The sequence below is a fragment of the Notolabrus celidotus genome, chromosome 5, assembly GCF_009762535.1.
Source record: "Notolabrus celidotus isolate fNotCel1 chromosome 5, fNotCel1.pri, whole genome shotgun sequence".
NCBI classification, from domain to species: Eukaryota; Metazoa; Chordata; class Actinopteri; order Labriformes; family Labridae; genus Notolabrus; species Notolabrus celidotus.
Genome location: NC_048276.1, coordinates 31,346,093 through 31,411,461, shown reverse-complemented (window position 1 = coordinate 31,411,461; position 65,369 = coordinate 31,346,093). Strand labels below are relative to the sequence as shown.

The window sequence follows — 65,369 nt, the reverse complement described above, 5'->3', positions numbered from 1 at the left end:
AGTTTGTGATCTGAGGGATAAGGGTACCAGGATGCAGGAGTCTTTACAATTAAAGGAGAGAGTCTTTGAGTTAACAAACGACGATGTGAGAGATAAGGACAGGAGGCTACAGGAGGTGGTCAGTGAGAACACTGACATTAAGGAGGACCTGGCTTGGGAACTCTTGTCTGATGAAGAGACGATCCTGGAAGAAAGAAACGCTTACAATAAAGAACCTAGAAGAGGACAAGTTATTTCTAAATGACGAGCACCAATGTATGACTGAGGAGCTTGCAAACCTTGAATCTAAGAATGCAGTTCTCCAGAAAGAAGTGCGTGCATTCAAGAGTAAACTGAAGGAAGCAGAGGACATCAGCAGGACCAACAGGTTGCAGACTGGATCTTTAATTGAGGAGATGAAGATAGAAATCCAGAAGTTAAAGCATGCACTGCAAAAGAAGGAGGAGCACGAAGAACTTCTGAAAGATAATAATGAGGTCCTAGCAAATGAGCTGGCTGAACACAAGTCTCTGACGAAGGAACAAAGGGAACGTATTGATGACTTGGAGTCTAAAGTACGTGACCTTGAATTGGAACTAGAAGAAGCTAATCAGATTATCATTGAGCACAATGAGAGTATCACAAAGCTAAAAAATGAAATTGTCAAATGCCAATGTGGGTTTACTCCAGGAGCTGTGGTTTCTCCCAAAAAACACAAGATCAGTCAGTATGAATGAAGACCTCTCACCTAATAGGAGCTTGGATAGGCTTCTGTTCATTGAGAGGTATAGATTATAGGGATAGATATTCAGCATTTTGACGCATATCGCAACATAGCTTTAAGCTGCTGAACCTCTGCTTCGTATTTATCATTGTCTAACCGAAGGCAGGTCCCTTGCTTGTTCAAAGTCAAAGTCTTCAGTCAGCTGCTCAGTCTGTGTGTGATATTTTTCTTCCAGATACTGAAGTTGTTCCTGTTTAGCAGTCAGGCAGTCTCTAAGGATCTTGTTTTGTTCCTTCAGGGAAAGCACATCTGCCTTCAGATTTTCAATCTCTGTCTGTTTTTCTTCAAGGTCTGTCTTATTTTGTTGGAGGTGGTCCTGCACTTTGGCGCACTCATTCCTCAGTTCATAAACCTCTGCCTGCAGACTCTCATTATCTGTCTTTTTTTCTTCTAATTTAGTTTCCAGACATGCCACCTTCTCATTTATGATCTTCTCCTTTTCCTGCAGCTCATAGACAATTTTCTGAAGCCTGGCAATCTCAGCCTCCTTTTTTCTAATTTTTAGTGAAGTAATGCCACCAGCTGTATGTTCTCATCTGTCACTCGAGTTGCTCTTAACATTGTTTCTCCAGATTGTGACGGGATCTCCTCCTGTTCCTCAGTATCTTTAATATTAAAGTTCAACTGTTCATTAAACTTGGGGTATTCTCTTAATTCCCCTGTTCCCTCTTTCCCAGAGAAGGCAGGGGGTTTCCAGCTCTATTTTTAGAAGTTTTAAAAAAGGATCTGGGGCAAAAGACCAAGACCTTTCTCGTGTGTGTGTTTGTGTGTTTGTGTGTGTGTGTGTGTGTGTTAGAGAGAGAGAGAGAGAGAGAGAGAGAGAGAGAGAGAGAGAGAGAGAGAGAGAGAGAGAGAGAGAAACTGACTGATGGTTATGAAGGAGGAACTGTTGAAGACAACAGTCTCAGTGTTCTCCTGGAGAGAGTCTGTTGGAGGATTTTCACTTGTCATATCCTGTGTGAGAGCGTGTGTACTTGTTTTACACCTAAAGTGGGGACATGCTCCTGTACTTGCTCTGTGGTGACGCGTCTTCCTTAAAAGTTTAAAGGGCCTGTAATTAAACAGCTTACTGTCATGGCTGAGACTGGCTGTAAGGTAAGTATAAACTTGGAACAGCTCCTTGATAGTGAAGCCAAAACAACTGGAGCTCCCCCTACTGGCTGGCTGCAGTTTAGTTCATAAAGCCCATATCCTCCATGTTAATGGATGGGACATGGGTCAAACTTTAAAATCTCAACACACATCCCCTAAATCTCTCTCAAACATGCTTTCTGCCTCTATAATTACTATAAATCTTATGAGGACATGACTGACATCTCTGTTGAAAAATGTACATTGAATTATTAGAGTAATAGAGGAACAGCGAGAGGAGAGGAATGCATATGTACCTACCTGAGGGATCTTTAACATGTGAGTAAGTCCAATGTGTATTGCGTGGGGGACAGGCAGAACGTGAATACCACAACCCCACCGGCTGTTTTCTACTCAGCAGACTCTGGCTCCAAATGAAGAAACCAGGGCAAGATTGCAGCAACTTTAAGGCTCCACTTTCCTTCAACTACAGAATGTGGGCACGTTACTTGTGTTAATATACAGTTGTACAGTATGAATTATCATCATTATCAGAGCAGGTTTCATCACAAGCGTAGATGATTGGAGGTAAAGAGATCTGTGATTTATAGCTGATTTCACGAGTAACGAGTGTTTTTGATCAATGAGTCACAGTTAGCATTTGTCACCTTCTTTTGTTTGGTGCTATTTTTATCTGGCAGAAAAATGGCTGATATGAATAAGACTGTTTCTTCTGTTCACAGCAAAACTACCACTTCAGCAGCATGTTCAATTACTGTTCATTCAGTAGAGGACATGAGGATCAGGCATAGAGAGCACTTGCAATTTTTTTGGAACCTTACAAGTAAATTTACAAAAGTAATATATCTACGGAGTAAAATAGGATTATAAGCAACAAGACCTGTTTTATCTTCATACTGAACTTTAGTGCCATTGAATAAAGCCAAGTTGATAGTTGTCTCTCATGCTGAAGTATCTCTGTTTGGAGCTCTGCTGGTAAAGTTTGGCAGTGAGAAGTAAGTTATCAAGCAGGAGGAGCTTTTTCCTGCGTTGAAACAGGTCTTCATTGACCTACGGCGTAGGCTAGGACGTTGATTTGACGCAGAGGTATAAACCAGGCTTAAGGCGTATGCACGCTTTACAGACAAGTGGCATTGTCTGTTGTAATTAATATAATCACTTAATGACTAAACCCCAAATATAAAATAACCCAATTTGGGTGAAGCTAGCCAGAGGATTCTGACTAAATAAATGATAAGTCTTTGTGTGTTTCTTTCTTTGCTCAAAAGGCCAAACATAGAGCGTGGACTTCCCCTAAAACAAACATGATGCAGAAACGCTTCTGGCCTCTCTGCTCATATTCTTCCTTCTGTTTCCAGAGGTCGGAAACTCACCTTGATTTGAATTCAGTCTAACGACCAAGCTTTGCTCTTTGGCAGTCAAATCAGCTGCAGGTAGAGTCAGGTCCCTCACTGCATCAACATCTCTCTGTCTCTCTCTGTCTCTCTCTCTCTCTCTCTCTCTCTCTCTCTCTCTCTCTCTCTCTCTCTCTCTCTCTCTCTTATGTAAAGCTCATGACTGATGTAGAGTCAAGTTACCTTTAATCCAAACTGGGACACAAAGAGATTTTTTATTGTTCACCTGTGCCAAAGAATATGGATTATAACCTGAAATCAGTTTGTCTATTTCACGTGACATCTCTGGACAACCTGCCTGCATGCATGTAAAGTCTACACTTCCCTTTCTATTTCAATGCTTTTTACTCTCCACTTCAATTATAAATATGTTGATTATAGCTCCACAATAGAGAGGAACAACAACAGCAGAACTTGAAAGCATTACGAACAGAAAGGCTGTGTAAACCAGAGGAGTATTGAGGGCTTTTGTACTTTTTAATTCATCAGGAAAATTGAAGACCTAGTTGTTTAAAAGGACCTCTTAGTGTTCGTTTAATCTTGGACATCTTTTCACTCTCCTGCAGCGTCCCTCAGTCCTGCTCCTTGCTGATTTTAATTTCACTCACCAGTTCCTGATCAGACGGCTGGAATGAAACCCAGTGGGGCTCTGTGTCCCAGAGTTTTATATCTGCGCCGAGAAATTAAAAACCCAGACATGCTTTGTCCTGAGGGGGAGTCAAAGTAGAGGTCATGCGGTTTCAGATAAGCCCTTAACATTCAGTCTCTGTACGGTGGTCATTTTGGGTAAAGACTGACAAGAAGCAATGTATGTTTAATACATCTTCATTGCAGTGACAGTTTTTCAGGAGACTGAAAAGAATCATGTGTTAAGACATGAGGACATTTCCCTCTTTTCTGAATACTTGTGGCATATGTTTTTCAATTTGCAAATGTGTTATCCCCCTCTGAGACAATGAAAACATCCACATCGATGATGCCACTTTGACGCTCTTGTCTTGTCTTTTGCTCCTTTTCTCTCACCTTCTGGGTTGGAATAATAAATGGTAGTAATATATTATCTTAATCGTACCAATAATCTATCGTTCTAATATTGTGCATCCCCAGATTTGCTCAAATGTATGTAAAACTTAAGACATTCCTGTTAGCCGCAGTTGTCAGTCTGCTTGGCATTTGGTGCCAAAGCTAGCACACTAACATGGTATACTAGGAAGATGTTGTGTCTTTATATCCAATCAGGTTTCAGTAAAATACATGAGTATCCTTGGGACTTTTTTCTGTTGTAATCAGAGTTTCACAGCCCAAGTGCATGCTCTGTCTTCTAATTTCTTCCTCTGTAGTGTTCATGTTTAAAAAAAACACTCCCTTTAAGATTAGGGTGATCCTTATTGTCACTGTCACCTGTTGTTTCCAACAAGTCTTATATTTCATGTTAACTGTACCATGGGCTGGGTGACCTGATAAAGCCTTATTGCCCATCTTGACAAATAAGATAAGAAAGGAAATGGGTCTCACGAAAAATAATCATGGCCAAATAAACATGCAGAACGCTCTGCAAACTACAAAGTCAGCACCAGAACAGGTGTGAGGGCACAGATAACAGCCCATACACGTTGTATTTCACTCATGGGAGTCTGTCTTTACGGCTTCCAAACCATCATTTTCTGCCAAGTCGTGCGTCCTTGGAAAACCTATGCTGGCACGTTGATTAGTATTCTCATCATTCATACAGACAGATAGGCAAACAGTCACGAAATTTTCCGTGTGCTGCCACGGCAATGAGAGAGAGACAGAGACAGAGAGAGAGGGAGAGAGAGAGAGAGAGAGAGAGAGAGAGAGAGAGAGAGAGAGAGAGAGAGAGAAGGAGGAGCCAGGCTGCCAAGGTGAACCACGAAACCTCTTTTTATTACCCCTGACATCCAAAACACGACGCGCAGTTCCGAGAGCTGGGAGGAGAGGGAGAGGGAGAGCGGAGGAGCTCTCATCCTTTAACAGAAGCTAATCTGACAGTACACACACGGAAAGGACGCAGAGAAGTGATTTGTACCCTTCGTTGTTTCTTATTTTGACAAATTTGGGATCTAAAAGTTGAATGATACTGAGCGAGCTGCGTGCGTCATCTTATCGGAGACGCAGGAAGAATGAAAGGTGAGTTTTTCCTATGATCTTTGATTTCCATACCTGTAGGAAATAACCTGCGAGAGTACTGATTTTAAAAGTATTTCATCACCTGTTTTGTCTCTTTAGTTGTCTCCACCTTAAGATGATTTATTGCACGTAAAATATGAATCAATCTGCTGCTAAGGGATGCTTTTTTATTCTCAGTCTCGGGATTATACACATTCTTGGTGTTTGTCTCATAGAGGACATAAAGAAAGAACATAGAAATGAAAGCAGCAGAGCATGTGGGGTGTTGTGTAACAGGAGCTGATCAGTATGTTGTGGATGATTTGATACTGGCATGAGTGAGTTTAAATCAGAGACACAGCCATTTAATTCTCTGTAGTTACACACCCAGATCATCCACAAATAAAGGAAAAACACAGGGGCCCAAAACATCTGAGGGTGTCTTCAGAAATTCCCATCCAGAAAGCTAATGCAACAGATTGAATGCACACAACATGTACAGGAACAATTTTGGTGCACATGAAGTAATCTTCATTTTGTGCCAACAAATCCACCTGCAAAGTCAAGCCAGACTTGTTCCATCCTTCAGAGGAGGGTTTCTCAGTGGACTGACAAAAGCAGGCAAGATGTCCTCATACCTAAATGTTGGCACACAAACAGGTGAAGCACGTGGTTACTGTTGAAAAATGGCCACAGTTTGTCAGGAGGGAGTACCAAGATGTTTTGCTGAAGTAAAGAAACCTAGTGAGCACAAACTGGGATTTTGATTTTCACGTTTGGTTGAATACAGGGTGAAAATCTGGAAAACAGTCAAAGTTTAGCACAATATAAACTAACATGGCTTATCAGAGTGTACAGGTAAACTATGTCGACTTGGTTTGCAGAATGTGGCTTACACTAGCAGAGCTAACACCACCAGTCTACTCAAGATACTAACAAACCAGCCACGCTACCAGATGGCATCTGTCCTCTGTGCTTGTTTACATCCAGGTAATAGATTACAGCATTATGGCAACAGTCAAATGAAACTATGTTTGTAAACCTTTAACAAAGATGTCAACTTTGATAATTGTTAATCTCTCCATTGTTTTCCTAATTAATGAAGGTTAATATTAATGTTAAGGTTACAACCTCTTGAAAGTCTGACCATCTGCCCCCCCTCCTGCTGTAACGGAAAGGGTCCACATGATCCAAGTCCAGTAAACGACTTAATCTAAAGACATTATATCCTTAAGATCCACAGAATACTTCAAATCTACAAAGGCCGTACGCTATGTTAAAGCTGTCAGTAATCCATCTAAGAGCAGGGTTTGGATCCTTCTCCCTTCTCAGGTCAACTTTGTTGGCTGTGTGATGTTAACAAGAAGGTTCAGAGACATTGTAAAGAGAGTAGTTTTAAACATTCCCCACTGTAAAAGATAACGAGATGGCACATGCTCCGGTGTGAAGACCCCTGTGTGCTGACAAAGTTGATTTAAACCTATAGAAACGGTGAAAGTAGTAAAAGCTAGATAGCCGATGGAGATAAGTGGCTTACTGTTTGTCGCAGAGGCAACAGTCCAAGCAGATTGACCTAGACATCTTTTCCCCCTGCAACACTTTACAGCTCCTCCTGGGGAATCCTGAGGCGATCCCAGACCAGGTGTGATATATAATCCCTCCAATGAGTTCTGGGTCTACCCTGGGGCCTTCTCCCACTTGGACGTGCACGGAACACCTCTAAAGGGAGGCGTCCTGGAGGCATCCTTATCAAATGCCCAAACCACCTCAGCTGACTCTCCTTTCGATGTGAAGGAGCAGAGGCTCTACTCCGAGCTCCCTCTCGATGTCTGAGCTCCTAACCCTATCTCTGAACTCATTTCAACCGCTTATATCCGCATTCTTATTCTTTCGGTCATGACCCACAGCTCATGTGTTATTTCTAATACTCAAATTTGGGCCATACAACCCAGAAGTTTACACAATGTCGAAAATTAACAGATCATTACACACTAAAACATAAAAATGTGCTGTCTTGTATTTGTTAGTGATAAAACACGCAACTTTTTTCCTATTATACTTTTAAAACATATTGCTTTTACAAATATTCGTCCACTTTCCAGTGGTTAGATAAACATAAATATTTTACATGTCTGGAAACAAGTAAACATAAGAAGTTCAAAGAATTCAGGGACACCAGAAAGAAAAACTAAAGATCTCATGTCACGGTAGTGTTCTTGATTAACGTGGAGGTCACATGGATCCAGTGGTCATGTGCGTTCTTGCTTTGATTTAAATGTGTCGACAGACGAGCCGCTTTCTGAAACCTCAGAGGAGATAAAGAGGTCCGCTGTGGCCTGGAGAGTGGCCTTAAATAAAACACTGAATCCTCACATGATCAACGTGTTGCATAAAGAGATCAGACTGACACTAAATACGCCAAAACTTCAGATAGAAGTTCTTTGTCCCTCCGTCTTCACAACAGCCATCTTCCCTGTGTTTCTTAAGAAGGACAATGCATTAACACATTTGCTGGACAGAAGAATTCACATTATTGGGCTTTGAGAACAACAAAACTTTAACTAAACCTTTTCATTAGATATGTATGTACAATCCGGACACCTTTTTATGGACTGTTGTGAATACTTGAAAGTAAGTGGGCATCTTCAGAATTCACTGTTTGTCCATTTATCTGTGTCATCGTTCAGTTTCTTTTCCAAGAGTAGTATTGGCTTGTTTCTGACCAATTATCCAGGAACCAAAAGGCATACCCAAACTAAGGCCAAGACAGTTTTTGCATTAGACCCACATAGATAATTCCAGATTGTTTGATTGAGGGCCCTTGCTGGGTACAGTTAATGGCTCATATGGGTAGGATGTAGCCCACCTGGGAGCCAACCAGTACCTGTGCACCCTATTTTAGTAGTATGCCCATTTCAGGTGCATAGATATTCATCTGTACTGCCCACATGGGCTAGCCTGGCATAGCCAAACCCATCAGTCAGCTCATATTTATTTTTGCTGTCCTTGCAAATGAATTCCCACCAATCTCAGATCCTCCAGACCAATCATAGTCATTTATTTAGAAACTGGTTGGATTCAGTAAGATGAAGACACAGGAGTGCTAGTGCAGCTTTCACTGCAGGGAGGTCAGTTGAACCATTAATGCGGTCGTTTTAAACAAAGTAGGTTATGGATTTTCAAATGCATGTCTGTTTACATTTTCTGCTGCTCTGAGCTACGTCACACTGCTGTGCTCTGACTGGTTGTCGGACTGCCAAATCACCTCCAAAAGCAGTTACACATGTCGGTTGCTAATACCCCCAGGAAAAAGAAATGAAGTGTACAGATCCAGATACGGAGGACAGACATGGGCCCAACAACAACCCCCTCAAAAGTCCACTTTGAACCCATACATGCTAGTTGATGCAAAACCAAAGTTTGATAAGAGTGGAAGTTGCCACCTTGACATCATCCTGGTTGGTAACCCTTTTGTCTGAACCCTTCAGTTTACCCATGGATACCAGGGGTGCACTCGCTCAGCTGGAAGTGAAGCTTCCAGCAAAGCGTCTGCCCCCTGGTGGCTGGTTGCAGTATAGGTCAAAAACTCTGTCTCCCCCATCCATTTGAATGGGGCTGCAGTCACACTTTAAAAAATAAATACACATGGTACGAATGTTTCTCACATCTGTATGCTGTGGTGATATGTCGTTATTATTTGACTGTTTAGTGTTTTTCGTTAGTTATTAGAGTTTAAGAAAACAGGGTTTTACTTCTGGGTTTGCTTTGATTGACAGCTGCCGTAGAGAGAAACTCCATAGGATCTTGTGACGCTACACTGTAGGGCGGAGTTCGTTACTGTGGCAACACAGAAATTACCATGGCAACACAGAAATTCTGTGGTGTCGCAGACTGGCTGCACAATGGCTGTGCCCTGGAGTGGTTTTTTTTTGCTTCAGAATCGTACAACGGAGAAAGGCGGAACAACGCTGTCCATTATTATTTACAGTCTATGGTGGATACCCATTGTTGCATCACTTAGGGGTTGACAGGTCGCTTCTTCAGCCATCTATCAATCCCATCTAGTTATGTCTTGTAGCATACCCTGGTTTGTTGTTAAATAGGAGTCTAAATTGGACAATAATTTACAAGATGAAAATCATACTGTAGCAAAGAATAACAGAAATTGAGATCAGACACTCATTGGGTAAATGTTCATTTAGGTGATTGACCAAGTGCAAGGAGGCTTGTTTTTCAATCTGGTTTCATACAAACTGACATATTTCCGCCACCAATGGAGTTGCCCCTGGCTGGCCTGCTGAAATAATGCAGATTCAGACACTTTGGAAGCAAAGAGGCTACATCTATAGTTATGGTTCCTATTTACCGTCTATGCACCAAGCTACCAAATCCTGTACAATACATCATCAAAGATTCCGCTTGAGCATGAAGTGTAGGCTACCTTTTTATTTGTGATTAGAATTTAATAAACCTCTAAATGGACTTCTGAGAAATGCAAAACTTTAGACTTCTTGCAATGGTAACCCTAGGAAAAGTGACATGTTTCTATGGTTGTTTTTAGAAATTAGAAAAAGGCCCATAAATCACCTGTTCGCTGACGATGCACTGTACTTTAATACAGTTTTGACATCACCCAAAGTACAAACAATCAAAATCACTGAAGTTTGAAATGGTTCTCTACATGAACTTAAACTTGATTTTAAGTACAAATTAGCCTCTTGACGTTAGATAAAAAAAAACAGAAGGGCTAATGGTAGGCTGAAACATCCCTTTAAATGTACAATCATATACCGTCATCTTTGCCCCTTGGTCCTTGACGTTAAAATTCAAGTTACTCAGATCTTTACACCAGAGATAGATTGTTTTATTTCTGCCACTAGTCCATATGGGCCACTGTAAAAGACAGGGAGGGCTATTAATAGTGTGAGTATGTACAGTCCAGCTCTGTATGCTGTACTGTGTGTCGTACATGTGTGGGTGAGGAGGTCTGAGTATCGCTGAGCCGGCAGGAAGCGTGGGGAGTAAACAAAAGCTCTGCTCCATATCAGCGCTCACAGACTGAAATATCAGTGGCTGGCCAACCTCATGAAGGCCCTCAGCTGATGAATCACCTCTGTCCACATTTTCACATCACAATAGACGGAGTGTGATGAGTGACTCCCAGAGATGATGTAGAGGAGGGTGACGAGGAAGCAATGTGGCTACACACGTGATTAAATGTTACTGTAATGGAGAGCAATTCAGAAAACAAAGACCCAATAATCACAGTTTCAGCTGATTAAAGAAAAAAAATCTGAGGACTGTCTGTTTTCTACATTGCTGTGACCATCATGTTTACACTTCAGTTCTGTTGTGACAGCTAAATGAATTAATCAAAACTGCATGTCAGACTATTTTACAATCATGAGCTCTGCAGTATTTAGTAAAGAAAACATTCCTTCTCTTTTTGGTTGTTGTTTTGCTTTCCCCACTTCCGTGCAAAAGCTGTGACTAGAGGAAATGGCTTGTCTTGGGCAGTTCTCCAAAAGATATACAGATAATTTTGTCAGCTGCCAGGGCCCCCTACTGGCCTGGGGCCCCAAACAGTTGCCCGTCTTTCCTGTTGACAAGCAGCACCAATGTTTATAAAGATAAATTAGTCATTGTCAGATTACTGCCAATGGAAGCAAGTGTGTCAAAATGATAGATTCTGTCCTGCCTGCTTTTTCCTTCACACACCAAAATCTGCTGATACCTGATTGGTCAATAAAACAACGAATGCACCGCATATGGAAACCAGAACACTTCTCATAGAGAAATCCAGAATCCCGTCAACAGATTAACATTTATAGGTAGAATCTGAAGAGACTGGTTAACTCTGGGTCTGGTTAAAGATAAATCTCAACATCACAAAGTTTGATCCAGTCAACACACTCTGCCAGGCTGAAAGTGTCTGTTGTCAGCCTCTTCACCATGGTGCAGACTGTTGTACAGTGAACTATGAAATAATCCATCAGCAGGACTCTTCAGACATGTCTCTGAGTGTCTGCTCTCACAGATGGAGGTCTGCAGTCTAATTGATGCCCGTCTGCTCGGGGTCACTGACATTGAAACCTGCAGGACCTTTTGTTCTGTGGTTTGTACTGGAAGATTGAAGGAACAAAACATTTTAGCTGCAGCAAGTCTGTCTGCATCATTGTTGGTAATGACATGTTTACCTGTTCCCATCTCTGCTGGGAACAAACACAACCATTTAATAAACTCAGTCCTTGGTTCTCAAAAATTGGGTCCAGCAGACATCAGCTGCTAATCAAGATGTATGCAATCTGCTCAGATTCAGCAAATCTGCTGTTAATTGAGTGTTATTATTTTGCTGTGATTTTAAACCATCATGCATTCTGTTTTTCATCATTAGAAGGTGTTTCTAAAGCCAGTGAAAGATTCCCGGGAAAGCATATATGTATTATCTGTTATTACTGTTATCATTTCATATGAAACGCTTTCACCTGTCCTGTTTCTCTTACTTCTTCTTTGGTTGAATTCAAATAATGTCATATCAATATGTCAAGTGAGGATGTATCACGGGTGGTTCAAGTTTTATAATTTTTAGTTTCCATCTACTGCATGGGATTTATAAACAGTGGGTTCTATCTTAACTCTCTATCAATCAGATTGTCTGTGCAACAGCCAACTACAACCGTATGTATCATCATGTAAGACAGTGAGGTAGCAGTAGACATAGAGCTTGTTTAAAGTGGATTAAGTTCATTTAAATTGGTGAGACAGGAGATGAATTATGGAGCTAACAAACACAAGAGTCCACCCAGTGGACTTAAATGTAACAAGCATCTTTATTTTAACTTAAACAAAAACAGCTAGTGTTGTTACTCTGATCCTCAATCAGCTGCAATGAAAGGATCACAGATATTTCCAGTATGAAAGTGATGATGTGTTTAGTCTGGGTAAAAGGTATAATGTATAGGGTATTTATTAGGTTAATGCTGGGTATAGGGGATATTTTACATGTATTATGGATATAGATTATATTTTATAGGGATTCTTTATATTTACTTTGGGTATATGAATGTATTTTAAAGGATACCAATGGTCTAAAGAGTACAGTATATATATAACGTTTATTCTAGATTAAGGGTTAATTTTCGTATAGGTTACCTTCATACGGTATTATATTTTCTGGGTATAGGGTATTATGTATAGGGTATATTTACATTTATTCCTAGTATAGACTATATTATAAAGGGTATATATACATTTGATTATGGATATAAGGAATATAGTACATTTACTTTAGAAAAAGTGAATATTTTATAGTGTAAATTGTAATCCAGGTAAAATGTATTTAAAGGTGTATAGTTTGTGTTTATTCTGGGTATAAGGTATGTTTATTATTTTGATTCTAGGTGAAGATTATATTGTAAACGGTTTTTAATTTAAGCTGTTTTCTTTCAGTATTTGTCTCTTCCCTTTTCATACCTGTGAACATTTTCTTTGTGTTCTCTGAAACTGATCCTCACTCAGCGAGGTCGTCGTTAAAATTGAGCCTGAACAGCTGAGATCGATCAGCACGGAGCCTCTGACTGTTTTCACTTCTCTGACTTCTCACTGTGTCCAAAATATTGTCTGAATATTATTCTCGGATACTCATAGGGATGCTCTGTTTCTTCTTTGTGTGTCTTTGTAGAGCAACGTGAGTCAGATGAGTCCTGCAGGGATCTAAGAGGGAAGAATTCAGTGTTCCCGTGGTGCAGACAGACCCCAGACTGTGAGCCCCTGCAGACCTGAAGGGACCAGCTTTACTTCATGTGGAGAACTTCACATATCATCTCTGAGCTTCTGGCTGGACGTCGCCTCAGTTCAGCCGACACAGAGGCCTTTTGTTTCTTCTAGCTTCAACAATTTATTTTTACCTCTCTACTTGTGGACTTGAGATCCAGCCTTGAAAAATGAGGAGGTGATAACATTGCAACTCAAATTTCTACCAGAAAAAGATGGAATGTTTTCAGCCTGTAAAGAAAACTGAGAGTTTGGATCATTGAAAGGAGTCTGGAGGAACCTTGAAGGGAATTTAAATGGATGTTTCCATTTCCATTTTCCATTCTGCTGAAACACCCAGAAAGGAGTTTTCTTATCTTGTCTGTGAATGTGTATGATTGTCCTGGAATTACAGACACATGTACGTGGTTACAAATATCAGGAAGGATGCAAAATAGTTTTTTTTCTGAAGAAATTCAAGTTTTCAGACCAAACTATTAGATTTCTAACCCCCCAGTAACTTTCACATATATAGAGACTGATTTCTAAAAACATTTTTACCTTCAATGCTTCAAAAGGCACAAACAATCTACTGTTTTATTTCAACGTTTTGGTTTTCCTGCTCATGCATACCAAACTATTAACTCATTGCGAGTATATGTGAGTGCACATTTTCTATTAGAGGATGCGGATGTTAATTGATGGCCAGCCCTTCATGAACACAACCAATACTGTAAACACAGAACGATTGAAATACTCAAACATGTGACAGAGATGATGATTTTCACCAATTTTACTGGTTTTCCTTGACGACAATCTGAAGAAACTGAAGCCACCTTTGTGTGCAAAATTTAAAATAAACTCTGTACAAGCACAGATATTATTTTTCTAGGTTTTAGCAGTGCTTTTTTGTGATGATTATATGGATGTAACCTTGATGGATTTAAATACATCAGTATTCCAGTCAAGTGGCTGAAACAAGCTCTCCTCGACTCCTTTTATCACCTGCTTTTATATTCTAAATCCCCTCCTTGGATTAAAGCCCACTTGAGACCAATGTCAGCCTTTTAACTGGACATATCTTTAACTCCAAATGTGATTAATTTGGCTTATTGAATCCAGAGACTTCAGACCCTAGCTTGCCAGTTTTCAGAGGGAAACAGGACTTCATATTTCGCACCCCTCTGCACACCTGAGAACATCTCTTCCTTCCTCGGGGGGACCACTTAGCCTGTCCCCTCACTGCCATGGTGATGTCACAGGGCACCTACACCTTCCTGGCCTGTTTCGCCGGCTTCTGGTTGGTCTGGGCCGTCGTCGTCATGCTCTGCTGTTTCTGCAGCTTCCTGCAGCGCCGGCTGAAGCGCCGTCAGGAGGAGCGTCTGAGGGAGCAGTGCCTGAGGAGCGTAGAGATGGAGCCACTCGGCTGTCACCCTGCCGGATACCCCTCTGTCCCTCCACCGCCTCAACCACCACCTCCTCCGCCTACACAGCTACCCAGAGAGCCACCACAATTCTGCCCGCCTCTTCAGACTCTGTCCCCTCCTGTTCCTCTGCAGGTTCCTCATCCCATGCCACAGGCCAACTGGATCACCATGCCAGGTAACGGAAAGACAAATTCAATGTTTGGTTTCTTGTTTACTTGTTTTGATGACTTCTCCTCTAGAGGTTACAGCAGCTTCAGGTGGGACGGCAGGAATAAGGGCCTGTTTCCACTAATAGATTTTTGTGCTCTTACTCAAGACCTCACCTACTGAGAGTTTCTTACCAGCACTTACCGATACTAGGTCATACAGGATACAGGCGCTGCCACTTTCCTTGGTATTGACCCTTGGGTCTGTTTGAATATCTCTGTTTGCTTAATAATGCCTTTAAGGAAATGTAAATACTTTGGAAGTGAATCATGTCCTGGCTTCAGCAGCAGTTCCAGACCTGGAAACTATCTCCTTAAAAAACAAGTCTGGTCTGTTTCTCCACCACTATTGTGTTGAAATAGTTGATACCAGAAGTCCCGCCCCTTCTTCGATTTTGATTGGTTGGTATCAATAAAGTAATGTCAATGAGTGGGCATTTTGTTCTAAAAGTCTAATTATGTTAAACTGAGAGTGCTGCAGTAATCAAAAAACAGTCGATGTCAAGTGTGTGTTCACGACGAGGACACAAAGCTGCAATCATCAGACTGCCTTGGTTCTGTATAAAAAATATACACTGTGAGTTCATTAACTGCCGTTAGTGGACACAGGCCCTCAGTGTAAACAAGGGTTTCGAAGATTTCTGTAGATTTTCTGCCATAAAAGTAGTGATACATCTGTCGATGTATCAAACTGTCAGGCTTTACGGCTCTCCAGTGTTTGACGTCATATCAGCAGAGCAAAGAGCTGATAACTGAATGTGTGCGTACAAAGTGAAAAAAAAATATGCTTCATTATTCTTCAAAAGCTTTAAGTTATAGACCTCTCTATATTTGGGGATTTATGTGTACCAAAAAATGTACTGTATGTGGGTTATTACTGAAGAAATGAAGTCCAACAAGGTTGATACAGCACCCTGAAAAAAACGTGAAGGGGTCTCATCTCACTTTTAAGAAACTTGCTTATGAGGGACTTGCTTATGACACGGCTACTTGCTGAATGAGATAGTTCTTTGGAAGTGATTCTAACAATGAAGGTTTATTTGATCTTCATTCCAAGGTAGGACCTCCATTCAATACTGAATTTTAAGATCACTTTAAGTTGAGTGAAATCTATGATATAATGTTTTTGGATGAAGAATTAAGTCTGCAAGGAAGTGGCAAAAACCTGCAGTTCCTTGGCTGACCACCGGAGGCTGGCTCCAACAGTGAGTCAATCCCCATCAACGTCATTTAAAGTGTCCATGTTACAGCAGAGAAAAACTACATCACACAAACTATTTTAGCCTTGTTAGTCCAGACAACTCCAGTCTGCTAATACCTCAAATGAAATCTAACTCAGTGGGAAACATTGTTTTAAATTAGCTTATCTACTAGCTAACGAATTAGCCACACGCTAAGACTGTTTAGCTTTGATATGTTAGTTAGCACGCTCAATTCAACGCAGTTTTATCATACAAACAAGCAGCCCAAAGTGCTAAAACACTCAAAGGATATAAAATAACACCAAAAGTAAAAGCCAGATTAACAGGATATTTGATAACTCTTTAACCCCTCTCTCTTTTTAAGCTTCACCCTCTCGCCCAAATATAGTCATCGGAAAACCACTCAAACTCTGAAGTGTCAAAAAGTGACCAACCCCCCAAATACACAGCTAGTCTAAACTGCCAACCAGACAACCAGCAGTTTGACTTCCAGATATGCATCAGCTGGCATGGTTCTGACTCTAATCTTTTAGACTTGTGGATGTAACATGAAGACTCATAACTTGATCTCAAACAATAAAAAAAAAAAGAAGAATGAAAGAGATCCAGACGGTTGTATGAGCAGGTCACATGCAGTAAGAAAGCAGAGTACAGGAGGAGGAACACACTCTGCTCTGTGTCAGATATTTTTATTACTCTCCTTTCCCGGCCTCCTCCTCCCTCCTGCCGGGCAGCGTTCCCCCACGAGGCGTCATGGTGACAGCTGCCGCTGGGACGTGGGTGGTGACTGTGGAGGCCGAGCAGTGACGGGTAGAGTAACAACACAGGCCGGCTACGCTGAGAAAGAGACATAACGATGAGATGAAGAGACGATCACAGAGAGAGAGTAGAGTCAGGATGAGTGCAGCTGCACGTGAAAAGAAGCACTTATCACTGTAATCACTCCTCTGTTGAGGACTCTCCCCTCGGTGTCATCACCATGACAAAATGGAGTATAAAAACTGAGAGATGTATCACAACACTTTTTATCAGAATGATTTATCAGAATTCATTTGAAATGTCTGTCCTGGGACAAAGACAGTGTAGCTTTTTATTTCTTGTGTTGAGTTGTGGCTTCTTCACGGTCATTGTGGGTTAAGTCTCTGCACAGGTTTGACTTTAAAGATCCCCAAGCAGGTTCTGTCTATTAATATGACCAGCTGCACAAACATTTCAAGAACCACAAAGGCTAATTTATTGTAACTGTAAAATTTGGTGTATAAGACATACTTTAAATACCTTTTTGGTCATCTATCAAGTGAGCTGTGTCCAATACACCGGTGCAAAATGCAAAGAGATGTATCCTTTTGTGCAAGTATATTTTATCCAGGAGATAGCGTTTGAAGAAGCAAGCGACTGCTTCAATGCACAAAGCCTGCAAGATGCATAATGAGGCGGACGAGTCAAACTGCGCCCCTTTCTAACGCTTTTATCCCTCATAGGTCATAATCACATATTTAAAGAAAATGATAGTGTACTATTAAGTGGATAAACCTTGCACAACTATCAACGCTACTTTGGGCTGAGCTCAGTTACCAAAAGGGTAGTCAGCAGGGTGGCGACAACAGAAGGTTCTAGAAATAGCTACACATCTGTGCAGGAACTGCAAGTTGGTGAATCCAGTGAAAGTCCTGACACAGGAACACAACTTAAAGGTGACATATCATGCAAAATTGACTTTTTAATGGTTCTCTACCTGAAATATGTGTCCCTGGCATGTCTACAAACCCCCCGAGAATGAAAAAAATCCATTCTGCCCCGTTTTGATTTCTCCACCTTTCTGTAAATGTGTGTGAAACGAGCCGTTTCAGACTTCCGTGTTTTTGTTACGTAACAACAATATCCGGTCTGTCACGGAGTCAGAGCTCGGAGCTTGTTCAGCCCATAGACTGTATAAAATAATACTGAACCCCCCCTCTGTTTTTCATTACCTGCACAAATGTGTGCTAACAAGGAGCTTAGGAGGGAGGCATGCTAGTTGTAGGCTGTCTTAATAAACACAAAGGTCGGTTTTACTCCCCACGTCTGCAGATTTGAAGATCTAGTGGATGATTTTTATTTATCATGGATAAATGCTAGCGCTAGTTAGCATAGCTACATAGCTACATGTCGTAGCTGTAGCTGTGTACCAAGACACACGTGGACATACTGACAAATAAAACAACAAGAAACACAGAATCTGTGACCAATCCTTCAGAAAAGGTCCCGCTGCCTTTCTGGCAGAGGACGGTTTTACTCCCCAGGCCTGCGGATTTGAAGATCTAGTGGATGATTTTTATTTATCATGGATAAGTGCTAGTGCTAGTTAGCATAGTCACATAGCTACATGTTCGTAGCTGTGTACCAAGACACACGTCGACATACTGATAAACAAAACAACAAGAAACACTAAATCTGTGACCAATCGTTCAGAAAGGTCCTGCTACAGGCGCCTCTCCGTCAGGATCAGATTCTGGATCAGATTCAGAGGGTTGAAGTAATGTGATCTCTGAGCAGCCGTGTATATTCAGCCAACATGTAAACATTAGATCAACGTGCTGGAGAGCCGAGGCACATCCACTTCCTGAGGGGGCGTGGTCAGAGAGAAAACAGAGTGTTCTGAGGAGGACTGAAGAAGAGGGGTTTTCAGGCAGACCAAAATCTGATTTCAAAGTGTTTTTTTGAGCATAAACTTTAAAGACATGTTTTGGGGACCTCTTAGACCAGTATATATTGATGAAAAAAGCGTGATATGTCACCTTTAAACCTTTTTACCTCTGGGACGCCCCCAAAAACAGAGTATTTTTTGTGTACAGGTGCGACTTCTCTTCTGGATTTTACGGTAGATGTGTCTACTCACAATCCGTTTTGCCGATCAATGAAATCTCTTATTTATTGTGGATTGAGTACCTGAAAGCAACTAGTTACATTTCTGTAAAATCACTGACTTAAAAATCCAAGGAGGGTGAATCATGGAGATCCACAGACCTTTAAGTCAACATGTCCCAACAACTATAAAAGTGACTGTTTTAAAGCTTGGCTCAATCATGCGTGTGTCCATCAGGAATGATTACCCTGACTTCAGTAATCTCTCTGACCTTTCATCTAATGCCTCCATCAAATCACATTTAAACATATTCTTTATTCTGTTGCAGTTAGGATCTGCACCAGTATCTCAGTCTCAAACATCTTCACAACGTGGAATCACCTCTGAAGGGAATTTTACCTCCACCTGTCTGAGCTTTAAAAAGTGAAAGTCACCTGCATTATTGCAAACGTTTCTATCTCCTCAGCCTTGCAGCCAGATCTGCTGTTTTTCCAGCTCCACTGTCCTCATTTGACGTAGTAGCTGTCCATGTAGAAATACAGCCTGTTTCAGCCTTCACTTTTAGTCTCCACCTTTGCTTCATTTGCACATCTTTGTGTTTCTAACCAAGTTATTGACGATTAGTCAGACAAACCAGATTAATTCTGTAAAAGTTTGGGACGGGTTGATTAAAGAGGTAGAAGCTGTTTTTCTCAGCAATATTTCTAAATTTTGCATTATTGAGCTGTCTCCTCTCCCATCCAAAATTCTCCAGACTTCTCTCAGCCCGAGGTCGGTGTGTACTTCAATTTTCAGTTTTGTGGAATTTATGGAAATTCATTCATGAGTTTTGGGCAGATTCTTCTTCACCCTCCCAGCGGAGGTAAACAAGAAGCAGCTGCACTTTTCAGGAATTCAAGCTTGTGCTTGAAAATTGCTTCACAGGCAACATGAATTGTAAAGACTTCTGAAATGAGAAAAGTGCAGTGGCTGTGAGGATGATTGTCGGTGCCAAGCAGCATTAGTATTAAGTAAAAACCCCGGCATTTCAAACATAGAGTTGAAAGAAAAAGTGAATTGGAGCTTAAATGTGCAGTGGATGTGGCGGCTTTTCATCAAATACTAACCAAGAGAGGCTGGAAGTTTCTTTTTTGTGTTAAATTGTCGATCAAGTGTGACTCTACTTTTCTTAAATGCTGCAGGAAGAACTGTGTGTGGGTTATTGTGTTACATCTTGAATACAAATTACTAGAGACAGAATTAAATCCCAGATCATTGCCAGACGGAAAACAAAAAGCAACAAGTTAAGAATTGAAAAGCCATCATCGAGGACGAGAAGTGAAAACGACAGATTCAAAACCTTCAGAAATCTGTTGCTATTAGAAAAGAAGGGAAGGAGTTAATAAGGATTACCAGAGAGCAGAAGAAAAACTGGCAGGAGTAAAAGAGCATCAGTCGCTGTCAGAGATTCTTCACCAGCTCAGACAGACAGTAAAGATAAAACAAAAGGCTGCTGGAGTCTCGCTCACTCTGCAGACTGATGGAGAGGTTTAGTATCTAAGCAGCAAGAGAGTGAAGAGAAGCAGGATGAGACCAGCTGAGATGAGCCAGGAGCTGTTTGAGTCCAATTTACTGAGTGGGGAGATAGACGAGGAACGTTATTTAACTTAACACTTAAACGCCATGCATCTTTATGCAGCTAACAGATAGTACACCATGTCCCATCCAAAGGAACACTTATCAGCATCAGCAAAACAAGATCATTTCTCTTGTATTGCATATCACCATATCGCAATGCATCTTGTTGAACTGATGGATGCATTGTTTCTGTTATATCCTGTTGCTTGCATTAAAAGCCCAGCATCACAACCCGTCCTAGCATACAGTTAGCAAACTAGCTACTTTGAAGGCAGCAAAAGGTAATTTCCAGGAAGTTTAAGGGGATGCAGAGCGAAGACGATTATCCTTTAAAAACAATGTTATGCTGCTGGATTATTGCTAGATCTTTAAAAGAGTTTATAGGGCTCCTGCAAAAGTTTCTGGACTTAAAAAAGTTGTTGAAATCTTGTTAAAATGTCTGTGTCACAACACAACTTTCATTGGATTTTGCAAAAGTTGCGGGGGATCCAAATGTTTTTTGAAGATTTAGCAAAGGGTTCGGGAGTCAATGCATACGTTGTTGGAATCTTGCTACAGTTTCTAGTGATCTGGCAAGAAAACTCTCAGGATATTGCAAAAGTTGCTTAGAAACTTGCAATGGTTGCTCAGCATTTTGCAAGAAATAGTTGGGATCAAAAGTTTCCAGTGGTATCACAAAGGTTTTTTAAAATCTTGCAAAAGTTTTGAGGAATTTCACTACAGTTTTGGGGATATTGCAAGAGTCGGGGATCCCTGCTAAGTTTCTTAGTATCTCAGAAGAGTTTTCAAGGACATCACAAATATTTTGTAATCTTGGAAAGTTTCTCAGGATCGTACTAAAGTTTTCTAGGACATAGTTGAAGTTTCTCAGACTCTGTACATCTCACAAAGCCTATCAGGATTATGCAAAGGTTTTTAGAGATCTTGCTAAAGTTTCTTGGGATATTGCAAAAGTTTTTCTGAATCTTGCAACTCCCTTAGGATCTTGCTTAAGTTGTGAGGGTTTTTCAGTTAACTTGCAAAAGTTTCTCAGGATATCACATAAGTCTCTGGGGATTTTGCAAATGTTTCTAGAGACAACACAGGGCTTTAGGAAGTTGCAAAAGTCTCAGAATATTTGTTGGGAATTCCCCAAATGGAATCTAAGTTTCAGGATCTAGGTTTCCACAGATTTTGCAGGAACTTCAGGATCTTGCAAACATTTTCAAGGATCATCCTTGTTTTCTTTGTCATCCATGTCTTTCTGGGAACTATTTGGCAAATGAAGAACAAGATTTGCATGGTGCTCAAGTGTGTTTTATGACACTATTAATTAGTAAGGCTACATGCCGAAAAATGTACACGGACCAATATGTTCTTGTTTGAATGCTAGAAGTTAGGGCTTTGAGTTATGGACCAGGAACAGTTAACACAAGTTAAAATGAAATGAGGAGTCATTTCTTAAAATAAAGATGAAAAGCTGTAAGATGGTTAACAATAATAACGACTATCCTGCTTTAAGCAACTCAACTGCAGAGTGGCTTGCAATGGTAACAAAACAATCCTACACTTCTTTTATGTGATGATGTAATAGTCCTCAAATCAAGGCTGAAAGACAGCACCTACGCTTCACTGTCTAGATTTGTTCTTTTTCATTCAAACAATGATTAATTCATCCATTCTCAGCGGCACCTCCGGCCTGCTGTCTCAAACAGGACTGTGATATTAGTTTAGTTTGGATTTCAAATGTCCGAAACTGACGGCAGATGGATGTTAAAGTGACATGAGTGAGTGGGTCACAAATGAGTGGTTGCAAAATCACAGATTTTAAGTGTCCCACACAGCCGGCATGTCTTTCAGCTCTGACAAGCTTTTGTAGAGTCGTCCTGACCCACAGAGAAAGTTCACATGGGGAGCCGCTTGATATAATGCTCAGTTTGTTAGATGGAAAAGGGGAACTATTAAAAAGATGAAAGAGAAGTGTATAGAAAAGATAAAATATACCAAGCCATCTAGTGATAAAAATGAAACCATAAAAAAAATATATAGCCTACGCTTCAACTCATTTGTTTTTATGATATGTAGGACTCTTTTTAGTGGCTGAAGTTCAGATTTTTCACGACTCATGAGCAGGAACTTCTCCCGGCTTCTCCAACTCTGTAATTACCTCCTAAAGCCCTACTTTAGAAAAAACCTGAACTATCCCTTTAATCCTGTGTTTGTGAAATCCTGTAACTCATCCTGACTACAGGAGCTGTCACAGTTTACTCATCTCATTTGTGCTGAAATCACTGTATGACAAACTGTATCCTCACAGAGCTGAACCCTCTGATCCTCTGAGTGGAAACATAGTCAGTGTGTGCAGATGATGTTTATTTAAAGCTGCTCTGGCAGCTGCTAGTATGTTTACAGCTCAGGGGAGTTAAAGCACTGAGAGTCTGATCTTGTAGGTATCTGAGAGGAATGATGGAGGAGTGATGGACTTTGGCCAGGTACACACAAACGCACACACACACATTTGCATCTATAAATACATCCAGCTCCATGGCAACAGTTCAACAAACAGCTGTTTTTTTTACCTCAGTACAGGATTGTTGTTGTGGCTGAGGACTGAGGTATGGATGGTCTTTTTGAAGTCAGTGTTTAAGATACATTTTTGAAACCAGTTCTGAAAATTTCACACCAAACAGACTAAAAACCATACGAGTAGAGGTAAGAGACATACTTACCACGCTGCTTAAAAACGTCTCCTCATCACTTCTCTTCGCTGTAATCTCTTTGGGGAAAAGCCAAAAATAATCCTGACTTATCTATGGTTATTCACAATTAGTATAATAAACACTAAATTAATCAATCAATCAATCTTTATTTATAAAGCGCAAAATCACAACAAATATTATCAGAAGACTCTTTCCAAAAAGAGCAGGTCTAGACCATACTCTATGTTCTATTATCAACAAAGACCCAAAATCAAGGCAGGATAAGATCCAGTCTCCTCTTTGACTCGATCTTATCTCATCTTAATCCACCATGAGCATTGCATTGTATTTAGAAAGTTACAGAGGCAAGAAAAAACGTCCTTTTAACAGGCAGAAACCTCCAGCAGAACCAGATTCATGTTAGACACACATCTGCTAAATGACTTAATGAGCCAGGTACGTCAGGCACAGCATATACATATACATCATGCAAAAATACAATACTAGAAAGACCTTAACTGCAAAGCGTGATCTCCGACTTCTTGTTGCCAGTTAATGTTAAGAGATTATTAGTCTGACTTTTGAATAAAATAATCCCACCACAACCACAAACATGCCTGAGAGGTGACACTTGGTGACTGAATTAGCCAAGGTGACACCTACCAGACAGCTGGCAGCTCCAGCCCGTCATTCAAAGTGGCCACACCCCTAATTATATAAAACTTTCCACCTTAAAGCAATTAAAATTTACAACCTGTATGGTTTTCATGAACAAATAAATGAGTCAAAGTGACCAAAACTACTTTTTTTTAACACTCTGTCAACATGTTTACTGCTGCTGTAAAGTTGGATATTTTAATACAGGGCTGAATGGGGATTGGCTCACTTTTGGAACCAGCCTCAAGTGGCCATTTGGGAGAATGCAGTTTTGGGACTTCTGAAACTGCTTTATTTTTCAGCACAAGAGGTTAACTCTTGCAGAAAACACAAACACAAACACATGCTCTATACTGAACCAGACTCCTCTGATGTTCACTCTGTTCCCGGTCTGAGACTGTCCCTTTAAGAAGGTGGCGGATGAGACATTTTGGAGAGTAAAGTTTACGTTTTTGAGCTGTGTGCATGTCTGTGGCATATGTTAGCCTGCACTGATAGTTACCAGCATAAATCAGGCCAAGCAGAAGTCTCAAACTACATCTAGAGACCACAGTGCTGAGGAAGGTTACATCTTGTTCAATGTCAACAAAACATGTTATTTAGAAAGAAAACAACATATGAAGAACAGAATATAGTTTCTACATTCACCTAAAGGCCTGGTTTTCTGATCAACCACTTGCAATGGTCTTATCTCTTCCGTCTTGCATGCAAACCAATGTTTTACTATTCTCTGAATTTGGCATCACTCATGTAAACAGTATGTTGTAATTCGACATTCTGAATCAGATTGAGATGAGGGACATTCAGATATTACAGGTGTATGTGAATTATTGGGATGTTTTCACCGTACATGTTCCACTTCACTGTGTGTTGTAAACAAGGCAACTCGCCAACAGTTTGCAAGGCTGGTGTAGAAATGCATGCTTTAAGAAAAACCCACGTTGCTGCTTGAAAGTAGAGACTAACCTACTTCTAACTGCTTTGAAATACTTGGCGTTATTTCTCCTAAAAATATAATCTGGTGCAGGAGCTGCTTTCTTTGCCAAACCTACGCCAACACTGTCTCTGAAAACGCTGCCTTCTGCCCACACACTTAACACTTTGTCTGTAGTTTCCTCTGTAGTGATTGAACAGTAAATGGAGATGTCAAACTGTTATGGATCCTTATAATTTTGCCACATGACTGTATATTTGACAGCTATGAAAAGCATTTGATTATGGGTTTGTAAGCAATAAGTCGTCACCTCAGTGATGATGTGATTTACCTGGAAGATATTTAGGCTACACAGGAGCTCAAATGGCATCAGACATGTCAAAACAAATAAATATGTCACTGTCAGACCTGAACACACAGTGACTAAAGAGTGTGAGGTGCATGTGTAGTACATGTAGTTGTTTCTTGTTGCACAAATGGCTGCGTTACAGTGGCTGTTCTTAAATGATGAAGTGTTTAGAGAGAAGCAGAACAACAGAAGAGTGCCTGAAATAGCAGAGAGTGGAAACTGATAATAAAACGTGTACGAGAGAAAGAGACCAAATGTGCTGTGATGGTTTCTGTTCCCACAGATGAACACACTGTCACATGTATCACAGCAGGATGGTGTTGATTACAATCGTTCGGGTTGTGACCTCAAAATGAAGCGTGCTGGTGTCGCTCACCGACGCACACACATTTATTTACAATGGCTGTGTTCCAGGCTGTATCGTACTATGCATCATTACATCGACTTGGTGCCAAGAGCTTGGACTGCTTCTCTGGTTTCCAAATAATAAAAAATGTATCCCAAAAAGATGCCAGACGAGATACTGATAGAGAGCAAAGAACTGCAAAGTTACTGGAAAAATAGAGCGCCAGTTAGCAGTGCAACTATTACTGTGAAACATTAAACATTTTGCATTTAAAATCAAAGAATGAATAAAGCAAATAGTCAGAAACATAGAAGTATTAAATTGATAAGTCTGGTTATACTAAAATTAAACACTGGTTCACCTTTGGTCTTCGAATAGATCAGTGTCTTGTCTGAATACTCTTGTTTTGTGTCATTGAGCTGAACAAAGCTGTCCTAAATTCAACTTCTAATGTCAGTCAAGTACAAATGGAGGGCATGGGGTTGGTTTTATTGTTAGGTCTGATTTTGTGTCGGGTATATTTTTATAACTCGGTACAGAAATCACTACATAAAATCTGGAACTTTGTGTTACCTTTTGTGGTAGATCTAGGGAAAACCTTTCAACTCCTTTTTTCTCTCTCTTCTTTCCTCTCTTCCCTCACAAAAATGGGGATATAGGGGGAGATAGAGAGTACAGCATAACCTGGAGCCAGGAGGAGGAGGAGCCTGTTTGGGCTAGGTTTCAACCCACCCCATCAGGTTAGGCTTGCTTCTTGCCCTTGGTCTGCCTTCCCTGCCCTCCTTCTTGCGTATTTGTACACCTTTTATCTCGCTCATATCTCCTGTCTTTCTTCATCAAAATGGGGGAGGTAGAGCATACAGCCTAACCTGGTGGAGGTACACTCAAGCCCAAACAGGCTTCTTGCTTCTATTCCTGTGCTCTTGCAAACATCTCTCTACATATTCTTTCTGTTTTCACTACCTGCCTTTAATATTGTGGATGAGTAGGGGAGGTGGAGTGTACAGCCTCACCTAGTGAGGGGAAGCTCTGGTGCACATTTGCTTCTCACCCTGGGTCTGACTTCCCTATCCTCCTTCCAGCATCTCTGTACACTCTGTCTTCCCTCATCAAAGTGGGGGAGGTTGAGTGTGCAGCCTAGCTGGATGGGGGTTTGAAAACTACCCCAAACAGGCTCCTCCACCTGGCTCCCACTTTCCTGTCCTCTTTCCACTATCTATTTTATTTTGGTACCAGAAATGGTGTGGTCCCTTCACAGTTTTCATCATTAAAGTAAAGACCACCTTTAAAAACCACCTTTGCACCGGGTTGTAAGCATGTTTTAGTCTGCTGTTGAAAAAATAAACAATAGTAGTAATAGTTAATATGGCCTCTAAACGGGGCTCTTGGGCTTCTTTCTGACAACTTCAAGCAGACACTTGAGCAACTTCAGCACTAGCTTCATCCTCCAACACTTGAGGTTGTCTTGTTGTAATTGATCTTATTGGTCTGTGATTGATTCTCTCCCTTGTTCTTTTTCAGACACAGATATATTTGGAAAGCCGCCCTGCTATGAAGAGGCAGTCCTCATGGAAGACCCTCCCCCACCCTACAGCGAGGTTTTGGCCGATCCACGAGGGGGAACCTACATAAAGCCTGCCCCACTACGTGCTGCACCTGTGCCACCTCCCCCCAGAGAACACCTTGACCCTGCTCCGGTGTTCACATCAGAGACCAGCAAGCCTCCTGTGATGACAGTATTCCCAGAGCGAGGTTACTCCTCACTGATACGCCTGCCCTCATCACAGCGCTGGGACTCCCTGGGCCATCTCCTCTCCAACATGGACCTGAACCACAACAACCTGACTCCACCAGGGGCTCGGTCCATGCAGGCTGCAGCAGCAATGGCTACCATGCCTCGCCGAGAGCCAAGGACTCACCATGATGGTCATGGGCTACGAGGTGGAATACAAGGACTACAAGGAAGCTTTCATGGATTCCAAGGAAGCATACAAGGAATCCGAGGGGGAGTACAAGGACTCCAAGGAGGAGTACAGGGGTTCCAAGGAGGGTTACAGGGGCTCCAGGGGGTCCATGGACTGAGAGGATTGGAGCCCAGCTGTGGCCTTCCAACAGCTTACCCCCTGCTAGGTCGAAGCACCGCTGTCTAAACCTACCAATCTTTCTTAAAAGCTTTCTAACGGCAGATCTATGGAGACCGATCTCCATGTCTTCTAAGCTGCTAAGTGTTTACAGCACTAACTCTGCATTAAGTGGAGGTTTGATTCTCTGGATAGCCAAATGAGGGTTACAGTGCTGCAAAGGTGACAAGAGTTCAGCTCCCGGTGCAGGTCTGTGGGCAGGAGAACCACTTGCTATGCTTGGATGCTGGCTTTTAACTGTGGGTGTAGGTTAAAGAGCACATTTAACACAGTGTCAGTGGTGGTGGAGTCACAGAGGTTTCTTGGAGTCATGGGGAAGCTAATCGAGTTTAATTGAGGTGTGCTTTGAACTGCAGAGAAGCAAAGAAATGAACCTGTAATGAGGTAAAGGACAAGCAGCTGTTTCTCTTCTTTCATCCAGACTGTTTGCCCTTTATTTTCATCTCTACCTCCCCTTTTCATGCCACCCTCTTATTCTGCTCTGTTCATCCCACCCCTCCTTTCCTTTCTCTGTGACTGAGAAACCTATTGTACCAGTCTGCTGTTACCATGGCTCCCGGGAACTGTTGGTTGCTCACGACGACCTCTCATCCTTTAGCTGCTCTGATTTTTGAGGACTGTGTTTGCAGCTTGTCTCCTCTTGAAGACTTTGAGTATCAGCAATTATAAAAGAACACGTGCCGGCCATCAGCGTCATCACGGTTGTCATTGAAATGCTCCAAAGGCCAGTTATCCTCAAAGGTAGAGCATGACGAGCTGAAGGGAACCAAACAGACATGGACTGAATTTTTTACCAGCTGCTTTATTGATTCAATGTCGTCTTTACTATAGAAGCTGTCAAACATTTGGCCCATTTGCGATCGCAGGACGGCGTTCGATGGGTCATTCTGTGGAAAAAACAAACAGTTTTTCATGTACAATTTGTAATAACTCTTTAAGCTTTGTGACATTATTTTTCTCTTGTGAAATAAAATATCTTCTTCCATCTTCCATCTTCCTATTATTTATGGATCAGTATATAAATGCCCATTGCAAAGAGCCAGCAGTAATCCATGAAATAAGGATTCAATCTTCTGTGACACTTTAAAAAACTTGAATAAAAGCCATTCACTTTACTGAGTGTTGTTTTTATTAGTTTTTAATTTGTCTGTTCAATGGTTTTGTTTTCATTTTGCATTGAGAATCATGGGGTGTACAGGTCTCCTCTAGGGGATGTTCAGAAGTGACTAATCTACAAGTCATTTAAACTGTTATGGTTTGAAAGGGAAAAACAAAAGTAAAGAACCCAAATGCAGATGAAATAAAACCAAGAGATAAACAAAAACACACAAGGCACACTCGGAGAAAGCAGGGGAGGAGACAAGATGAACTGACCAAGAGAGAAGGGAAGCAGAGATATTAAAAACACAACAGGTGATCAAACACAGGTGACACACGAGACACAGGCTGTTTTCGAAACTGCCTACTATATTAGCAGTACGTACTGATTTGGCCAAAATTCAGTATGTAGTTAGCAGTAAGTGAACAAGAGCAAAATCTGCAGTATGCCAAAACTATGTGCTATGAAAATTATTATATTACATATAAACAACTTCTTAACTTTTTAAATCATAAGTGATGCTAAAGAAGCAGTTTATCAGCTTGGCCGTTGTTTACTTGCGCTTTCCGGAACTGGAAATCCAGTGACATCTGGCCCAGCATACTGCAGAACAGATCCAACAGAACAGTCGTAGCTACTACGTACTAAATTCAAACACATTATGCAGTAGGCAGTACCTACTGCAAAAGTTGTCAGCTGCTTGATATTATTTGAAAGACAAGCTTCATTTCTTAAAGGTAGTAGCTTTCTGCCTGTCCACTTTACTAATGCTAAAGTGCAACTATTTCATGAGATACAAGCCAATCTCAGATCCATCAACTTTTACTTTTTTTCTTGTAACAATGCAGCCTCTTGGGGTAAAGGCCTTCAGTGTTGCCAGCAGTTTGAACTGTCAGCCAAGCCTTCCTTTGTCAAGCGTTGTCTTTTTAATGGTCCATCTGGCAATTTGAGAAGCAGGATGGAGATAGTGTTTGGAAATAACATCTAGAGCTGGATTGAAAGCTGCCTTTGCGTGCAAATGTCTGTTGAAAAATGGAAATACAGTGATATTATCATTATATGACTTTCGATAGGTTCAGTGATTGCATTATGGCAGATTACATTAAGCCCTTTACAATTCTGAGAATTCTGTTATATTTAGTTTGCAGAATCTGCAAATAGAGATTCAGTACAAACTAACATGCTAATATCACAACAGCTTAAAGGATATGCCACAGTAAACAGAGTGGCTTTAGTACAGAAAACAACCCCAACACCTGACTAAACATTTAAAGATGGCATGGCATCCCAATAAATCAGTGTTTGGCGTCTCATGTTGTTCATCCCACACGTTAACATGTGACCACTATTCTTTTGTCACCATTTTGGTTCTCAAAGGAAAGTCCACAAAACTCTAAATTGGAAGCATAATTGAAAGCACTAAAAAAGCATTTGCTACACAACCCTTCTTTAAAACCAGGTAGACCTCTGTGATCGAGGAATGTATGACTAAGGTTGTATGCTAATAGCCAAAAGGGAACAATTTACTTACTCTCTTGAAAACATAAAAAAAACCCTGATTGATTTATCCTGGAGGGGAATTTTGTGTTTATTTTAAGATAGTATGACTCATGAATGTCTACCATTTAATACCACATATTCATCAGAAACATCTCTCCTTGTTTCGTCATTTCTGTGATTATTAATATTGACTGATTAAAATAAATCCACTAAGGAGAATCTATTCAACAGTCCTGAATGTATGATCTGTAAAATACAGACTGCTCCTTTTTTCATCAGATTGTCTTTGCTTGTATTCTGTGCTTCTCTTTGCTATAAATGTATTGTACATGTCTGCACCTGCCTATCAAGAAAGCCTTTTTTATGTGACTTGTGAATTGATTTTCTGTCTGACTTCCCCAGTAAGTCTCAGAAATTTCTTTATATCTTGGTCCTGTCTCGTCAATCCTCGCTTATTTCATAATTTAAAGCGTCTCTGCTTTTTCTGATGCCCCAAACATGACAGATGTTTCCCTCCATCTCTGACTTTCACTGCAGTGGAGGAGCCAGGCTTCACAAACACACTCAGGATTGTTGAAGTAAGATGGAATCAAGCCTTGCTGTTTTTAGCCAGTAGTACGAGGTACCAAAACATACTGTGACATAACAAAGGCAACAAAAGCTCATTAAGTGTCCTTGGTTTCAAACGGTTTCAATTTTAAAAACACTACTTGAGAGAAAAGCCATTTTCCGTCTTTGAACACAACTTGTGTTTGATTTAATTTCATGAAAGTGATTCTCAGTGGGTGATCTTTGAAGCAGTGCCTCACAATGGCAGAAATAAAGTGCTTGGGTTGAAAGGTTTTATTTTTCCCTGCTGTTTGTAGGCGTACTTATAATTTGTCTATTGTCTGCCTATGTGAAATGTAAAATGAAGTGTTTACTCAAAAAGTAGAGTAACAGATTATTATTGAATTGTCATATTTACACACTGAGCAGATTTGTAAAACAAAGAAGTCAAAAACACGAGCTAAAGCCAGATACTAAAGTTCCACCCCTGAGGTTCTAGAATTCTCTTTGACTAGATGCTGCAGCATTCTGCAGGTCTAGAATGTTATGCCTGAGGTTCTAGAACCATGTTAGACTGTAAAGCCCAAGCGGATGCAAGAAGGCTGGCTCTGGACGTACCAGAAACCACATACACACAGACTCAAAAAAGCTGATCTTTACAGCAGAAGTAAACATGTTTACAGCCTGATACAAAAAACAAGTGTAGTCTGAATAACTAATTTCACACAATGTATGGGGGGGGGGGGGGTTCATAACGCAGGGGTTTGAAGATATTAAGATTACTAGTTTTACATTATAAGAGGCACAGCTGACTTGACTGACAGGCGGGAACACTGTAGCTGTTGGCGAGGAGGTTCAAAGCCCACCTCTTTACCTCACACTAGCTCGGACAACGTTAGGTTGTGTTCAGCATCTTCAATATGTCTCCCGCTGACAATTGGCTTCAAAACAGCGCTTCAGAAACTGATGGGTGACGTCGCGGATAATACGTCCATTATTTATACAGTCTATGGTAAAGTCCCATTTATGGACTTCTAGAATTCTTGCCTTAAAATAAGATTTTCTAGAGTTCTAGAGGAATATGTTCTCTGATGTCTTAGAAGGTTCTAGAGCTACGTAGTGCAGTTGTGAGGTACTTTAATCCCCTGTAGCTGTGGTGTTGCACGTATAAGAGAATGAATTTCTAGAATCTTCTATTTGATGCTTTATATTCTGGAGCTGTGTTTGAGTTTCTAGGATGCTTCTGTCAAAGACTCCTTGGGAATCATGTTTTTGTGGGGTTCTCGAGACCCCTGTGGTTTTGGAATTTGCACATCTATGAGACTTCTATCACTCTTTGTCTAACGCTTTGTGTTGAGGTCAGACTAGACTACACAATCTTTTTGCCTCTTCTGATGGTCACTGTCAGCTTGGGCAATCACAGAGCTATAAATTCATGCGATGACTACCCCTACAGACATGACTGATCACATAATGTTTTTTGTTTATTTTTTAATTTAATTACAAAATCGTCAACATACAATATATCGACAGCAAACATTAGAAACATGTAGAAAAAGAACAAAGCCTTGGCTTCATACTGCAGAGAGAGTAGGTGGCTTGATTGCACATGAGCAGCAGGTGAGCAGACTTGACTGGCAGCAAGGAGAGTTGATCCATGTCCAGCTCCAGGGGGACTGGGAAGACAGACAGAACATGCAACTATACAGGAAAAGGAAATGGGGAAGAAAGGCAGGGAAGTTAGGATAAGGTGAACATAACTTTAAAGTTATTTTAGTGGATATTGGAGAGGCAGAGGCAACCAAGCTTGTCTTCCCGTCGGATGACTTGGAGCCACAGTTTTCCTACTTGGCTAAATTCAGCTTTAGATTTGGTTTGTTTTCCCCCTCATTGTGAACTTGATGTGGCGTTTTCTGGGATGCTGACTATATCTGTTGTACGGTATCATAACTGGACTTGTGGAATACGCTGTAAAAAAGTTGAGTTTAGAGGTAAGAATTCAAGGTTCCTTCAACCTTTGGTTTTTAAATTCCGGAACTAAAGAGGAACATGTGTTTTGCTGAGTCGGAAAAACAAGCCATTTTCCTGTTTGGGGACTTGGCTGATTCCTGGAAGTTCAATATTTTTGTACTTAAAGGTCCTCCATTTACAGCATTCAACAAAATGAGCTCATAGTTTTCTGACTTTCATCGTGGAGCTGTTTATGTGTTCATCTGATAGAGAATGTGACTTCACATCAGATTTACAGCTCTGAGTTCTTCAGACATTCATTACCTAAGCTACATCAGGTCAAGAAAGGGAGATTCACCCTTTAAAATAGATCATGAATTATTATCATCAGCTACAAAGCTATGTTTGACTTCACGGCCTCAGCCAGGCAACAGAAAGTACAGCAATTCAGTAAAATGTCATCCTCTCAGCCCCTCTCATCTCTGGCTGTCACAAAGGGACAGTCATAATGGTTTTGAATTATTGTAATCATTCCACCACTGGCTTTCATCAAGGTAGAGAGCATTATTAATAATGCCACAGCCAATCATTATCATACAACGAAAGGATGAAGGGTTGAGATCAGTTCTCGGTGAAGTACCATAAAAGTTGACATGCTCTCATTTGATTTATCTCAGTTTTCTTCAATGATGTGCTGCAGCATTCAGTCATGGATGAATCATGTTGAAATGTAGTAGAGTGAACCATCTACTGAGTGCAGTCTCATATGTATCAAACAAGACATCAGTGTTGTATTGGTCTTTTCGCCTTATTTCTGGAACTACTTTTTCAAAATTTCCAACTACTCCTGGCAGCTCCTGACAATTTTTACCAGCTTCCTGGTCCAGCTCCTAGTCCATAACGAGCACCTGGAGCTACGTCTCATTCCTGGTATGTATGGGTAAGACGTGTGAGTGATTTTTGAGGAATTATTCATGTGAAAAATATAAACACTGTGCTGGGTTAAATTCTCTGGACTTTTAAATTTCACATTTCTGTCCATGTACTCTTTTACTATTGTTGTGCTGCAAGAGTTGGAGACTGAGCAGCATGCACTATGATCCAATGACTCCTATCTATGTTTACATGTAACCTCTTTGGCATGCTTTGGGTCTACCAGGGGGTCTCCTCCCTTTTGGACATGCATGGGAAACCTCAAGGGAAACTATCAGAAGGCTTCCTGAACACTTCAACTTTCTTCTTTTCATGTGAAGGAGTAATGCCTGGCTCAGCTCCCTCCTCGCCAGGATTTCCAAGACAGTCCAGCTGCAGACCTCCACTCTCAGCCGGCTTAACGGCTCCTGCAACGTGAACCGGAAGCTCACCTCCATCGTAGGACGGAAGTGATATAAATCTAATCTTTGCGGTCTCAGCCGTCTGATAGGCTCCTCCAGCTCCTCCTCTTCTATCGTGCATAAAACCTTAACACAAATTGCACATGATAAAATATGCCTGCCAAACGTAAAACGTCTTGAATGTTTAGATATCGTAGCATAAGACAATCATTTTTGGACAGTTGGGATCACTTTAATCACCATCATATAAAAAAACAACAAACTAAATAACCGTAAAATAGTTATCATGATACTGACTTAAGTTAACATATTTCACCTTCATGTGCTGCATATAATATTAAATGAATCATGTTGCTGTGAATCTTCAAACCTTGAATTGATTCTACTTCTATCCTCGTTTTACGGTTAAAACAACAATGAATGTAAACACAGAGGTTGTAGACTGTAGCGCAAATTAAACAATTGTGTCTCTCTGGAGGAAATGAAAATGGTTACACCAAACGGAGGTGCCCACCAAGTATGTTGTGTTATTGATGACTTGCATTTTAAACTTTGTTTTTTCAATGTAACACTGTTGAGGAATCAGGTTAACCAAGGTAATCAAAACAAAGAAAAAAGGGGTCCAGCTGCAAACCTCCACTCTCAGCCGGCTTAGTCCTTACTTCACTTCCCTCTGACAGTAGACGGGATCTCAGAGGGAAGCCTGTGTGAGTCAGCTGAGAGTAGAGGTCTGCAGCTGGACCCTTCTAAGGATTTCTGGTACATTGCTGCCTCAATGGCAGAGGGGTGTGTGTCCCTGTGAACCCAGCAGCTGTGTTGTTGACAGTACAGACTAGGGCTGTCCTAATGTACCGATAGACAATAACCATCTTTAACATAAATGAAATAGTGATACTGTGCTAAAAATAAGCATATGGTCGTAACTATTTACGCTGGTTTCCATCAACCATAAAATGAGGGTAACATTTTTTTTGGCCATGATAATATTGGGGGCGAAATCTGGTCCAGACTAAGAGGGATTCACTGGACCCCTACGAAATGGCTCAAGGGTAATGAAGTTACCTAGAGAAGAGGGGCTTGCCATTGGTTGAGGTGCTTATTCAGTAAACGTGGATCATATCATGAACCAGGAACGACTTACCGTTGTTTCTCTGAGGGTTGGAGGACTCGTTAAACAGAAGCACATTGCTTCTTGCACAGAGTTAATCCATTATGTCCATTATGAACATACTTACATCCTGGAGGTATTCAGCAGCAAACTCACCACCATGCAGTCACTGCACAGATACAGATTCAGACAGTTCTTATGTTCTGCTGAGTTTGAGACAGGACAGCCAGATTAGCTTCAGTCGTGCCTAAAAGATATCATACATCACGATCGGAGCAAGACGTCAATCATGTTGGTAATTTGTTGTTCGTATGTAAATTTCATCAGTGTCCTCACACCGATGATTCAAAGATGAACAGACATCACAGGTTCACACTTTCAGTAAAATATTTCTTGGCCTTGCGAAACGATTCGCGCAGCAGCAGATGACTAAGTCTGAAGACGAACGATTCAGCACGGAGAAGAAACACCTTGATGATGATTCAACCTGTGAGGTTACATAAAGAGAGAGAGAGAGAGAGAGAGAGAGAGAGAGAGAGAGAGAGAGAGAGAGAGAGAGAGAGAGAGAGAGAGAGAGAGAGAGAGAGAGAGAGAGAGAGACCATTCAACAGTGTTTCACAACTGCAAACGTGCACTGGAGTTATGAAAGATCTGCTGAGAGAGAGAGACAGACTGCTCAGTGCTTTTCAGTAACAGCAGTGTGAAGTCCTTGTGTGTTTTTGTTGTTCATCTTGTTTTGTGTTTTTGAATAGATTTAACATCATGAGACATTCTTGTACCATGGACTGATATACCCTGATTTCTTACTCATTAATCACTCCATTAGACAACTGGTGCATAGTTTTATGTCACACATAAATCATTAATACAAACATGAAGCTCATTCAGTTTTAATTTTTTTTTTTTCTTACATAAAATTGAGACCCAAGGTGCTTTGCTTACTGGTTAATTTGCACTCCCCATGTACAGAGACCATAGTCCTTGACGCAGGCAGCCCAGGTTTGATCCCAACCTCTGGCCATTTACCTCATGTCATTCCCCTTGCTTGCCTCATGTGCCATGTTCTATCTACTGTCCTATCTGCTCATTAAGGCATAACAGCCCAAAAGAACGATACTTTGTACATCCAAACTTGTCCGAATAATCCACAAAGTGTCTTCTGTATGCGACACATCTGCAAAAACTAAGTAATCGTGGTTTCAACATGGATGCCATGTCAAAAGTCGATGAAGCCAAGTCGGCTTCACTCTTTGAACCGTGGATACTGATTTTAGCCTTCAGCTCTTGCCCTTTTATACTTTTGGGTATGTTTCACCACATCCCTCCCGTAGTTAAGAGGTTGCGTTTTCAAAGTGAACATCATGTCGTATTGAAGATGCCTTGAAACTAGAGATTGAAACCATAAAGTCATTAGGAAAAGGTTTACTGAGGTTATGAATCAGCTGAAAACGCCAGATTATCATGAATACAGTTGAACATATGTTTATCATTAGGAGTCGCCCCCTGTTGGCCATTTTAACGCCCTTCTGCTTTGGCAACTTTTGAAACTAGGGGACAACAGGGACAACCTGATCACACACACGTCATATCATATCAATCTGTGGAAATAAGTGTTGGCACATTCCCCCTTTGCATGTTGACACTGTGGTAAAAAACATTAGTGTGCTCTCAGGCTGAGCTTGACAGTGGGGGAGTAATGACAGCTAGCGGGCACAGGTGTGAGAGCAGCCGGAGGAGCTACCAGACCCCAACCATCTCTTAATTCAGGTGGACACAGACAGGCTGAACAGGGATCTTAAAAACAAAGCTTTTCTAACTGGTGGTGAGTTGTTGGGCGGAAGCACCAAGGAGTGTGTGGAAGACACTAAGGAGGCAAAGATGAATAGAATGAGCGAAACCCACTGGGACACTTGGAAACTTCTGAGCAAGCTTACGAGCAGGAGAGAGCCTTGATGCCGATGTTAGCTGACACGAACTGGCAGGAGTCAGAGAGCAGCCACTGTAGAGGGACAGCTGTGTGTAATTACAGTGACACCTCCACAGACCACAACTCCAGACATGGCAGCATAGAAATGAAACACAACACTTCACAGCAGAAATCCAGGACCATTGAGGAGGGTCAGCAGAGCGGCATCATCAAAGAATCTGACCAGATAAGAGCCCCTCTGAGTCCTTTTGCCACCCATCTGCACTGATGCTCCTGCATGCATCAGTGCACATGATGAAGAGAAGGGAGGTAAGGCTTGCACTCTAGTGGTGAGACTGTGGATGTGGTCAGGACAAGCTGATGAAGCAAATTACATTCAAACATCCCTCTTTTTTAGAAAAATATGGCTGCAAGAGTTTTGCATAGGCTTATGGCTTTAATACATTTTAATATAATTAATTTGATATAAAAATCTTCGCATCCTCCACACAAGATTACCTCTCACCATTTTAATAACTTATTCTGTTTGTAATTACTTTAAGTGTAGTATCTTAGTTTATTTTAGTGGTTTAATGTTTTAGTGTTTTATTGTCTTAGTAATTGATTTTATTTTAGTGAGTTTTAACATCTTATTTTACCTACAGGGTTTCCTCATTAAGATATCATGACAGCGTTTCCTCAGTTCATTCGACAAAATTATTTTATGTTTCTTGTTTATTTTTATTAATTAAGCCGTCATTTTTATCAATATTATTTTTTGCATGTATCATATTCTTAACCCTACATATGGATTGTGGGGTGGGTTTGGGGGTTGGGACTGGGATGGGGGGGTCTTCTTATTTTTTTCATCTTTGAGTTATTCTATTTTAAACATTTTTTTATGTACAGCACTTTGTGTTGTAAAGTCAGTGTATGAAAAGCGCTTTACAAATAAAGTGTGATTGATTGATGAGTCTGATTGTTTATACTTCAGCATTTCATACGATTCATTCAGTTGGGGCTCCCCCTGCTGGACACCAGAATTAATGCATGTTCCGTCAAACATCAGCATTGGTATGTTTCAGAAGGATTTCAGTTTTACTGGACAGCCAAAAAAACCCCACCACTTTTAGAAATGCAAAATCATGTATTAAACAATATTGTATTATTGTTTTTGCATGCAGAAACTAAACTAGTCTTAATCTTTATTTTTTTTGTAAGCAAGAGGTTCTCAAATTAAATGGGACATTCATAACTCATTATATTAACACACCGAAACCAATTGTGTTTAATGTAGGAGTTTTATGAATCTTCTCTTAGAAGGATCTTGTGACTGCCTGCAGCAACTTGTGTTACTTTGCAAAACTTTGGAAATTATAGCTCATAAAACATTTATTTTGCAAAGTGACAAATAACATGAAGCACAGTATTGTGATGCCAAATAAACACTATATTTAAAAAGCATCTTGTCCTCCTAAACTCAGGGTTTGAAATGTGCACCTTTTTCATATTTCTTGAACATTGTTGTGAGGGAGAGCCTCAGCTTCATGAGGTTAGGGTTTAAGTTATTTCACTCACACGTGATGCTCTGCCCAATTAGGCCATGAAAAAGGAACCTGGAGCTGACCTTGATGTCAAAAACCTGAAGCCAAACTCTCGTCCTGAGAAACCCGAGCAGAAAGTACACGTCATCCTAGATGCAGGAGATTAAAAAGTTTTATTGAAACAGCATCATGTCACATCAAGACACAAATTCAGAACAAAAATAGTCACGGTCATGCCACCTTTTTACATTTGACTCATTATTTGAACATTGTAAAACCTTTATACTGACACTTTAAAACATTAGACTCTTTTAGATGCCCCTTTTCTGTCTGTCTGTATTCCGGCGGGGTGCTTAGTTTATAATGTTTGTAATGTATGGATGATGTGCGATGTGAAATCAACCTGTCTGTATGTCATTTACCTCCCCCTTTCACAGACTTATGTGAGCATGAGATGTAATTCGTTAGTAGAGAGACTTAGTATGTATGTTTAGTCTCATTTGTGCAAGACCACAGCAATGATATACTGAAAGCATGGAAGCCTTGTTGGCTATGTATAAAATATAAAATGAAACCACCTTATACTTTCAAATACGTTTCCCCTTCTGTCAGGGCTACAGCTGAAATGTTGTCTTCAACCACTAGACACGCCACATATGTGATAACACTTCAACATAACGATCTGCTGATGAAAGACTAGTCCATGAATGTAAAGCCTAGACTGCACTTTGAACGTAGCCTTACCTCCTCTCTTCACATCCAGATCTTTATTGAAACAGTTTTTACAAGGGAAACAATCCTGCAAATCCACTCAAACTCATTCAACTTCTACCGCTGACAAAACGCTATGCATAGAAAGTACTCTCTGTGCTTTCAAGAGAAAACTACATGATGAATATACAGCATCTTATTATTTATAATAAGACACAAATCACCACATGTTTGTCTTTTTAAGTGTTTTCTGGGGCGTTTCTCAGCTTTTTACATTACCTGTAGTCAGAAAAACATACTCTGTGTTAAAATAAAGTGAAGAAGTTTTTCCCTGTTTATTATAAATTCATTTCTTTCCCTTAAATAGTAGACCCAGACTTTCTCTGCATGATACAACAATTACTCCTTCTACTGTGTTTACAGTTAAACCAGCAATGCATAAAAAGTTAACACTGTTCTCTTTACTTCCAGGCCTGAGTTGAAAACCAGAAAGACGATTTTTACAAAAAGTAGGAAATCTGCGTCAGTCCTCTGCTCAGACAGAGTCCCAGCGTTTTGGCAGTGGTGGAGAGCATAGGAGAATTCCTCAGGTTACTGCTCGGTGGATTCAGATTTCCTCTGGATGTGAGAGATCTCCAGGATGGGCATCAGAAGCTGGAAAGCGTCCTGGATGTAAGACGCACTGTTGGATGCCTGCAAGGGAAGAGGAATCATCACACAGGCCAACACGAGGTAAACAATAGCTCAATGTTATTCTGAGACGTCCATGTGTGTGTGGTAACTCTGGAACAGGAACAGAAGCCTTATAGCTAGAGAATATTTTACTGAACATGCTCTTTAGGCCCTTTTCAGACTTCATAACCTACTTCCTTCTAGAAGGGAGGTTTCTTTGATGTGAAATAATTTCACTCTGCAAAAATGCAGAACCAAAATTTGACCCTCGTCAATCAAACGAGATGAAATCACAAACACTTTTTAACTTAAAAAATAAAACCTTTTCCAAACAGAGTATAGACCTTGTGTGTGTGTGTGTGTGTGTGTGTGTGTGTGTGTGTGTGTGTGTGTGTGTGTGTGTGTGTGTGTGTGTGATTGTATCACAAACCTCAAGAAAGACTCCCGTTATCAGTGGGTTGAGGACTTCTCCCTTCTCGTTTGACTGTAAGACAGAATATGTATTGATGATGAGATAACCATCAGCTCTCAGCAGTAATAATGTCAATAATAAGTGAAGCAGTTTAAACATTCAAAGTGCTGAAGGTGCAGGAAAGCTCTTAAAATAAGTGTGACCTTTGAACAGATCATAGACACATGGGTGTGGGCAAACAGAAGGATGAAGTGACTTATAGAGGATAATAGGCCAATTTATAGACTGAATAGCTGTTATTCATGAACTCAAATTTTTCCATAGTGAGTAACCTGACATTAAAAGCAGTATTTTCTTGCCCTCTCCGGTTGAAATGTTTGTCTGTTCAACACTGACATCCAAAACTTGCTCTGATGCAACTTTATCTACAAAAAACAGTGATGTCAAGAGTCAGAGGACAGGTCAGAGGCTAAACAAAGGTAAGCAAAAGTTATTTTTTTTGGAAGTATTGTTCAGATATTCATTAAAATGTTGGATGTAAATACCAACAAAGTTTCAGATTTCAGCATGAACACGAAAGTCGCACAAATCATGACATCTCCTTTAAATTTGTCGTTGTATGGGTTCTGAAATGCTGAGGGGACCTTAAAGAGACAGTAACAGAAATGGGTTCTGGAATGCTGCTGAAGTCTTAAAGAGACAGTAACATGAATGGGTTCTGGAATGCTGGGGAAGCCTTAAAGAGACAGTGACAGACATTGGTTCTGGAAAGGTGAGGAAACCTTAAAGACACAGTAACAGAAATGGGATCTGGAATGCTGGGGTGGCCTTAAAGAGACAGGGACAGACATTGGTTCTGGAATGGTGAGGAAACCTTAAAGACACAGTAACAGAAATGGGATCTGGAATGCTGGGGTGGCCTTAAAGAGACAGAGGCAGAAATAAAGTGTTTCAGACAGGCTGGTGTCTTTGAAACCTCTCATTTCAGCCTCTGAGATGAGTGAAGAATTTTTTTTTAGATGTATATCAGTTAAAGCTACAACAGAGCTATCAGAAGTACAATATAAAACCTGAAAAATAAGCATAGAACAGCCTCTTTAAACAAATCACTGATATCAAATAGAGTCCAGAGAAATAAAGACATGAACCCTAAGTAGGAATGAATTGAAAATTGTCTTTTACAGGTGCGTTTAACTGCAAAGAGGCACTTAATAATAATAAGATGATTCATTTTCAGGTGGTCTTTTCAGCAAAAAGTATTTGAAATAAGATAACATAGACGTCTTTGATTTACTCTGCTAAGGATCATCACACTTACTCCTGTCGTTGTCAAGCAGGAGGTGAACTTCTTGGAGAGCAGTGAGATCTCTTTACACAGGGTGACAGTTAACCTGCAAATAAAGAACAGGAAAAAAGACAAAAGAGTTGAAAGGGTGGATTTCAAAAATAGTGTGTCATCACATGATCAAAAATAGAATCCACGCTTACTGTGATAGGACCCCGGCCTCTGTGCTGCCGTTGGAGAAGAGGATCATCTCAGCCAGTTTGTGGAAGAGTTCGATGGAGCGAGCTGTGAGTTCAGCCAGACTTCTGATGGCTGCAGCATGGACCTCCTGACACACACACACACACACACACACAGACACACACACACGATGATTACATCACATGATAGTTCGTATATTAGGTGTTGTTGATGATTATAATCAGCATACCTCTACAGAGAGTGCTTTCTTTGAGTCCTCTTCGCTCTCCTCCTCTTCCTCTGCTGGTTTGGACATAACATGGATCTGGCTGCAGGCGCTCTTACAGGCCTGTTTGAGGACAGAGACTGTACTGTTAACATAACATGAACATACAGTGATCTATATGGCCTGGATTTGTGATGGTGCTATATTTGTCTGCCACATGATTAAAAAGCATCCTCAGCAGTGGAGCTTGCAGCACACACACACTGAACAGAAATGACACAGGGAGAAGAGGTGTACCTTGTTGAGTTTGTCAGCTGTGGTATTGATACTTAGACCCTCCAAGGCCTCGGTTAACTCCTTCTCAAACTCTGAGCCGTCTTCATCTAGGATTCAAAACATTCAGTTAAACATTTTAGACATCACATCCATCTGTTGATACGTTTTGTTTGTTTGTTTTTTTAACCTTTCATCTCGTCCACCTCCTCATCGTCAAACTCCACCAGTGAGAAAGCGTCCTTGATGAGATCGAGCTCTTCTCTCAGCTGAACCCGCTCATCTCCTGATAGAGTGGTCAGCACTGACTTCACCTGCAGCACACACACAAAAAAAATCTGATTTAACACATCCAGGGAAACTAGGAAATATCTCATTGTGTTTTTTTACTACCTCGCACCTTCGACTCGCTCTCTCGGGACAGAATCTCCAAAGCCTCGAGGTGGGACAGGCCCTGAAATTCATCAAACAGCATCCCATAGTGAGCGACCACCTTCTTCTCTGAGTCTGAGCCGTCTGTCTCTGCTGACTGCAGCTCTTCTTGCTCCTTCGCCTCCCTCAACACCTGAGACACAGAGTGAGATGACAAACAAGAGGGAAGCAATGCAAGAAATCTGTCAGACAACCAGGAGTTAAACTAGTTAATGGAGATTTGATATGTGTGTTTGGTTTATTTGTAAGCTTCTAAACAGAAAAGTTAAAGAAAAACTACACCTTGAAGTCAAATCGTTTCATTTATTTAGCTTATATTGGCTGATAAGACCATGGCATAGAGTTTTTCACCCTTTCCAAATAACTATGAACATATTTAAGATCCACTAAGATCCCTAGTTTAATCCAAATCTTTCTGTAGTTTTAAAATATTTGTACCTAAAAGGATTAAAGTTCACTTCAGAGACAGATCTGGTAATAAACTACAGTATGTAATCTTTACTCTGTCCTGCCTTTGAGAGATGCCAAAGATGATGTTGACTGATAATAATTGTAAGTGTAAATGCAGCACGTTGAGCTCATCATTAATACAGCTGATCCCAACCTGCTCACCTGAGACAGAGTGGCGTTCCTGTTCAACATCAGTCCCTTTGTCTTCTTAAAGCCAGGATCACCTTCTGCAATCACGTCCATTGTCTTCTTTCCGATGAACTCCAGAGCATCCAGACCGCCTGTTAGCACCGTTTTCCCCTGATGGGGGGAGCAGAGAGGAGAATTTCAGATCCACCAAGTAACGCTTACAATTAGAGGACAATCCACACAGATAATAAATCTCTACAGACAGGCACCTGCTCGTAGGTGCAGCTGACAACCAAAACAAGACAATGTTTCAATTCAAGTTAATGTTTGCATCTCTAGTTGCGAGGAATATTTCTTCCTACTGTGTTCTGGACGACACTGGTGAGCGACGACAGCATTCCCATAGCACCCTCCATCGCTGCTGATCCCTCTCCAGCTACTTTGTCCGGCTCAGTGCCGGCTTCACCTGAAGGGAGACACAAACACAAGGTGTAAGAAAAGATCAGCACAGTACGGAGGAAATACATAATCTTAAACAAATTACCACTAGAAAGGCCAGAATTCCATTTGGACTAGAAAGGCCATGAGAGGTCATTTTGACTGCCAGATACCAAAGTGTTTGATAAATACCCAACATAGAGAGTGATGTGTTTATTGTTTAAAGATATACAGTATATTTATATATAAGATGAAACTTTACACCGCTTCCTCAGCAGTCATCTCGCTCTAGAGCTCTATAGAGTTGTCTAATTTTCTCGGTTTCAATTCAAAACTTTTCAAATTGCTGATGTACACTAACTAACGGCCGATCTTTAAGTTTTATAGAGACAATGATAGTTGCAACCAAGAGGCACATGCCCAGCGTGAAAATGTATCCATCTAGTTGCAGCAGTCATTATGACTGTTTGTTGCTGAAGTAGGTAAAAATAATCATATAACTGTTGCCTTTTGTGCAATTTTAATAAATTACATTTTAAATACGCAAACACACAACTTCAGGAAAATTCAGGAACCGTCAGCACTGTGATCTTTAATTTAACAAAGTTACACTACATATAAATGTGCAAACTGTCAAAATGATCTCCATGGCAATTCTAGTGTTAACTCAAACTGCAAAGTACTGTTATAACACAACATACAGTCCCGCCTCACCCTGCTGTTTCTGCTCTTCCTCAACGTGTGCAGAGAGTTCAGTTGGACTCGGGATTCCCAGCGACGTCTCTGCTTTCTCTATCACCTGTGTGAGCCCCTGACCTGGATGGAAATCAGAGACCACTTTCAGACATAGACAAAAGTACACTAAGGCATCCTTATCTAAGCTGTGGTGAAAGTAGAGCTGGGCGAACATTTTTCATATCAGTTGATATTGATAATTTTCACGATAAATATCAAATTATTCTTTTATATCATTTTAAAGGCAGATTTTTATTTATTTATTTTTTTCTCTCCTGACTGAAATTGAAATAGCCAAAATATCTTAACAAATAAAGTTTAGGGGCCTTTCTTGTTGAGCATGTTTTCACTCTGCTTGAGCCGGTAGGTTTTGCATTTTCTTCTGTGTTGCTGTCCCTCCTTTCAGCTGTATTTACAAATGTCCAAACATCCTGCCTACCTCTTACCCTGCGACATGATTGGCTGTTCAATGCTGACTTCTTCTTCTGTCTAATTTTGAGTGGGAACTAGCGTTTTAGACACACTCCCTTTCCAGTGGTTGGGGGGTGTAATTACAGGTTTAAATATTTCAACGTTTTACCGTACATTTGTTATATTTATATTGAGAAAAATAATATCGCTTTAATTATCGTTATCGTTTTATCGCCCAGCCCTAGGTGAAAGATGACCTGATACAGGAAATCTGATGGATCTATAAAGCTTATAACAAACACTTTTACTGTTCTGCTTTCTTTGTTTCAAACAAGGCAGGCTCGTCTGTAAGTTCTTAAATCAGATAAATAAAAAGCCGAACCTAGAAACTGTCCAATGTTAATGCTTGAGTTGGTCAGGTGATCTGTGAACTCACCCACAGTGGCCACAGTAGCTGTTGCTGTGGATATGATGGACTTGCCCCAGCTGCCCCAGTAACCCCAACCACCCTGTGCTACAGTAGACTCAGTGGGAGTCTGAGGAAGAGGACAGGAGGAAGAGGAGGGAAAGAAAAGACAATCAATGACTTCTGTACACAGAGACATGATGATCTGTGGTGTGACCTCAGGTCGATACCTCGTTGGTTATGAAAGACGCGCTGCAACTTTGCAACTGTGCAACATGAGGCCAGGAGGTCAGCAGATGACCATAAAAATAAACACTTATACAACCATGCCTACTCACACTGTGCAGACATAATCAAGACCACAAATAAGAAAATCATTTTGTACCAGAGTTAAGTTTCCTTTAGAGCAACACTGTGTTATCTAGAATCAATATTCCACATGTCATCGTGACTACCTTTGCAGGCTGCTCCTCTACTGTCGGCGTCTCTTTAACCTCCACTGCTGGTTTGGGCTCCGGTCTCCTCCTGGCTCTCCTCGTCGGGGCGACATCAGTCAAGGTATCAGGGGGTGTTGGCGGGGAACTGTCGGGCGTTTCTGCAGGAGAGGCGTCCTTACTCTCTGAAGCCACCTCTGGAGCTTCTGCTGCTGTAGCTTCACTGTCGGACATCTTTAACGTCCTAGTGCATGCCTTCACAGAGAATAGAAAGAAGGATATACATTATTTATCAGTGGGGTCAATATCCAATAAAACACAGCATGCAGTGTGGTGAGTTATTGTGATATTGACATGTTTAAATGCTTACACGCATAGCTAGGAACATAAACACTAATCTGATAATCTGTCTGTAATCACAACTGAATACAGACAGATTTCTCTGTTTGCCAATTTAATCAGCCCATATTGACCTGTGACAGATACAAAAACAGCATATATTGTAATGTATGTGCAGATATAACACCTTAATAAAACATATTAATGTTTTACAGTCTTGATTTAAGCTACTAAGGAGAGCAGTCTTCTTTGCATTGTCATAGGGGGGCAACATCAATCCTTATAGATCAAAATTCACCACAGTGTCTGCCAAATGTGTTAAATCTGCATCCCTGTTTATAGCAGAAGTGTTTTACTTTTCATGCTCTTCTAAATATAAACTTAAAGGGGCATTTTTGAGTCTGGAGATGGGGTGTTTAAGGAAAATCGTCACATCTTTCTACTGGTTGTTCCTCTTTTCATCCCAGGAGTTAGCCAGGGAATGGTAGTCGACCATGCAGCTGTGGGTTATCAGTTGTGGCTGGAAGTAGTGATAGTTTCAAGTCCAGTCTGGGACACAGTGGCACATAATGGGTTCAACTCAAGCAAAGACTATCTGTGTGTGTGTGTGTTTGTGTGCAGCTTTACAAGGCACACGACATGGACAAATAACAGAACATGCTGTACACTTGAATAGTTGTAAGTTGTATGCTAATAATACACATACAAGCAAGGAACATGGATCCTAAATATGGCATACATGAAACAGACCCTATATTGAGACTCTTCAATCACATTTTATTATAGGAGTAGAGCAAATTTAAGACTCACATTGTTATTATTCGTGCCTTCTGATTGGCTACTTGTGGACTTTACGTACGTTTTTTGACAATACAGACAAAAAGCATTATAGTTCTCTAATTAATATTTTAGTGATTATTAATAAATAGATATAAAAACAACACAAAGTCAAGACAGCTTTCTACAAACTCACCTATCTCCTGTCAAAGTCTTGATGCTAGCCGAGCAGATAACGTCCCCCCTCCTGCTGACTGTTTCCTCACTAAAATCGAACACCACAGACTTTATCTTCGTGTTTATCTGATCGCTCTTCTGTTTCTACGACTTAAACTTCTTCTTATTTTGCAGTAAATACTTCACTGGTTGAGGTTTAGTCGCTCTTTTTGTTCACTAGGATTAGCCACGTCACAGATTGTTTTCCCAGACCACGTCCAACGTCACCCGTCACTGTGAGTCACACGTTCCGGTCAGGACTTTCAAAGTAAAAGCCGCGTAAAGATACTTGCTATTAAATTGAAATTGAAATTGCATTTAAATGAGAATCTTCACCGGGATGAATTACAAATTATTCATGTGGATTGGTTACAAAATACAATATTACTCTAGTCTCTCTGTACATTTAAGTTTCTCTATCGCCTTCTCCTGGAGGCTTGGTGACTTTTTGATTTTATTTTGAAGGAGAGTATCCAATAGCACTGTCGGTCACCTTCATCTGCCGTTGGGTAACTTGGAAGTTACCGCAATACTTCCGGGAACCGTCAAAATAAAATCCCTGTACCAGTTCAATCCATAGGTTCAATCCGTTCAATCGGATTTAAAGCTGCTGTTGGTAGAAATGGTGTAAAAAACTGTACTGTTTTTCTGCTGGGTTTGGAGAAAAGATCATAATACCAATCGGTACTCATCTGTAAGAGAAGTAATTTGAAAGTATGGCAAAATCTCTGTTTTCCAATGCCTTTGTATCAAAATAAATGTAAATATGAATACAATAAATACAACATTATTGTACTTTTCTGTAAATCGATACAAAAATGCATTCTACTTTAAATCAAAATGGGAAAAAATCAATGTATAATATAGAATAATTAAGAATCAATTTCGTGGAAAAAAAGCTTGCCCCTTCCTTTAAAAAAAAAGTGTTTACTCATGTTTCTGTTTTTTCTTGGAATGATAATACTGATAATGTATAATTTATCTTATTCTCTTGAGATAAAAATCCTGTTTTTTAAAAACAGAATCAGCTATCAATGCTTGACACAAATATGTGTGAATAATTTTTTATTATTTTTATTATTATTTTAATAATTATTATTTTAACCATTGCTTTAACATTCATTTATCTTATTTAATTACATTGATCATGATACAGAACTGGATGAATAAAAATGACTACATTAATTTTGATATGATGAAGTATGACGTAATCTCTTTTATTGAACTTCGATGGGACAGATTTTTACCACTCCCGACGTCATCAACCCAAATCAAACTGCCAACAAGCCACGCCTACTCAGTCACACCTGAAGTAGGAAGTGAACAGGAGCGAGAGTGTTTGGGTCGTAAAAAATCACACGGTTAGGTTCCAGCCAGGTTTACACGAATCAGGTGTTAAAGGAATATATTTGAAATCGATCAACTCACGAGGATTGGGTCCAGTTGTTGTGGTGGATCCAGATTTATTTTGATGTTTTGGTCGTGTTCCGAGCAGCAGGTGGGAATCAGTGACAGGTTGTGTGAGATCATCTCCCTGCGTTAAAATATGCTTCATTTGTCAGCAGTATAGTTCAAATCAGGTTTCAGTGTTAAGCCTACCATGATGAAACAGCTATTGAGATTATCTATTGTAATTTTAGAAATTAAGCCTTACTAGAATGTATAGTTTAATTCAATTAAGTTAACAATTAGAAACATCTAACCTGCTAGCTTCCTTTTAACCGTGTTCCCTCGAAAAGTGGTGTAACTTGTAAGCAGTTATTTTCAAAAGGACATAAACACTGAGCTAACTTCTGTGAAAGGTTAGAAAGTTAAAGCTAAAAGAAATGCAGTGCATGCCTTTTGCTGTCATCACATTTTTGTGATGGGGGAAGGTGAAAAATGAACAGTGGTAAGTAGAAGTGGATTAAAAAAGGATTCAAACAAAAAAATGTAACTTTCAGCTCTTGTTTGAATTTCAAAGATATTCCTGCATTGAATTTAAACAGGAGATTCCCTTCTAGATCAAGATTATAGAAAAGTGTTTACTGGGTTTTGCATGAGCAGTAACCGTTTACTGTTCCTGTTTTGCAGGTTTATCCCGTCTAAATGTGAGCTGAGGCCATGACTCCTTTCAGCATGGAACACCACCTGCCACACCTGCTTCTTACAGCCCTGCTGTTTGGCAGCTGTACAGCACACAGTGCTCAGAGTGAGACCGAGAGATGGCCGACATTGCTGGCCAGTGTCCTTCACAGCAGGAGCATTGTGGTGAAGGAGGGAACCAGCATGGTGATTGAGTGTAATGTGACCAGAGGCTACGATGACATCAAATGGTACAACTCTAGAGGAGCTCTGCTGGGAGAGGACACAGGTATGAGGAGGAGGAGAGCTTGTGCTCCGAATAAGCTCATGCACAAGTGGGACTTTTTTGAACACCCACTGTAGCGATTTTAAATTTCATGTTAGCATAAAGATTAAAAATAAAACTAATTTTCATGTCTAGGTTATTCTAAATTGTTATATCTCGAGCATTTACATTTCATTGCCATATCCATCAGGCCCTTAATGTTTTTAGAATAAACAATATATAATTAAGAACAGATCTAACCAACATGCTTAATATTTTAACCATTGTCCACTCAACTCTCAACTCATTTTTACCTTTCATACATTAAAGCATGCAGCCCAATGTGCTTCACAAAAGAACAGAGACAGAAAACAACAGCAACAGATAAAATGATAAAAGGCTAAAACAAGATAGAGGAATGTGATGTTAAATACTTTAAAAATAAGAATTGAATAAAATCAAGTAAAATAAAATCAATCGATTAAACAAAATCTAATAAATACCAGAAAAATAAAATCTAATAATTAAAGAAGAAGATAGAATTAGATTGCATAAAAATAAAATAAATAAAAGATAATTCTAAAACAAAGGTCCAGCCATGCATCCATCCACACTTCCATAAAGCATAAAGAACCACAATGATGATTGTCTTCAGCTTCATTGTGTTACCTCGACAGTTGAAGAAATGTATAATTAATTCATCATCTATCATGGTGTAAACCTAAACAGTGCATTTTGAGGTTTTTACTCTCAATATATTAATACTTGTGAATTTTTTTCACAGGAAAACACATTAACAGAGTAAAGGTAACTACCCCGATTGTTCAAAACAGTACTGTTAACAGTGAAGCGATCCCAGCTCCGCAGCCCATGAGGCGAAATTTCTTTGAGCAAGACCCTGGATTGCTTTGTGTGGTACAGCCAGCAGTGTATGAATGCATATAAACAAGCTAACTTAATACACATGGACACTTTTAATAGAGCATCCACCGCCGTCAGTGTGTGAATGGGTGAATGTCACATGTATTGTAAAAGCACTGTAAGTGATCAGAAGGCCAGGAAAGTGCTATACAAGTCCAGACTGTTTACTTTTTTAAGAATAAAAAGAGGGCAGATGGTAAGAGACAGTAACATATGAATAAGATTTATTATATATTAGATTCAGGTATCACGAGTTAACACGAGTTAAGAAAGTACAGCAAAGCAAACATTTCCAAGAGTTTAAAGTAGGGTCGGGCGATAATTCGATAATGGTAACTATCGTGATATAATTTTTCTCAATATACATTTAACAAATGTTTGATAAAAAATTGATATATTTAAATCTGTAGTTACACCCCCTAACCATTGGAAAGGGATGATGCGCTAATGTAATGTGTTATTTGTTTTTAAAAGAGGCATCGCCTCTGTCTCCTGCCCAGGGACTACAGATGTAAATTAGCTGCTAGATAACTCTGGTAAAACTAAATGGCTGTACACTGTCCCTGTTGAAATAAACAAATAAATAAATAAATGTGCTTTAACCGCTAGTTTCCACCAAGCGACAACCTCCGGTCTCAAAATATGAAGCCCATGCGGAAGTGTTATAAACTGAAATTCATCGAGAATCCGCTTGAGGCTGGCTACAGAAACACTGGAAACCACATACACACCAATTAAAAAAATACTTTTTTGACTTTGCAGCAGAAATAAACATGTTTACAGCCTGGTACAAAAAACAGCTTGGCTCTACAATTTCTTTTCTAACGCAACGATTCAGAAGATATTATGATTATGAGTTTTTGCCCAAATAAGGACATGACTGACTTGACTCCCGGACGGGAACACATAGCTGTCTGCTAGGAGGCTCAAACTCCGCCTCTTTACGTCACACTATGCCTGGTTCAGTTCCTCCCTTCCAATATGCCTCCCGCCGACGATTGGCTTCAAAACAGCGCTCAGGAACTGATGGGTGACGTCACGGATACTACGTCCATTATTTATACAGTCTATGGTTCCCACTCAACATTAGACAGAAGAAGAAGACGGCATTGAACAGCCAATCATGTCGCAGGGTGAGAGGTAGGCGGGCTTAAAGATGTTTGGAAAAAAACACATTTCCCCCAAAGACCTGCTTCCTGTTAGCACTGTCATAAATGATGGAACAAGAAGCTTATCAGAGAACTACATCCAGATACAAGATAACATACCATTTGGTTTTTTCAACTTTCACTCAGGAGCAAAAATTTGCCATCAAATTAAAATGAAAAAATGATATGATATTTATCGTAATAATATACTGATATGAATAACATCTTTTCAATATCGCCATGCTTGAAAGAGGAGATTTCAAAGAGGACACTGAGTATGCCTGCCTGAGTTTCACAGCAGTGGATTCTGACCTGCAAATACCCGTTCACCTCTTGTGACCAGGCGAGATTAAGGAACCACAAGTAGGAACCTGCTTAAACCTCAGGCAGTGGTCAGGCTGGAGCTTTCAGGCATTAAAAACAAGCAGTGAAATTGAAATCTACTCTAAAACTCACAGGTAGCAAAGGGCAGCGAGTAATACAGTCGCTTCCCTTTGAAAAATATGACATTCAGCATAAAAAATACTGCAAAGAGCCCTGGTCTCTCTCAGTGATTTACCACAGTGTCATAAGTTCTTATATTTTCTTATCACTCTGCTCCTGCTTGGTACTATTATCAGTTTATTGCTGAGTCAGTTTAAGCTGTGCTGTCATGCATAAATCAGTGAACTCTGACACGACAGTGCAGGAGAAGTTTTTGAGATAACACTGCAAGACAACACGATGATACTGTTTGTATTTAGTTATTGTTATTGAATCTATTCATGATGTTTGAAACCATTTGTCTTATAAGTTAGTTGGTTTTGTGTTTTCTTTGGAAAGGATTCAAATAAAATAATCTACTACATGAGAAGCAGCTGTTTGGCCTGTGAAAACGTTCTAACTTAGTGATGCAAATGACAGTTTTGTGATCTGCTCCTAATTAAAAATACTTAACTACAGTTTCCTCTGCATGAACTCACACACTCTGCAGCCAGAGCTCTCACTGTCATGTCGTTTTGTGTTTTCTGACTGAAGGTGGGAAGTGGCAGATTCAGGAAGACGGCGCTCTGAACATCACCGAGGTCTCCTTCGAGGATCGTGGAAGCTACACTTGTGTCACCTCTGGCAATGCAGGACAGACTAAAAACTACACCGTCATTCTGCGCGTGGCCCACACTGACAGCGGCCTGGGCCTGTACTACGTCTGCGTCTGCCTCGTAACTTTCACCATCACCATGATCCTGAACGTGGCGCGGCTCTGCATGGTCAGCAGCCACCTGAAGAAGACTGAGAGAGCCATCAATGAATTCTTCCGCACAGAGGGCGCGGAGAAGCTGCAGAAGGCGTTTGAGGTCGCCAAGCGCATCCCCATCATCACCTCAGCCAAGACGCTGGAGCTCGCAAAGGTCACGCAGTACAAGACGATGGAGTTCGCCAGGCACATGGAGGACTTGGCACGGAGCGTTCCTTTGCCGCCGCTCATATTGAACTGCCGCACAACTACCATGGAGGGCGTGGAGACGGAGACCCCGGGGCTTCAATCAGCAGAGCAGGTTGGGAACAGACAAGCTATTGGCCCGCCTTCCTCCAACAGAAGAGGAGTGGATGAGGAGGAGGAAGGTGAGGTGTGTATGGCACTGCTTTCAGATGAAGGAAGAGAGAACATGGACATCCAAGTGTCAGTCCACACGGTTTCTGAGAAGGTCGGCGGTGAGATTTAAGAGGCTCTGTGTATAATACATCATGGCTCAGTCAGGAAGGAACTACTTCTGAAGTGTTTTTAACTTTGTTCACATCTTTAAAGTAAAATCACTGTAAAACTGTCTAACCCTGCATTCCTCATTGACCAGGAAGAGACTCATCTGATAGCAAAAATAATTCCTTACCATGAACCCTCTTTTTACTCGATTCATTACCTCAGTAAACATTCTCCTGAAGGGTTTAAGGTCTCAATTTCTAGTTTGAAGTCTTCTCCAGACAGCGTGATGTTCATTTAGTAAATTATGGAAACATTTAGCATAAAATAATGATGCAAAGATAAAGGAGGGTATGCTTTTGGGCATGGCTACATTGATCTGACAATTTACTACCAGGGTGAATTTATAAATATCTTGTTCAGCATTCAGGTGCACCAAAAGACTTCCCCTGGAGGTTTAAATTGAAGGATAAATATCTGGGTAACATTAAACTACACATGCACCTAGCTAACCAAGCAAGCAGTAGGTGGTAACTTAATGATTGCCAACCCCATCATCCTTATGTAGCTCCACCCGGTCATGGTATTGCATTTTGTTCAGCTCCAGAAAGCTGGATTGAAAAAGGCAAATTATCCCAACTGCAGTTCACAAACTAATCTGTGACTTATTCTGAAGGGACTTATTCCCTGGTCATTTAAATATGATTAATAATCTGATTCAATGACTAATATAAAGATAATAGAACACACAAAAAATTATAAATTGAGCACTTTTTATTTATTTGCAAACACAGGATCACACAGTCTGTTGGTAAATGATGTCAAATTGGTTTGCAGAGTGTGGCTACAGTCAGCAGAGCTAGCACCTCCAGCCTTCAGTCCTTCTTGCAGGGTTTTTTTATGGGATTTTATTTTTCATATGAAATCATGAAGCACATTACAAAAAAGAACACACAGACAAAAAGAAAAAACACTAAAGTGGGAGATATTGACGTATTACATGATTAATTTAAGTCGAGATGAGAAAAAACAAAAACATTTCAAGTCTCAGTCTATTCCACTTCAGGTAATTGATAACCACTCGTCGCCAAAATATGCACTGAGGGAGGACCACTTTTTGATAAAGTTACCTGGGGTTCCTTGTCGTACATTGGATAACCTCTCGTAAGGAACAATAGATGATAAGGAGACCAGATAAGGAGCTAATACCAAGAATACACAGCTTCAGATCCAATTCTTTTCGGATGCCAATACATTTCTTGATCGACCACATTAAGTGAAAATAAGTGGCTACTTGTTTCTGATATTTGCAACACAGAGCAGTGAATAAATCTTCATATTTATTCTGTATTTCAGGAGTCACATGTAGTTTATTGATTATTTGTGTTTCATGTGATTTAAATGAACAAGTAATTTTTTTTGGCACTGTACAGAACTTTACTCCACATCTGGTCCTCAAGCTGAACACCAAAGTCCTTTTCCCAGCTAAGTTTAATATCAATAATAATTGTATCATTCATTAGCAGCTGTTCATAAATGTGAGTTGTTACTTTCCTATTGAGTGTTGCTGCTTTTGTAATAAGGTTGTCAAAGAAATTAAGTTTTATTCCACTTTTATAATATGTGGTTGAGTTCAAGTAACTCCTCATTTGAAGATAATAATAAAAGTGTTTGTAGGTTAACATCCACATGCTTGTGCTGGTTCCTCATTGCTCTGGTGGAGTGGTTATTTGTCAGTTTAACCAGACACAGTCTACTTACTAGATCAACATACTGACAAACACCATGCTACAACACGCCATCTATCATCTGTGCTTGTTTACATCTGGGTAGTAGAGCTTTATAGCTTTATTGCAACATTGATTATCATTCAGGTTTAATATCTTCTAACTCATTGTTCTCTTCGGTAGAGTTTCTTCATCAGATAAGAGCTGCAGCTCATTTTGGTTTACTCTGACCATCAGAACAAACTTTTGTAGAGACGTACTCTTGTTTTTGTTTTGTAGATTGTTTCCTCTCGCTTCAAGTCAATAACAAGAAGAAGACTTTGAAAAAATGCCTCAAACCATGCCATGCAGAGTCTTGATTTAAATGTCTCTTCATCGTTGTGTTTGTTACTCGGGATAGTTGATCAAACATTACATAACCTATACGTTTTATTGTAACCATCCAGTTACTTCTGCTTTCAGATGCAGCAGCAGAACAACAATATAAATGTGATTATTAATTTTAAGTTGGAGCTGTATACATTCCCGCTGTGATGGATAACATCTGAAATCGTGCTCATAAACATGCAGGCATAATCTGTCATATTTTGGTGTGTGCATACCTGGATAAATGAGGGGCTTTTTTTATTCATGAAGAAGGTGATGCAGCGCTTTCCATCTGTATTTGTAACAACATTTGTGAGTTCTAACATGCTTAATAGTTAGATTAATAATGTGTGGAAATGTAATAGTTAATACAAATTTACTGCGACTTTCTCAGGTTTGTGTTTTGTGTAGAGGTTAACGTGTGTCCATGTGTGTGTGTTGAATGTGAAGTTTTTAGTCGAACAGATCAGTTTCTCTCAAAGGTCAAAAAGTAGAACAATGTGTGTTCTCTAACAAACCTCTAACATGTTTGCTGTTCGATCTTGTTTCAAGCACTTCAAGTCCTACATTTTTAGATCACCCTCTCAAACTACCTGACTAAGAGATGATAATCCAGATACAACAAAACTGGAAAAATCCTTGATGTATAGCTGTTCATTGTTGGAACTGTGAATTCATTACACCACAAATAACATTTATTTAGGTACTCTGGATTCTCCGTTGTACCGAAAAGCTGATATCATGCTTGTATTGTGTTTGTAAGTAATTCTCATATGTTTGAAGGTGTTTAAATATTTAAATATGATTCCAAAGAGTCAGATCACAGGGAGGGAAGTAAGACAACTGTGAATTAAAAAGAGCTGAAATAAATCCAATTGAAAACATGCAAAAGTTTGTTGCTTGACTTTGTTATGCTCCTTATGTAACACTGCTGTTGAGCCACTGGGTGGAGCTGTTGGGTAAAATATCTGTCCTGACAGTCAGGCTCGGTGTAGGTGCATTCACCTCTTCACTAGCAAGGACCACACCACCAACAGGATGTAATTTGATAATGATTTATTGATTTAATTGGAATAGTGATTCTGGATTTTACCTTGAATTTCTTGCTGTCACTGGTTTGGGGAAGCTTGAGAGGATCCGTTGTAGCTCCTGGGCACAACAAAACCCCCCTTAAAGAGCCCTATGTGAAGTAGGATAGAAGGAGGAAACTGGAGGGAGGGTGGGATGCGGAATCGGAGAACGAAGGTGAGGGGAGGGATAGGTTTGAATTAATAAGAGAGCTGGAAGAGGAGTGGTGGAGGTGTGGTCCTGTCTCTGAAACTCTGCTATGCAGCAACACTTAAATCACACCTAAAGGTTAGTTTGCAAGTTAAAAACTGAAGATAAACACTTGAGATCATTGTAACAGGACCAGAGGGACTGACTGTGAGGCGCCACCACATCTCTACTGTTTTCTGTGAAGCATTAGATATACAATAAGAGCACCGTTATATGTGGGTGAAAGTAGAAACTGCACTTTGTCTTTGAAGTCTTATAAAAGTCTACGGAGCAAAATCATTGTTGGGTTACAAACGAAACTCAGTTCATCCAAAGGAATTGGGAGAGTAAGTAAACAAAAGAGATCGGAATATTACAAAAATACATTGAAATTAAATAACAGTAGAAGTTGAAAAAAGAAAGACTGACTAATGAAAATATTCCAGGTTGAGTATCTATTCCATGCTTCTACAACTTTTCCTTTCGCATCTGATTGTTCAGCCACTTGTGGAAACACTTTTTTTTAATAAGTTTTATTTGGCTGTTACACCTTATTTTATAGAGGAGAGGACAGTAGATAGTGTAGGAAAGTGGGGGAATGAAATGCAGGAAAGAGGCCGCAGGCTGGATCCGAACCCGGGCGGCCCACTCCTTGGGCAAGATACTGAACCCTAAATTAATCCCGCCGTTGTTCAGTGGTCTGTGAATGTGTATGAATGCGATTAGCTAATACTGATGGTCCCTTACTATAGCAGCCTGTACCATCAGTGAGTGAATGTTGTGTGAATGGGTGAATGTGACGAGTAGTGTAAAAGAGCTTTGAGTGCTCAGAAAGACTAGAAAAGAGATATATAAGTCATAAAAGCCTACTTACCATTTACAAGAACTTTTTTTTGCACAAGTAAATACCTTGTGAACAATATAGAATAAATACTTTTAGGGACTTCAGGCGCTCTAAAGTCAGCCCCCTCCGCTGTAGAGTCTAGATTCTGGTGCTGGTGAAGGATGCTGGATGAGCTGAGGAGCTGGAGCTGGATACTGATTGGATTATAGCTGCAGGTGAGGTCGGTGCAGGGGGTCTGCAATGATCGAACTGAGACGAGGAAGTGACAGCAGAAGAGAGGAGAACAGATTTAGATTTTTGGCAGCAGCAGCAGCAGCAGGATGATTGGTCGATAGAGGTTGAAGCTAAATCTGGTTGGTTTAGTTCACCAGGGAAGGAAGAGAGAGAGAGAGGTAGGGAGAGGGATTGACATGAATGAATGAGTATGAATGAGCCTCACTGCTTAATAGAGCTTAATTTTCCTGGCTTTGTCACCCAGGTAAAAGAGGTTTTAAATCCAAAACATTGAACTTCAACATTCTTCCAAAATGCAGCAGCTAGGATTCTTACAAGGTCAAAAAAGAGAGACCACATAACCCCAATTCTTGCCTCCCTACACTGGCTTCCGGTCATTCCCAGAATTCATTTTAAAATCCTTCTGTTTGTTTATAAAGCACTCCATTGTTTGGCCCCCTCTTACATATCAGAACTCCTGTCTCCGCATCACTCTGTCACAGCACTCAGATCTTCCCACCAAAACTTCCTGTCTGTCCAAAGATCAAGGACAAAGAGCTATGGGGACAGGACCTTCTGTATCTGTGCCCTAAAACTGTGGAATTCTCTTCCCTCCACCATCTGGTTCTCCCCCTCTGTTGAGACTTTTAAAAGTGGCCTTAAAACTCACTTTTATTCATTGGCTTTTGACTGCCCCTAACCACACTAGCTCAGATGCTTCACTGTGCTGTTAATTGTGTCTCTTGTCATTACTGTTGTCATCACTACTGTGAATTTCATTTTTAATTATAATGCTCTCTTGCCACTCTTCTCCCCTCTCTCTTCCTCTGTTTGTTCTCATTTCATTTTCTCTTTGTTTTCCTCATTGTCTGATGTAAAGCACTTTGGATCAACCGTGTTGTGTGTAAAGTGCTATATAAATAAAGTTGATTTGATTTGATTCTTTCTTCACTAATAAAACTTTCTTCTGACTTAAACACATGCTACATTTTTTAATAGTCCAAATGAAGAAAACTGTAGCCTGGTGGAGCTCTTTGTTGTGTTTGTGTGTGGACTGCAGAGTTGAATGCTCCCACAAAGCAGCAACCTTTGAAATGCACCACAGCACATTTGTTCTTTCATTTAAATTCTCCTCCAGTCATCAGACAGAATCAAACTTTGTTTTCTGTATCGCACTTTGTTCTTTCCGTTAGATTTAACCTCAAAGAGACCTACCTGAGAAATATCAGGCTGGAGAGCAGCCCAAACAACAACAACCTTGGGCCTCTGTGTTGAATAACTCACAAAAATCCATCCCTCTTCCTTTTCCTGTCCTCTCTGGAGGCAAGCTTATCTAAATAGAATTGATTGTTCTGAGCGATCGTTCATCATGCCGAGGCGACACTGACGTTTACGAGGGGAGAGGGACGGAAGATTTTACGGATAGGGTGTTTTCAGGGAGCTCTCAGTGTCATCAAAGCAAAGTTAAGAAATTAAAATCTGCACGTGTGTGCGTGGGAGAAGAGAATAAATGAGCCACTGATCAGCTTTAAGGATGTTTATCCGCCATGTAAGACATTCTGCATAAACTGTAGTGTGTTTTTATTCCACACAAATGAATGCATGCGGTAAAATTTGGCCTCTTGAATTTAAATTGCTCTTAAAATCAGGTCAGAAGCAAACTTTCTCTAATTGCATTTCATTTCCAATCAGTCTGAAAGAAGCCGACAGGAGAAAACATCAAGTGCAATAGATGATGAATTGGATGACATGATAAGAGAAGTGCTCGTCATTTCTGTTCATTAGACTGGAGGACTCATTGCAGATGCAGCAACCATGATTAGCAGCAACTCTTTTTGTGCTCGTGTGTTTGTGCGTTTGTCTTTGTGACTCTGGCACAATCCCAAACAAACTGTTGTCCTCTTACCTTTGAGCAGGATTGTCTTGTTCGCTGAAGGACAAACAAACCCTTTAAACTTATTTTTCTCTCTGTTAAGACAACAGATTAATTGCTTTGACTTGATTACAGAAGGGCGGAGGAGATTTGTCCTTCCAGATCGTACTTTTTCAGCTACCGGAGAAGCTGCTCGGTCAAGGAAGTTGGGTGATAAGGTCTGGCTCACAGTCAGCAGTCAAGTTCTTCCCAAAGCTGCTGGAGGGTGGTGAGGTCAAGGTTACATCGCCTGGAAACCTGATTTTTATAAAGTGTATTTGCTTTCTGAACACTGCAGGGTAAGAGGATTTTCAAGCCTTACATTTGGAGTTGAGGGCATCACCATCTTCTCTGTTTTGACCCAGTACACAAGAGGAAGGAGCTGTAGAGGAGAAAAAGGTTAGCAAACACCTCACTATACTCGCATCAACGAAAACTCTGGAAAACTGAAACATTTTCAGGGTGTGCTGCATATACGAATGTAAAGGTGCCCATATTTTCATTCAACCTCCAACAAAACTTTGCCCCTGCAGACGGTCTAGGTGAGGTCATGCAGCACCTGTGCTGACAAAGGGACAGGGCCCCGAGGTTGACCTGATTCTCTGCAATTGTCTTGCTGCTACAAACGTCCCCGCTGTCAGCCACTAATGGGAAATAATGGCTGCAGAGAATCACTGCGGCTAGCAGGCTGGGCTTGCAGGGGGACCAAGGTGACGGTTATTGGGGTCACATCTCCCAACAGCTCCTCCTCAGACAGAAACATGCTGCTCAGAGTGAAAACATCTGGGGGGAGAATGTGGACTGCAGGCAGAGGTGTCGGATAAATGAGTTTGCACAGAAAGCTTGTTCCCAGGAGGAAGAAAATGGGCTGATTGACAGTCTCCTGGGAGGCTGTGCACCATGACATTTCGCCATCATTATTGTGTGCACTAAAAGCTTCTGATTGGCTATTACCTAACCCTTCTTTCTTCACAGAGATAAAAACACAGGAGGTCAAGCACTGAAGGAACGGTTGGTTGGTCCATAATTTCTTTATCATCAGATGTCTTTTGGGTTATATAGATTCCAGAAACGTAAATCCAAGTAACACTTGTTCCAATCATTTAATCACTGCCGGATTTTATTCTCCACATGTCCAGCTGTGTGATTGTAATATCAAAATAATCAACCCTTACATCACATTTTTTTAAAACTTGAATATATGTCCAGGAAATCATTGAAGTTTTACTTGCAACAACACTGAAGGAGACAGATGTAGGATTGAAACACAGTTATCTAAGGTGAAATAACAGTCACCTGCGCACTTGTGGAGAGAAGTGGTTAATTTGAATCTTGTGCAAGTTATCTTGTGCACTTATAATAAAACATGCACAACCCATCTTCTTGAGTTCTAAAGAACATTATCTGAAGTTATTTTCTTGTTCATACACTTTATTCTCTGGTCTTATGGGCACTTTTTGTTGTCTTGTGTGTGCTTCCCTCCTCCCACTCTACCTCGACCCTCTAGCTAACTTAAAGTTTCCGAAACTGTACAATGATGTGGCCTTGTTTATGAAATGCAATCCTATGTAATGTAGGTTTTATGTGCTATGGAGTGATCTTGCACATTTATTCAAATTATATGAAGCTCATAAATCTTTGTATGAATTTTTACTTCAAAATGTTTCATTTCTAACGAAGCAGTGCTCAAAGTATGAGTGTGTTTTCGAATCGAATAAAAGATTTATTAACTCAGGCTGAGTGTTTTACAATGTGATGCAACAGCAATGTTTGTGGTCCACATCATTAGAAGCCTATGTTTCTTTCTATGTTTTACATATAGATGAGAAATAAACAGACTTTAAAAAACAGCTTAGATCACTTCTTACTCTTCCCATGTGAAGAGTGAAACTCCACGGTTTGGAGAAAGTTATTATTTATGTGCTTTTCGAAACTGAAAGTGAAGAGAAAGATACAAACAAGATTCTCAGAGTCTAAAAGGTAATATGAAGTTTACTGCACTTTAAGTTTTCTGTATGTTGAAAAGTAGGATTTATTTTTCCCAAGTATAAGTCCCCAATGGTTAAAAAAAACTTCCCTCTAAACAAACTAAGAACTAAAACAACCTGAAAAAACACAAGACCATTAACTGTCTTTCCTGCTCACAACGCCATTACACCAATCACACACACTGTCTCTCCTCTGCATGTAGATTCAGCACATCAGTGCCAGCTCACTCTTTCAGTCACACACCTGGTTGTTCGACAGATCGTTATTTGTGCTCCTGCTCGCTTCGTATCCATCCTCTTGCATGTATTACCTTTTTTGAACTCTGCATGTTGCTCTGCTTTGGATGTTACCTGTTGCCATGCAAAGATAAAGATTCAAGATTCAAAGATTTTTATTGTCAATTTATTGTCAAAAAAAAAAAGACTATTTGCTCTTGCTCAAGTTGTCTGCAATCCATCTTGCCATGTAAGAGTAGTGTTTGGAGCCCTCTTCTTTCTCATGTGAACAAATTGACTGTGGGCAACCCAGAGAGTGTATAAAACATAGGCGTAGTCTCTGTGATGTCACCCATCTGTTTATGAAAGAGACTTTTGATGCGGTCGCCACATTGGAAATGCTGACTTAACCTTACTTTTGGTCAACCTAGAAAGAAGCAAACAGGCAGTGTCGAGGAGAGCCACCTCACTAACAAGCCTTCTTGACTCACAAGTGTTCCCGCCCCTTATCATGCAAAACTCATGACCTTAGTATGAGAGAAAATGAGCAATTCAGAATAAAATCGTTTTTGAACCAGACTGTAAACATGGTTCTTTTTGCTATAAAAATCTGCTTTTTTGAATGGGTGTGTATGTGGCCTCCAGCACTTCTGGAGCCTGTTTCAAGTGGACACTTTAGGAACTGCAGTGGCTACAGACTCATAGTGGCGTGAAGTTTTAGCAGCTTTGTGTGAGGGGCACTCCCTCTTGCTACTTTTTGAGTTTTGTGGGCCAATCATCCCAGAGCAGTCAGGTGTGTGCTAGTGTGATAGGTCCTGATTGAGACCAGGTGTGTGTAGTTTATTTATACCTGTGAGTGTCAGCGCTCTGTGCTGACTCATAGTCTCACCTTCAGAGATATTGAGAGGTTCCAACTGTGTGTTTGAGCAATCAAAGAGTGTCTACAGTACAATAGTTGGTTTTTCGCTGAGCCTATTTTTCACCCAAGCATTTTGGGTAAACTCCCTGAGAGTTTGCTTCCTGGTCAGCGGAGGTTTAGTTTGCCTTGCCCCAGTTTTGTGTTGTTTGTTTCTTACTCTTTATTACTGTCTTTTTACCCTTTCCGTACCATTTGTCACTTGCGATATTAGTGGTTATTCCTTTGGGATAACTTTCACAACCCCCCCCCCCCCCAAGTCTGCAACTGTGTCCCACTCCCCTGTATCCTGACAGCTTTTCACAAAATATCTCCTCTCCATTGTTGGCTACATGACAGAGATGTGTGAGCAGTGTGGTAACCTTTTCATCTCACACTGTCAGGCAACGAGAAAATGTTGCTGCCAAAGAAAGCAGGTGTTAATGAAGGTTAAAGGTATTAAATAGTTTGAGGTCCACTTTTCACTCAGTTCATCCCCTTTTCAAACTGTGGCTCTCCTCCTTCTGCAAACAACTGTGATTACTTCATTTCCTGCACAGACTCTGCGATTGTGTTTCAGTGAAGTCACAACATAAGCTTCAAGGTAACATCAATGACCCTTTGTTCAACTTTCCAAAGTGCGCTCTGAGAAACATAAAAAACTAGAGCAGGAAATTGCCTGATCTCAGGAGTCCAGGTTTGTTTCTGCTCTGAGAGCCATTTAAGTCCCAAAGCAGCAAACAGAGCTGGCTTTAGGTGATAATTAGAGTCTTTGTGTCAGCCCATTGTTCAGTGTCTTGTATTGAAGCTATGGATCATAAAGAAATTACCATACAGGTCCTATTCATTTCCACCATCATCATCATCTTCATCCCAAAGAGAGCTGGATAATGACTCTATAGGTCCTATCCTCTGCTCTAGCCTCATTACTGTCATTAACCGTCATTCATCAAGCGGAGGTCTGTTCAGCATTCATTACCTTTTATTTTGTTCCTTTTTTCAGATTCACACAGCTTTGCTAATCAAGAGGTCGCTGCCCTTTAGTAGTCTGAAGCCTACGTGCATCACAACCTGTTTACTTTCATCTACATCACAGACAGTTATGTTGCTAAAATCATTCAGGTTTGATGGTCCTTATGCAGAATTATGCTAAAAAAAACATGAACAAAACATGCATGGGAACATGATGTAACAAAAAAGAAAAAAAATCTAAATGTGAGTCTTTTGCTACTGACGTTGTTTTTTCACCTAATGAATAAAATGAAAGGAAATAGTAAATTGAGTATTTTTTCTTTCGGAGGAGGGCTGGACGGTGGGATGGGAGGCTCTTAGGAGGCTGGTCATGATGTCAAAAGGAAGCTGCAGTAGTCAAGGAACAAACCTCCATGGAGACCTTGTGCTTTAAAGATGGCCGACCCTACCACTGTGCAAACGGCTAACCCCTTAACGAATAGGTAGCCTTTTCTGTTTTGGTACAGAAAATGGGAAGGGATTGTTATAAGGGTTGAAAGGAAGGGGTTTATATGAGGAGTGTCAAAAATGGTGTACTTGGAAACTCAGTTTTGTCGTTTTCAACAAAAATGAAAGATTTGGGAAACGCCAATGTACCTGTGAAGGCAATGGTTGTTTAGATGTGTGCTACAGGTTTGTCTACGTTTGCTCGGTACTGTTAGGTTTAATTGCATGTTTAGAAGAAAACCTCATGGTTCCTTATCATTATACCATGGTGTAAGGGGGGTAATAAAGATATCACGCTCAACAGTTTTTAATTATCCTGTACACAGTTTAATGGACGCTGTTTACGATCACCTCTAGCTCAAGAAGATGCTCAACTCACATGCACACAATGTGCTTCACATGCACATTCTCACCACCTACTGGCTTGGCATGCTTATGCAAACAGTTTCAATCATTTCTGCATTGTTATGAAGACAGATAGATGTTGAAAAATTCCTCAGTTGTTTTTGGACAGGATTCATTTTTAGAAAATATCTGTATGCATGTGGACGTAGCCATATTTGGGTTTCTGACTTCTAAATAAATCTCACAAATTGCTTCATAAATGTAGAAACAGGACTCTAGAGACTAAATGAAGTCTACCATCCCATCAAGGACACAACAGGGACTAAGGAGGAGGAAGATCATGGATTGGAATAAAACAAAATAAATGTAAATTAATAAATACTAAATTAAAAAATATAAAATATGATTACACAATACAAAAATAAAATAAATACTTTGTCACATGGGAAAACTAACTATAAACTTCCTCAGTGTTAAACATTACCGCAGTCTTAGCTTATGTTGCAGAGTCTGTCAAATTTTTCCTGTAACCCAGAATGGCAGAGCCATTTAAGGCTCACAAAAATGGACAATATGTAACAGGACATTCTTGTTTCCATGTTATCTCTCTTGTTCTCCGGCTGCGTGACTAGACTTCACACTGCTTTAAAAAGCAACACAGATGAAAACCAGAACCCATCTCACTTCATCAAGCTCATTTCCTTCATTAGCTGGGACTTCTGTCCATTGTACTCTCAAAGACAAACTTCACACCACAGTGGATCAGCTGACAGCACTCTGCCCTTGTTGTCATTTCGCTGTCTGTAACAGCTCCGCAGGCTTCACTTGGCAGGACAGTTAAATTGGATGACTCTGCCTCGGCGTGCTGCACGGCTCGACTTCTTGGCTTTTGGGTTAAAGATTGTTTCACGGCTCGGACGCAGACAGATTTACTGAGTGGCACACACACTATAAATATGCAATAATGAAACTCATGAAATATTTATTGAGCAGCTTCTTCCTCCATATTTCCCCGGTCAGGTGGAG

At 40.4% G+C, this 65,369-nt stretch overlaps 3 protein-coding genes and 1 long non-coding RNA gene across 7 annotated transcripts; 3 read left to right on the top strand and 1 right to left on the bottom strand.

Annotated features, from left to right (window-relative positions):
* The first annotated feature begins 5,139 nt into the window (after positions 1 to 5,139).
* On the top strand, positions 5,140 to 30,407 carry LOC117812288 (proline-rich protein 7). Of its 2 annotated transcripts, XM_034682967.1 has the most exons (4): positions 5,140 to 5,397; positions 13,058 to 14,730; positions 26,049 to 26,129; positions 26,911 to 30,407. In XM_034682967.1, the coding sequence occupies exons 2-4, from the start codon at positions 14,376 to 14,378 to the stop codon at positions 27,537 to 27,539; spliced, it is 1,065 nt and encodes a 354-aa protein (XP_034538858.1). In that variant the 5' UTR covers positions 5,140 to 5,397; positions 13,058 to 14,375; the 3' UTR covers positions 27,540 to 30,407. The 2 variants fall into 2 exon arrangements, with proteins under 2 accessions (XP_034538858.1, XP_034538859.1); XM_034682968.1 differs by lacking the exon at positions 26,049 to 26,129 and having other exon boundaries at positions 5,148 to 5,397.
* A 1,887-nt stretch (positions 30,408 to 32,294) lies between these two features.
* On the top strand, positions 32,295 to 34,439 carry LOC117812874. Its single transcript, XR_004631282.1, has 3 exons — positions 32,295 to 32,669; positions 33,483 to 33,558; positions 33,788 to 34,439. It is a non-coding gene; the product is annotated as an uncharacterized LOC117812874 (long non-coding RNA).
* A 4,231-nt stretch (positions 34,440 to 38,670) lies between these two features.
* Positions 38,671 to 47,289, bottom strand: fam114a2 (family with sequence similarity 114 member A2). Of its 2 annotated transcripts, none has more exons than XM_034684317.1 (14): positions 47,027 to 47,289; positions 45,736 to 45,969; positions 45,311 to 45,410; positions 44,443 to 44,544; positions 43,653 to 43,756; positions 43,324 to 43,461; positions 42,680 to 42,844; positions 42,470 to 42,593; positions 42,304 to 42,389; positions 42,031 to 42,129; positions 41,804 to 41,928; positions 41,634 to 41,706; positions 40,334 to 40,387; positions 38,671 to 39,924 (listed from the first exon to the last, which is right to left on the bottom strand). In XM_034684317.1, the coding sequence occupies exons 2-14, from the start codon at positions 45,946 to 45,948 to the stop codon at positions 39,823 to 39,825; spliced, it is 1,485 nt and encodes a 494-aa protein (XP_034540208.1). In that variant the 5' UTR covers positions 45,949 to 45,969; positions 47,027 to 47,289; the 3' UTR covers positions 38,671 to 39,822. The 2 variants fall into 2 exon arrangements, with proteins under 2 accessions (XP_034540208.1, XP_034540209.1); XM_034684318.1 differs by having other exon boundaries at positions 41,804 to 41,925.
* A 1,031-nt stretch (positions 47,290 to 48,320) lies between these two features.
* Positions 48,321 to 54,810, top strand: LOC117812585 (microfibrillar-associated protein 3-like). 2 transcript variants are annotated; one of them, XM_034683460.1, is made up of 3 exons: positions 48,321 to 48,544; positions 49,120 to 49,399; positions 52,462 to 54,810. In XM_034683460.1, exons 2-3 carry the CDS (start codon positions 49,150 to 49,152, stop codon positions 53,145 to 53,147), a joined length of 936 nt encoding a protein of 311 aa, XP_034539351.1. In that variant the 5' UTR covers positions 48,321 to 48,544; positions 49,120 to 49,149; the 3' UTR covers positions 53,148 to 54,810. The 2 variants fall into 2 exon arrangements, with proteins under 2 accessions (XP_034539351.1, XP_034539352.1); XM_034683461.1 differs by lacking the exon at positions 48,321 to 48,544 and adding an exon at positions 48,587 to 48,937 and having other exon boundaries at positions 52,462 to 53,254.
* Positions 54,811 to 65,369: the final 10,559 nt, after the last annotated feature.

What these genes read in the sequence shown, in the direction of transcription:
- LOC117812288 (XM_034682967.1), top strand. Translation starts at nt 14,376, where the DNA reads ATGGTGATGTCACAGGGCACCTACACCTTCCTGGCCTGTTTCGCCGGC. An exon ending in CAACTGGATCACCATGCCAG is followed by an intron (nt 14,731 to 26,048) that starts GTAACGGAAAGA and finishes ATGGGGATATAG; the next exon opens with GGGGAGATAGAGAGTACAGC. An exon ending in GTTTCAACCCACCCCATCAG is followed by an intron (nt 26,130 to 26,910) that starts GTTAGGCTTGCT and finishes GTTCTTTTTCAG; the next exon opens with ACACAGATATATTTGGAAAG.
- fam114a2 (XM_034684317.1), bottom strand. Translation starts at nt 45,948, where the DNA reads ATGTCCGACAGTGAAGCTACAGCAGCAGAAGCTCCAGAGGTGGCTTCA. An exon ending in CCAGTGTCGTCCAGAACACA is followed by an intron (nt 43,462 to 43,652) that starts GTAGGAAGAAAT and finishes TCCCCCCATCAG; the next exon opens with GGGAAAACGGTGCTAACAGG. An exon ending in CAGCTGACAAACTCAACAAG is followed by an intron (nt 42,130 to 42,303) that starts GTACACCTCTTC and finishes GTCCTCAAACAG; the next exon opens with GCCTGTAAGAGCGCCTGCAG.
- LOC117812585 (XM_034683460.1), top strand. Translation starts at nt 49,150, where the DNA reads ATGACTCCTTTCAGCATGGAACACCACCTGCCACACCTGCTTCTTACA. An exon ending in TCTGCTGGGAGAGGACACAG is followed by an intron (nt 49,400 to 52,461) that starts GTATGAGGAGGA and finishes TTCTGACTGAAG; the next exon opens with GTGGGAAGTGGCAGATTCAG.